Below are 72,089 nucleotides of genomic sequence, written 5' to 3'. Positions count from 1 at the left end.
ACTTAGATGGCTTCCAGTTTTTTGCAATTATAAATTATACAACTTGATGATGAACATCTTTATGTCTGAGTTGTCAGTGACATTTAGAATTAGTTTCTTAAGATAGATTTCTGGAAGCAGGATTATAAGATAAAAGGTTATAAATATTTTTAAACATTTTGATCCTTCAGGCCAATATGTTTTCCAAAACTTCTAGGTCATCTTGCATGATCTTTTCCCAGCAGCGCCGGGGAGTGGATAGGCAGCACTGTGGTGTGAGTGAAACCAAGTTCGAAGAAGGAAAGATAGAAATCACATTCACTGACAAATTGTAGCCTAAAGGGAAAGGTCAGAAAGGAAGAAAGTGAAGCACCATCTTTTGCAGAAAGAAAAACTTTCACAAAAGGGTTATAAAAATGAAAGCCTATAGAGGGTCTTCCCAGATCAGTTGGGGAAGTCATCCGCTTTTCTGCTCACCCACAGATCTGGGCAACCCCTTCCGTCCACTTCAATGACAGACGGCTAAGCAGTGGCACCGGCCAGTTCCCCCAGGGACAGATGGGTTTGCTGACCATAGTCCCCATCCAAAAGGCAGAAACATGATAGTCAGAAGAGACCATAAAGATGATTTGGTTCAATGTCTCACTTTATCAGATCAAAGCATAGAAAAATGAAGTGACTGCCAAGGAGTGACTCACAGTTACTTTATGGCAAATCTTCAACTAATACCCATATCTTCCTCTACTTTTGATGACAGATAAAAATTACCATACTTCATTGGAAGGCACAAACCTTGTATACATCATTCCTTGTTAAGTTTTGAAGTTGTGGCTGATGTTGCAGTTTACTATAGTGCTTAGAAGGTGTTTTTAAAACTCTGATAAAAAGTTTCAGAATTTCCGGAGTGGTATATGTCACTAGGGTGAATCGTTTCTCATTTCTTTGCTAATTTTCTGGATGTTCTTAAAGGAAATTAATTAACCTGAGGTCTCCAACTTGATTCATTTTTAAAATGATTTTTTTTAATTTATTATTTATTTATTTATTTATTTATTTATTTATTTTATTTTAGAAAGAGAGATAGCACGCAGGTTGGGGAGAGGGGAAGAGGGAGGGAGAGAGAGAGAAAATCTTAAGCAGTCTCCATGCTCAGCACAGAGCCTGATATGAGGCTTGAAACCACAACCCTGGGATCTTGACCTGAGCTGAAATCAAGAGTCAGATGCTCAACCGACTGAGCCACCCAGGTGCCCCTAAAATGAATTTTTAAAATTATGGTGTATAGACAATGGAATATCACTCAGCCATAAAAAAAGGAATGGAATCTTGCCATTTGCAACAACATGGATGGAGCTGGAGAGTATGCTAAGTGAAATAAGTCAGTCAGAGAAAGACAAATACCATATAATTTCACTCATATGTAGAATTTAAGAAACAAACCAGCAAAGCTAAAAAAGAGAGAGAGAGAGAGAGGCAACAAGAAACAGACTCTTAACTACAAAGAACAGACTGAAGGTTACCAGAGTGGAGGTGAGTGGGGGGAGGGGTTAAATAGGTGATGAGGATAAAGGAGTGCATTTGTGGTGATGAGCACTGGGTGTTGCATGGAAGGCACAACTGAAACTAACATTCCACTGTATGTTAACTAACTTGAATTTAAATAAAAACTTAAAAAAATTATAGTGTATAAAAGTAAAAAGGCTTAAAAATAGTTCATAGTAACCCTAATAAAATATTTGAAAGATATAATAGTATGTGATCTAAATGCAAACATTTGCCATTAATTCTTTCACAGAGACTTTCATTAGCAAAAAAATTTAATAAATATGTATTTTAATTCCAGAATTCTTGAACCAGTGTTGCAAATATAAGGCAACTACTCTTTAAAAAGATATATAATTTTTGTTACTTCATACTGTCATCTGAATTTTAAACATGCTTACATTATATTTTTACATTTTAACTGGCAATAACCATAATATTTACTGTGGAGGTGTATATGGATATATATCTATATATATGTGATTTTGCAAGTCTAGCATTTGTTTTCCTTTGTACTTTTTGCCTATAATTATGATAAAATACCATTAGGTAGGGTCTTTGTTACAGATTTGTGATTATAGTCATGAAAACGTGTGAAACAGCAGCATTTTCTACTTCAAACTAATGGAACTGTGTATTAAAACAACAAAATATTTACACCAAAGATCTGCATATAATACTGAGTATAAAACAAGAAATAAGTTAAATAATCATCTTTTACCTTAATAGAACAAAGTAGTTTCAGAAAGTAAGTACATAGTAAATATTTTTTAAAACTTATTTTTTAAAAACCTTAGTACAATTGAAAACTTACCTTATCACATTGACTATTTTAACCTAACCACAATATATTTTTTATAGTGTAATTTGTAGCTTTAAGAAAATAAGAGTCTTTTCCTCATCTATTTTTTTCAGTAAAAGTTTTGGATGATGAACACAGTTGAGTTTTTGTATTCCTACTGCTTTTATCATAGTTGAATCAAGAAAAAATAGAAAATCTGAGTAGTTTTATATATAATCTTTTTTTTAAAGTGTATTTATTTTGAGAGAGAGAGAGAGAGAGAGAGAGGGAGAGAGACTAGCAGGCGAAGGGCAGGGAGAGAGAGGGAGACAGAGGATCCAAAGCAGGCTTCATGCCATCAGCACAGAGCCCGATACAGAGCTCAAACTCACAAACTGTGAGATCATGAACTGAGCCAAAACCAAGTGCTGGACACTTAACCAACTGAGCCACCCAGACGTCCCAGTTTTATATCTAATCTTAAAAATTAATTAATAATCTGAACCTCTCCTGTAATGAAAACTCCAAAACCAGTGAGTCAATCTTATACAAATTGTTTCAGAAAATAGAGAAGGAAACATTTTCAAAAGAATTTTATAAAACCTGGATTATCCTAATACCAAAACCAGACAAACACATTACAAGACTAAAAAATTGCAAATATCCCTCAAGAACAAAATATTCTTTTTTTTTTTAAATTTTTTTTTTCAACGTTTATTTATTTTTGGGACAGAGAGAGACAGAGCATGAACGGGGGTGGGGCAGAGAGAGAGGGAGACACAGAATCGGAAACAGGCTCCAGGCTCTGAGCAGTCAGCACAGAGCCCGACGCGGGGCTCGAACTCACGGACCGCGAGATCGTGACCTGGCTGAAGTCGGACGCTTAACCGACTGCGCCACCCAGGCGCCCCAAGAACAAAATATTCTTAAGAAAATACTGGCCAATAGAAATCAAACATGTTTTTATATATACCACACCATGAATAATAAAAGTTTATTCCAGAAATGTAAGGTTTATTTAACCTTCAAAGTTAATCAACATATTTCACCACATTTTTAGAATATATATTAAAAGTCATTCAATTCTTCTCAATACATCCAGAAAAAAAAATATGTGGGAAAAAATTGAACACTTATTACGAAAACATTTCAGTGAAACTGGAGTAGAACAATACATGTACAACCAAAGGTCATCTCTGAAAAAAATTTACTGTGAACATTATAGTTAGTGGCAAAAGACTCTGTTTTTCATCTAAAATGGGGAATAAGTCATGGGTGTCCAATCTCATCACTTCTATTCAAGATTGTACTAGAAAGAACGTGATCACAATAAAAATTCCAGCAAGTTGTTTTATGAATACCAACAAAATGATTCTAAAGTTTCTGTCAGGAAGAAAAAGACCCAGAAGAGTCAACACAATATGGACAGAGAAGAACAAAACTGGAGGACTGAGATTACCCAGATTTACTATAAAACTACAGAAATCACGACTGTGCAATATTAGCAAAAGAGGAGGAAAGAAAAATAGAACAGAGAACCCAGAAACAGACCTACATAAGTATAGTCAATTGATCTTTGATGAATGATTAAAGGGGGAAAAGATAGTTTTTTTCAACAAATGATTCTGGAATAACTGGACATCACATGCCAAAAAAAAAAAAAAAAGGATCTAGACACAGATTATACACCCTTCATGAAAATTAATTCAAAATGGGTCACAGACCTAAATGTAAAATATAAAACTATAGAATTCCTAGGAGATAACATAGGAGAAAACCTGGATGATTTTGGGTATGGCAATGACTTCTAAGATTCAACACCAAGGCATGATTCTCAAATGATAAACTTTATTTCATTCAAAGGAATTCATTAAAAACTCCTGCTCTGCAAAGGAAAATGTCAAGAGAATGAGAAGATAAATCACATGCTGGGAGAAAATATTTGCAAAGGACACACCTAATGAAAGACTGTTAAACAAAATATACAAAGAACTCTTAAAAGTCAACAATAAAAGCGGTGACTGGGTGGCTCAGTAGGTTGAGCATCCAACTCTTGATTTCAGCTCAGGTCATGATCCCAGGGTTCTGGGATCCAGCCCTGCATTGGGCTCTGCACTGAACATGGAGCCTGCTTGGGATTCTCTTTCTCCCTTTGTCCATCTCCCCTACTCACTTGCTCTCTCTCTAAAATAGTAATAAACAAAATTCAACAGTTAAAAAACTAGCAACCCAATTTAAAGATGGGCTAATGTTGGGGCGCCTGCGTGACTCCGTCGATTAAATGTCTGGCTTCTGCTCAGGTCAGATCTCATGGTTCACGAGTTTGAGGCCCACATTGGGCTCTGTGCTGACAGCTCAGACCCTGGATCCTGCTTCAGATTCTGTGTCTCCCTCTCTCTCTCTCTCTGCCCCTCCCCTGCTTGTGCTCTCTCTGGCTGAAAGAACAAACACACAAATAAAACATAAAAGATGGGCTAAAGATTTGACAGAAAGAAGATATACAGATAGCAAATAAACATGTGAAAAGATGCTCCACGTCATACACCATCAGGGAATTGTAAATGAAAGTGAGACACCACTATACCTATTAGAATGGCCAAAATATGAAATATTGACATCAAATGCTGACAAGAATGTGGAGAAACAAGAATACTTATTGGTTGCTTCCAGGAGTGCAAAGCAGTTCAGCCATTTTGGAATACAATTTCAAGGTTTCTTACAAAACTAAGCATATTCTTACCACATAACCCAACAATCATGTTCCTAGATATTGATTCGAATTAGTTGAAAGCTTATAACCACATAAAAACCTGCACACAGATGTTTGTAGCAACTGTGTTCATAATTGCCCAAACTCGGAAGAAACTACAGGTTTCTTACAGTAAATAGATAAACTGTGGCACATCCAGATAATAGAATATTATTCAATGCTAAAAAGAAATGTGCCATCAAGCCATGAAAAGACCAGAGGAAACTTAAAGGCATATTAAGCTAATATACAAGGCTATCTGATTCTTTAAAAGGCAAAACTATGGAGATAATAAAAAAAATTAGTGACTGCCCTGGGGTAGGGTGGGGAGGATGAACAGGCAGGTCACAGTGGAGTTTTAGGAGAGTGAACCTGTTCTATATGTTATTATAATGATGGATGCATCTCCTTAAATGTTTTTCAAATCCATAGAATGTACCACACACCAAGAGTGAACTCTAATGTAAACTATGACTTTAGGTGATTATAATGTTTCGAGGGGAGATTCTACCAATTGTAACAAATCAGTCACAGTGGTGGGGGATGTTGATAATGGGGAACACGCACGTGTAGGGGAAAGGGCTATATGTGAAACTCTCTACCTCCCTGTCAAATTTGCTGTGAACCTAAAACTCTCCTAAAAAGTAAAATAATAAAATAATAAGTCAGATTGTTTGCCTGAGGCAAATTTTAGTTTACAGGGGTATATACATCTGTCAGTGTGGTATAATTAAAATTTGTGCGTTTTATAATATGCAAATTATAGTTCATTAAAGTTGATTTTTTTAAGTAAAAGAAAACGTAATTTCCAAATCAAGAAAAATGATAATAGCCTCTGTGAGATAAGAGACATAGATCTCTTTGAATGAATGGTATAAAATAGTCAAAAAATTAAAAGGATAAGACTGGTGAAAAAGGAGGACATTTCCTCCTGGTACAAACCATGTTTTTAATATTATAGCTCTCTTTCCAGAAATAGGCAATATTGCTCAAAAATAAATAGGAATTGAGCTTTAGAAGGGGAATGTGCAATGGAGAGCCCCAAAGCTTATGATTATTGGCTCTGGTTTAATCCACCTGCTGTTTACATTTCTTGTGAGTTGAAACAAGAAATTCCATAAAGTTATATTCTATAACGTCTAATTTAATGGAATACACCTCGCTCAGGCTTTTATCTAAAATGTGTTTACGGCTCCATTTGTTGTACAAAGAGAATGATTTCAAATAATGATTTTAAGTTTAATTTTATTTGCAAATAAAAATAGAGAGGGAGAGGGGCGCCTGGGTGGCTCAGTCGGTTGCACGTCCGACTTAAGCTCAGGTCACGATCTCAGGGTCCGTGAGTTCGAGCCCCGCGTCGGGCTCTGGGCTGATGGCTCAGAGCCTGGAGCCTGTTTCTGATTCTGTGTCTCCCTCTCTCTCTGCCCCTCCCCCGTTCATGCTCTGTCTCTGTCTCAAAAATAAATAAACGTTAATTTTTTTTTTTTTTAAATAGAGAGGGAGAAAGGAAAATTTGCTCAATCAAATTTGCAGTGTGGGAGCCTAGGAATTAAAAAGAGAAATCAATGGGAACTGTTTTGTCATTTTTTTCCCCTTTCCAAACACATTGTATCATTTATGTAACCCCATCGCTAATACTATTTAAAGTTTTGCTTGATGTGAGGCACAAAGGACTTTGGTTTCTCTTTTCTAATCAAGTGAATACAAGGTCTTTAACATGGCATAATTAAAGTAATTTCAATGAAGTTCTAAAATACGGTGACACAAATGTAAGCATTATTTTACACAACAGGATCATCCTTATATTAAGGCATTTTCCTGATAGCATAGAAATTGTATGCAGCGAAATGGTAGCTAGAGAAAAATAAGAGAACACAAACCACGGTTTTAGTTTCTACTATGAGTTCAAGTCAGCCAGAATAGAGAGCAAAAAAAAAAAGATCTCAATGGCATATCTCTTCTAAAAAAGTAAAAAAGCTATTGGAAACCAGGAATTGAGCACTGGTAAGTTTGGGATGTAAACCAATGTTTTATAACACAGACCTTGAAAATAAAATACTGCACTATATTGAATAATATACATACAACTTGCAAAAAGGAATCATTGATTATTTGCATTTAAAGGAGTTGCTACTAAACTTTAAAAATAAACTCAATTGTTCTTCTGGAAAAGTGGATGGTAATCCACATTACAATATTTGATAGTTCCCACCAACCGCTAAGTATTTCCCCCATTATCTTTCCTGGCTTCTCCAAACAACCTAGATATATGAAAAGTCCTTGTATTAGATTGCCAATATTGATGTATTTGAATGAAGGTTGACACAGAATTTCAAAATAACTTTCATTTTCATCTTTTGTTTAAAAAAAAAACACTCCAAATGAATGGACACATTTTACTGCGGTAGAGAGAAATATAGTATGTTAACCCTGGAGATAATTGTACGGCCCTCGCTTTTTAGCACATTGGCAGCAACATATTTAGCAGTTTCAGTGTTATTCTTACCGTTTGACACCCAGACCCTAAAGAAATTAATTATAAATCAAATAGTTTACAACACTAGCTTAAAAGTACATCTGGTCTAGTCTGGCCTAGAATAAGAAGATAAGATTGTAGACATCAGAGCACGCTAGGAAGTTGCTTGAGCCAAGAGGAAGGAGACTCACTAAGTCCAAATGGAACCACGTCATGTTTTATCTCTGAGTTGCTGTGCTAAGGGTTTATGGATGACATCACTTGAAATGTGTTTTTGAATTTTAGTGTGTTTACAGTGTTTGGACCATATTTAACTTGATTTTTTCTTAGGAAACAAAAGAACGCTTATTGACTACATAGAAAAGAGAGTTTCCAAATGAAAGGAAAACAATGATTTTTTTTTTTTAATTTTCTTATTAGGAAAACAAAAGTCTGGGGTGCCTGGGTGGCTCAGTTGGGTAAGCGTCAGACTCTTGATATCATCTCAGGCTCAGGTCATGATCTCATCGTTTGTGAGACTGAGCCCCACATGTGGCTCTGTGTTGACACCATGGAGCCTACTTGGGGTTCCCACCCCTTCTCTCCCTCCCCTGCTCTTTTGGTCTCTCTCTCTCTTTCTCAAAATAATAAATAAACCTAAAAAAAAGAAAGAAAGAAAAGAAAACAGAAGTCAGAGACTTTCCAAAGGAGTCAAGAAGAGGTAACATGGACTAAGCCACGAGATGTTTCAAATGTGATTGTAACCGAAAGCAAACTGGGACTTCCATACATTTTCTTAGCCAGAGCCTTCCCTGTGAAGAGCAGCATTCATTGTCTTATTTTTTAATCCACTGATTTCATTAAATGCATCTGCCAAGCTAAAGGGAACTTTAAAATTATAAATACACAGAATGCTGAAAAATCTACTTGCTCATCAAGCATATTCTGCCATTTCCCCCACATGGTGGGCTTATGAAAAGAAACTACATCTGGGTGAATCATCTTCTAAAGTCTTACTGAGAAATTATCTTTTCTTCTTCTTACACAATACAAACACACATTTCATAAGCAAATATGTAATAGCATATTCTTTTGGCATGGGCTCTGTCCAAACTGTGACAACAAAGCTTAGCACCATACGAAACAGGTCACTGAGACAGTTCTTACAAGATGTCCTTGCTGTCTTCAGTCCAGTAGAATTACTAGATTTTAATTTTTTCTGAGTCATCACAGTTTACTGACCCCAGCATTTTTATTAGCTAAATGGGATTTTTTGAAAAGATTGATAGTCCTTCATTAAAAAAAAAATCTTTACCTGTAACAATTAACTTAGGGATGTGCCCGAGAATTCTCTGCCCTGAACAGGCCAGTCCTGACCCATGGTGTGCCACCATTTCCTGTAGTAGGATGCATCCTTTATGTAGCAGTAAATACAAACTAAGTAATCAGAGATACAATTTTAAGTTTCACTGAAAAGAACAAAAAACATTGCCTCCTTGTGCATATCAAAACTATTTTTCTTCAAATCATATTAATTGTGAAAAACAAAGGACAAAATTCTATAAACCATGTCCTTGTAAGACAAATGAATACATTTCTCTTTACAATATACACAAACAGTGATAGACTGTTTAAAACAGGGACTTTAACATGATTTCTTTCAAAACTAGTTTATTCAAACATGTTTTTAAAGCACCACAAAGGACCTCATTAGTCACACTCACCCTACAAAAGTATAGTCATTGCAGGCATCTCTTTTTAAGGTATTTTGGGTTATTATTTAAAACTTCTTCCTTCTTAGCAGAGAGGAGCTGGCTCACATACAAGTGAAGGAACAGCAGACTTTTGCTTAGAACCTTTCCCCCACAGTCTTATAAGTTACAATTCCACACTAAAATATTTCACCAGAAGGACTTGCCCATCATATCTTTTCTAGAGCAGAGAATCCCAGACTTGATTTGATTGGTTTCTGTAGTTAATCTCAAGTAAAAATGGTGCCTAAACTTGTTTCAAGGAAGGCTGACCATGGAAAATAACAAGTAAACTGGGATATAAGGGGAGGGCAAGAGACAAAGAGATAATTATCTATACAGAGGAACAAATCTTTGCAAAGATCCTTTAATAGAATGAATTATGGTGTTCACCTAAATTGGTGCTCACAGCTCCTTTCTAGCCTCTATGAATGGTGCCCTGGGAGTGACTCATTGGCCGCCTTTCATGACTGCTGATGAGGGTCCTGCAAGCGGGACTAAAAAGAATGACCCTAGTGCAGCGAGAGGTTGGAATGGTAGGAGTTAACCAAAATGGAATTTATAAATCATTTGAAGTATTATTGTTGATTTCAGAGTTTTAAATTGTGAAGTCACACAGATTTAGAAAGCTCATTCTAACTGTAGTGTGGAGAACAGAGCAGAGGTCGTACCGAGTGAAATCAGGGAGAGCAGGTAAGCAGTTGGAGCAGTTGTGCAGCTGAGAGAATATGGTAACAGCAAAGGTAGAAATAGCCTCATGAAATCCCTAGGAGAGAATCAGCCTTAAACTTTGTTCAATTGCACTTCCAATCTAATGTTTAATCTCCTCTAGAAATCACCACCAGGTTGCTATGTACTTCTCCTCTTAAACACCTTCCAATGTTGATCTAAAATAAAATTATATGTAGGCTATTATAATTGAGCAATAAAGTACCCAGACTGGATTCAGACTATTTGGTTTCAGATCCACTATCACCTTGCATAATCATGGGAAGGTTTCTTAACTTATCCATGCGTCCCTCTTCTTGTTGGTAAAATAGTGAAAATTGTACGCACATCAGAGAGTTACAATGGTTAACTAAAATAATGTACTTTAAGAATGTAGTACAATTCCTAGCAGGAAAAGCTCAAGAATTAGATTTTTATATTAATAAATGATGGAGTTTGATTTGTAAAAACCTAACACATCTGAATCATTTAGCATCATATTATTTTATAATTATTTTAGGATAAAGTGAATATTTTACAATGTTCTCTCTGAGAGCCATTATTTTAAGAGACTAAAACCAAGGTACTTTCTTCCATGAAAAATAAGATTTCTTATATTTTTGTTCCAGTGACCTTGACAAAAAATTTTGACACTAGGGTATATTTGGAGGCCAAAGAAACTGTCTTAATTTCGATAATTCACACATCAATATATCCTTAAAAGTTAATTGTATTAATTATATTTAAAATTCTTACTTATATCTCCAAAATAGAATGTGAAAGGAATATAAATTTAGCTATCATGGAGAAATAAAACCTATGACTTGATAATAGTAAGATTTATAGAGTTTATTAATCTTGTAAATTTACTTAAGAGCATTTCTGGTGCATAAGGTGGGAGCCACAGATATAATGCTGCCTAATTCAGCTATTGTGGCATAAAATATATTCACTTTTTATTGAAGTATAATACTTCTTAATACTATAATATAATTTTTGTTAAGTGCATAAAAATTTACATATCATTCCAAGGATACACACTCCTTCATCTTTTTCTTTAACAGATATAAATTTTAAGAACATTGGGATAGGGGTGCCTGGGTGACTCAGTCAGTTAAGTGATCAACTTTGCATCAGGTCATGATCTTGAGGTTCGTGAGTTCAAGTCCCGCGTCAGGCTCTATACTGACAACTTGGAGCCTGGAACCTGCTTCAGATTCTGTTGTTTCTCTTCCTCTCTGCTCCTCTCCTGCTCACGCTCTGTCTCTGTCTCTCTCTCTCTCTCAAAAATAAATAACATTTAAAAAAATAAAAAAAAGAACATCAGGATAACAAAAATGATGATAATCATTATTGAAAAAGCCAACTTAATTACCTTCATCATTGAAAATGGACATAAACCTATTTAAAGCATCACATTTGGAAAGTACCGAATGTGTGTGTTGTTTTTAATTTCATGAAACAATACATGCAGGTATAATCTAGCATTCTACGTTTAGTGTTGGTTACTACTTTTACTTTGTATTACTATGGAGATAAAAAATCTGGCTATATTATTATTAATTCATGTCATAATTTTTATTCATGGCTCTTTGTAATGAACAAAGATACTGTTTAATGCCCCTTTTACACTTGAAGAGATGATTTGACAATAACTGACAATGGAATATATGATTTAAAATTTAAAAAATTGAGAGGTTTCCTTTCCTATAATTCATATTCATTTATTCCTCAATTCTTTTTCACAAGAACTTATCCTGTGCCTAATGAGTGACTTTGTAAAATACATTCCTCTTGGTTTTAAAAAGTACACATTAAAAAAAAATCTGTATCCCCAGAGAATCCAATGGCGACATAGACAAACACAATGCGACTGCTTTAATAGAATAGGTGTAACTGTGGAAACAGAAGAAGGATTAGGTAAAATGGTTCCTAGAAGAAATCAAGAAAGTTTCCATAAATGGGGTGCCTGGGTGACTCTGTCGGTTGAGTGTCCAACTTCAGCTCAGGTCATGATCTTGCAGTCACTGAGTTCGAGCCCAGCTTGGGCGCTGTGCTGACAGCTCAGAGCCTGGAGCCTGCTTTGGATTCTGTGTCTCCCTCTCTTTCCCTGCCCCTCCCCTGCTCACTCTCTGTTCTCTCTGCCTCTCAAAAATGAATAAATGTTAAAAAAAAAAAAAGAAAAGAAAGGTTCCATAAAGAAACTTAAAGCTAATGGTGAAATAGGGGAGTTTTTCTTGTGTAAGGAAGTTTGTGAGAAGGAAGTATTCTAAATAGAATGTTTCCAAAAGTATGGAAGCATAAAGGAGATCAAGCAATTTAGTATGCACAAAGTGTATACAGGGGAAAAAGTCAAGAGATAATTTGGACTGCTAGTTAGATACCATAGGATGAAGAGCTATACAAAGGAGTTTAGCTCCCACATAGCTTCAGAGCAGGCAATAGGGAAAAAAAAAAAATAACAAAGGACAATGATGACCAGGGTTTTTTTTGTATTCAAAATATCGCTTTTGCAATAGGAGAGAAGATGAATGACAGAAAGTTGAGACTAGAAGTAGGAAGACTAGAAGAGAGAGGTGAGAATCTGAACTAAATAGTAATGCTTAAAACAAGACAGGTATAAAAAATATTTAGGAAAAAATAGAATTTAATATGAAGAATAAAGAAAAGGAAGAAGTGTGAGGTGGTTCCTAGGTTTTTGACTTGAGCAACCAAGTATATAATGTAACCAAACAGTAAGAGGGAATCCAGGAGGAGGAACAGATTTGTGTGGGATGGGAAGATATGTTCATTTGAATTAAAATGAAAATATCATGTTGTGGGAATATTAAGTGAAGTTGCTTTTTATAAAAGCAGCTCTGTGGTTCTCTGTATTAGTCATAGTACATTTATTTATTCAACATTCTTGTTGGGGAATAACAATGCCAAGGTAGGGTAATGTGTGAGGGTGGACGGTAGTGACTAGTAATGGATGTGCATGGTCCCTGCCCTTCAGGAGCTTATAATAGAGTGGCAGAGTGGCAGTAAATTCCAGAAAGAGTTAGTTTGTGTCATAAAATATCACTATGAGAATTCAGATAGGAAGCCAGTTATATGTAGTGGCAAGTCTCAGTAAATATACTTCTTTAAAAAAGATGACATTTAAATTATATCTGAAAGAAAGAAAAGGATTTTCATGGAAAATATGGGGAGGGCATTTTAAGAGGAGAGAAGAGAGTGGGCAGAAAGGGCAAACCATATAGAAACACCATGTGGCTACCTAGTTTGATACGGAAATTATATTTACAATAGTAATGAGCAATAATGTTGGAAAACTATCCTTTTACCTCAGAAGAAGCCAGGGAATCATGATTTGACTTAGCAGTAATGGGAATCTACTGAGAGTTTCTGAGAAGGGAAATGAATGACCTATCAGAGCTATTCTTACTAAGATTAATTATCAAGTTGGTTTAGTGGGAAAACCATTTAAAGGGCTATCAGGGCTTACCTAGAAAAAGATCAACTGATATGGGGAAAAAAAAGACAACATAAAACCAATCCATGGAATTTGTCCAATTGTTGGAATTAACAGAAGAATTAAATGGAATTAAATGATGACTCTGAAGTTTTAGATCAATATTACTGGATGTATCATAGTGACATTAACATTGGGAAAACAAAAGAATTCTTATTTTAGGAGAAAATAATGAAAGGCTATGGAGGAATGCTATAAGACATTCAAATGATGTTGCCTAGCAGTCTTTTGCAAACAAAAGACTAAAAGTCAAGAAAGAGGTTAGACCTGGATTTATAGATTTGCAGGCTGATGAAAATCAGTAATATAGGATCTTCATTGCAAATATGAAGATTCAGTCCTTCGGATGTATTCTGAATCATATATATGTAATGTTTGTCCTACTTCTGGTGACTGAACTCTGTAGGTGCAGAGGTATGTCTGCATCCCAAGCACCTAGGACATAATAGGGACTCATTGTTGAATGTTTGTTTGGGTGTTTTTGGTTGCAAGGAGCAGTCACTTACACAAGATCCCATGATGGACGTTTAATATAAGACTCAGTAAGAGAGATGAAGCTTACATAGAAATATAGGAGAAAGATCCAGAATAGAATCTGTGGGGATTGGAACCAGATTCATGGTGGGAATAGGGACCTCAGAAGCAAGAATTGCTGGTTTTTCCCTTTAGAGACAGGCAATGAACATAACACCACTACTTTCTTTCCCATTCCTTCCTTTTGAGTCTTTTCTCCTTGTTCCAACTACAAATGGATTTAATAACTCTTTTTTCTCTACTTTATGACTATTGATAATTTCCGCATTCTGATTCTTCCGCATTAACATGATTCTTATTGGAATTCATGGTCTCTCTGCCTCCTTTCATTTATACCTCCTGCTGTATCTGCCTGATTTTCTCTGTGGATTGTAATATCTGCTCCAGAACATACAGCACTGTTGGTCCAATTCATCCCAGGTTTTGTGGAGCTTTTCAGGCTTATTCACCTTTTAGGCTTTCTGGCCAATCTATAAAGTCCCTTACTAGGGTTAGCTGCTCATTCCTGGTCCAATCAGCTGAAGTCTTATGGGTGGAGAGCAGGGGTGGTTCATGACAGAAAATACAGCCACTTACTGCTATGAGTGTCATTGAGGTGTTTAGTATAAACACAATTTTTCTCATTAGAGATAAGTTGTTAATACTGTATGTGTTTAATTCAAAATGATTTATTGTATAAATATTATTTCACTAAAAGTAATGTAGGGGTGCCTGGGTGGCTCAGTCATTAAGTGTCAGACTTCGGCTCAGGTCATGATCTCATGGTCCTTGAGTTCGAGCCCCGCGTCCAGCTCTGTGCTAACAGCTCAGAGCCTGGAGCCTGCTTCGGATTCTATGTCTCCCTCTCTCTCTGCCCCTCCCCCACTCGTGCTCTGTCTCTCTCTGTGTCTCAAAAACAAAGAAATTTAATAAGAAAAAAAAATGTTTTAAAAAGTAATGTAGGAACAGGATTCGAATTCTAAGTGCTATGAAAAATAAATGTGTTCATTAATGTAAAATAGTTCTTCATTGTGTACATTTGAAACACTTCAGAGATTTACTGTTTATTCTTAATAAGCTTCTATGATCATATTAAATTTATAAAGTTAAATTGGACATGACTGATGGTAAGGCATTTTGTTTGATTTCAACTTGCAAATCATAGAATAGGCTTTATTCTATGGGGGGGTGGCTTTATTTCATGGCATATTCTATCAATATTCTTTTATTATCTTATCAGTATATGTTTTCTTTTTCAAAAAAGTTACAGGACAAACTACTTTAAATCCAGTTGAATTCAGGTTCTATAAATTCATACTTGTCAATTTTAAAAAAGTTTGAAATGTAAAGTTTAAGAGGTTTGTTATTTGTGTGTATATGGACATGCACATGCATGCATACACACACACACACACCCACGCATGCGCACTTGCACGCACACACACACACACACCTTATTAAATGCCTGCACCTTATAACTCATGTCCTTCACTCCTCAGTCCACTTAAAAGATAAGGGAATTGCTCTAGGGAAATTTTCTAATCAAGTGCATATATGTAATCGCACTTTTCTATCTCATACTATTTGGCATTTATTCTTTTTTATACTTAAAAAATATGAAGACATATGAATAATGGAAGTGAGAGCAAGATCCTTCAGACTTTTCTGCTGAGTCACTCATGATAACATTTTAAGGATCTAACTTAATTTGTAATTATCTTTTTTCTTTTTCACTTATGTAGAGTCGATTTATGTTTCTGTTAATTAACTCTCAAAGGTTAATAGCCCACTCATAAAGAAAGCCAGCTTCACTGTCTACTTCCAGTAGATATAAACATTATATTTTTAAACCATTATACTGACCACTCTGTAATAGCTCCTTTTACTTATGAAAGAAGCAAAGATCTTGTGATACTTCTGCACACCTTGAAGAACCATCGCGGGCAAATATTGTGCAGGCACTGGTAATACTTAAAGGAATAAAAGCGAGTTCCTGTCTTTCAAATGTTTAGTATCTAGGTGTGGAAGACAGACTTGCAAACAAATAAATGAAATGAAGTGTTATTAAGTGCCATATTAGGAGTTCAGCATGTAAAAAAATCTTATTCTTCAAACACAATGTGCCTGAAATGTGATTTTGTTTTTTTCTGTAATTCAACCTATTTCTATTGTGACTCCCATTCTACTTGATAACAGAAATTCCATCTCAGAATCATTCCATTTAGAATGGCCTCAGGAAACTCTTAATTCCCTTAGTCAATTCGGAGTTTCCTTGGTCACTTTTCATAGTTCACCCTAACCCCTGATCCCGAGAATTATCTCAATGTTCCAAGGGATATCAGAGCTCCCAGGTACGGTGGAGGAAGAAGCAGTGGGGACTAGAAAGGGGGCAGTCTGATTAATGGTTGTTATCCTCCAACTTTACTGGTCTCTCCTAAAATGTTCATATTCCCATTGGTTCTCTAGTTTTTCACCCATGCAAGCCTCTGGTTTTTGTTTTTGTTTTCCTTTTTAGTTATACTTAAACCCTAATCTGGAAGACCACCTCTCTAAGATACTTATGAGCCCTTCTGAGACATATAACAAACAATTGACTTTCACTCACCTCACACTGGGTATGAGAAAACTCTGGAATCTGTCTCAGGCACCTCTGCTTAGACACTCTGTTTACCAATTCTCTGGTACTCGAACCGCAGAGTTCCACTCTGGAAATACAGCATGTGTCCTCTCTGCTCTCATGCTCCATCTTCTGAAGCTATCTAAGCTTTCCATTGTATTTTCTATGAGATGAAGCTGAGGACATGGGGCTTACGGTCCATTCTCAGGAAGCCACCACTATCTCCTTCTCTTTACCTCCATTCTGATTCTCCCATTTCTCCCCAACTCATGGGATATTTTTTCCCCTAGAATGAGAAAATTTTGCTTTTATATCATCATGCAATTCTTCTAAGTCTATGATTTATTAGCATAAAATGTGCACTCTTCATCTTACAAAGGTTAGGTTTTGGAAGCTCAAATACCTAAGATGTTATAAATCAAAAGCTTTGCTTCAGAAATGCAAGTGACATTTTTCTTCCTTTTTGTTGTGGGATCATCTCTCCCTTGAGGCAATGGATTCTCACTGTCTATATTAATAGAAAATAGGCTATATGGATAAAAGGAATTACTAGGAACAGAAGACACATCCATTGATAATCAAAATGAATCCTACCTTGATATATATACAGACTTCAGGAAATGCTAAGAGAGGGAGTTATGCCACCAGAGTTGGGTTGGTGGAGAGGAAGGATAGAGCAAAGCCGCACAAAGGCTTTAGAGAGGATATTCTGTTGAGCTGAATTATGAAAGATGAAAAGGATTTCCACACGATATAATTTTGTATATATATTATCTATTCAAATAAATTAAATACATTTTAAAACAATGAAAATGAGTTTATCAGCTTCATGAAAAAAGGAGAAGAAAGAGAGGAAGGAAGGAAGAGAGGAAGGAAGGAAGAGAGGAAGGGAGGAAGGGAGGAAGGAAGAAAAACAAACCAAATTGTGTAGGATATGAGAAGGGAAAGAGAGTGTCAAGGTGGTAGGAGAATATGTAAATAGACATAGGAATGAAAGCATTCAGGTAAGATGGCTGCCTTTGATTAGAACATATGATGAGGGACACCGGGTGGCTCAGTGGGCTAAGCGTCTTCAGCTCAGGTCATGATCTTGTGGTTCCTGGGTTTGAGCCCCACATGAAGCTCTGTGCTGAGAGCTCAGAGCCTGGAGCCTGCTTCAGATTCTGTGTCCCCCTCTCTCTCTGCCCCCTAACCCACTCATGCTCTGTCTCTCTCTCAAAAATAAATAAACATTAAAAAAGATTACAAAATTAAAAAATTAATAGAACATATGATGAAAAGGTAGGAAAAGTAGGAGTTGAGAATCATCAGCATCAGATATGTAGGAGTAGAATCATGGAGGGATCTTTATACCCCAACAAGGATGTTAAGTTTTACCTAATGGTAATATGGACTCAATAAAACATTCACACGTTTAGGGGAGCCTGGGTGGCTCAGTCGGTTAAGCATCTGACTCTTGGTTTCTGCTCAGGTCATGATCTCACTGTTTTACCCATTTAAGCCCTGCCTCAGGCTCTGCACTGTCGGCACAAAGCCTGCTCTTTCTCCATCTCTCTTTCTGCCCCTCCCCCACCCATGCTGGCTCTGTCTCTCTCATAATTCAATAATTAAAACATTAACATGTTTGAACAACTTAGTATTATGGTTAGATATGTATTGAAATGAGCATTATGATGGTAATATGGAAGATGGATTGGAGAAGCCTAGATAAATGAAAAACAGACAATTACAATGCCCAGGTAAGAACGGAGGAAATCCTGAACAGAAACAGTGTGATGATGATGAGAGGAATCAAATACAAAAAATGTTCAGGTAAATTAGGAAGGCAAATTCGAATGCTTGAATTATGGGTTTAATGAAGGAGGTGTAAAATACCTTCCAAGGCTAATTTGGGTCCCTGGATGTCTTCTTTTGGCCCTTTGAGATCTGCTCTCTGCTATTCACTAGCCTCGTGCCCGGAGGCAAATCTGTGTGGATTCCACCCTTGCCCTGGCAAGGTTCCAAACCTTGCCATGGTTTCAAGTGAAACTTAGGCAACTGAGAGGTGGGGAGAAGAGATGAGAGAAGGGAGGGATAGGAAGTCATGATGTTCTTCTAGTTCTTTCCCAGAGGGTTCACCACAGGTTGGCTCTGCCCTATAACTGAAGGCCAGCTTCAGGCAGCCCTCTTTTTGTGCTACTCCCTCCAGCTTCCAGTAATTACTCTCTGCAATTGTCCCTTCAGACCTTGGATGGTAACACTTTCTGCTGTGGCTAACCTCAGGGTATTGTACTATTCTTTCTTGGTTTCTATAAACCTTGCATACATATTTCTATTCAGCTTATTTAATATGATCTTTAGATCACCGAGTTTGAGTATGCCTCCTTTTACCTGCTGGGACTTAACTGAAAATGGTGCCATTAAACAAGACAGGGAATATGGGTAGAGGAGCCAGTTTAAAGACAAATAGAATAAATACAATCTCTGCTCCTACTCTCTACTGTAATCCAGTCTCTAGGATAATGTAAATCAGCTCTTCTCAAATGTGATCTTTAGACCACGAAGGACCCCTGAAACCAGGGGATCCATGAGGTCAAAATCACTTTCGTAAGAACACTAAAATTCTTTTGACTTCTTCACTATATTGACATTTACACCAGTAGGTACAAAAGCAATAGTAAGTAAAATTGCTGGCACCTTAACGTGATTCAAAAGCAGTGTGCTGTGCTTGTAGCCGCTGCATTTTCACAGCTGTGTATTCATATTTAAAAAAAAAAAGCTACTTTCACCGAAGAGTACATATGACTTAGCAATAAAAAATATTTTGTATTAAATTTCATGGCTGAGTACCTATTCCACTGCATACCAAACTATGACTGACTCAATGAAAAACACTTGTGTGTGGTGTGAGTTAAACTGGCCACTTTTTTTTTTTTTTTAATTTTTTTTTTCAACGTTTATTTATTCTTGGGACAGAGAGAGACAGAGCATGAACGGGCGAGGGGCAGAGAGAGAGGGAGACACAGAATCGGAAACAGGCTCCAGGCTCCGAGCCATCAGCCCAGAGCCCGACGCGGGGCTCGAACTCACGGACCGCGAGATCGTGACCTGGCTGAAGTCGGACGCTTAACCGACTGCGCCACCCAGGCGCCCCTAAACTGGCCACTTTTTTAATGAAACACCATTTTTTAAAAAATGCTTATTTATTTATTTATTTATTTATTTATTTATTTATTTATTTTTGAGAGAGAGAACACACAAGCAGGGGGAAGACAGACAGAGAGGGAGAAAAAGAATCCCAAGCAGAGATCTCACAAACCATGAGATCATGACCTGAGCCCAAGTCAAGGGTCGGGTGCTCAGCCAACTGAGCCACCCCGAGGCCCCGTGAAACACTATTTTTCTTTGAAAGAACAACTGATAGACAAACTATGGTTATTCAGAGTTGGATATCTGGCAAATATTTTCTCAAAAAAATGAATGAAGAGAGCTTGTCACTTGAAGAAGACCAGGTGACTGTATTTATTGCCGTTGACAAAATTTATGCTTTCAACCTGAAATTAAATTTTATTTATTGCCGTTGACAAAATTTATGCTTTCAACCTGAAATTAAATTTTTTTGAAATATTGGCTCCCACATCTGTGAACTTGACCAACTTTTTTGAGGCGATTTGTAGTGACATGAACAAAGGTAGAGTTTTTTTGATATTGCCTAATGAAATTTATTTGCATAACTTTGTGAACTAATATTTTTCACATGACCAATGCATGATGTTACAAAATCATGCATGGATAAAAGTCAATTGAAAGTTCAAGATAAACCAGTTGTTATTGACTGAATGTTTGTGCCCCCCCACCTCTAAATTCATATGTTGGAACCTCAATGTGTTGGCATTTGGAGTGGGACCTTCTAAAAATGATTAGGTTATCTCTATGGATTAGTCCCCTTGGAAAGAGACCACAGAGAGCTTCTATGCCTGTTATGCCATGTGAAGACACCAAAAAGATTGTTGTCTATGAACCGAGAAGCAGGTTCTCACCGGACACTAAATCTGCTTGTGTCTTGATCTTGGACTTCCCAGACTCCAGAAATATGAGATAAATTTCTGTTGATAAGTTATCCATCTATGGCATTATAGATGGATGCCATCTATATGGTTATAGCACCGAAGCACATGAAGAGACCAATTAAATTTATTGTAACAGAGTATGAAAAGTTCATTGATATGGATTCAGATTCCGTATTGAAACTAAAGCTTTAAGGCTTTAAGACATCACCATTTGCCATGTTTTGGTGTAGTATAAGAGAGAATTATATATTGTCTGGAAGGTTATTAAAATACTGTTCTTTTTCCAATTACTTATTTGTGAGAGGCTAGATTTTTTTTTTACATATTTCAACCAAAATAGCATATAAAAGAGAGTGCATGCACAGGCAGATAGGAGAATCCAGTTGTCTTTTATTAAGCCAGACATTAAAGACATTTGCAAAATGCAAAACATTGACCTTTTCTCACATAATATTTTTTGGGGGGAAAATATAATTATTTTTTTATGAAATTATGTTATGTATATTAACATGAAATAGGCTTATGGTCATTTACACATAATATATTTACAATTTTGTTTTAATTTTGAGTATAGTACATATCAATAGATAAATCTACATAAACCCAGTTCTTCTTCATAAACTGTTAACAATGTAAAGGTATCTTGAGACAAAAGAATTAAGAACTGATATAAAATATTTAGAAAGAAAAATATATGACTGACATAGTGACTGACATTAACAACTTCCATTATAGTTCACTTCAAAACACCTAAGGATATTTCTCTAACCTCCCTCTATAATGCAGAGCTTCGTAATTTGAGTTCTGCCTTTGAAAACAAGAGCATAACAAAATCTAGAAGCCACTTTAACTGATAGTCATCCAATCCTTTTGCTTCTTTATCAGAAATACAGACTTGAGGGCTTGCTGTATTTTGCTTTAGTTTTCTTATCTCTAGCAAGTTTGCACTGGAAAAATATTTACATCAACTCTAAGATTTACATTATCTCCCTTCTATTTTCTCAGTGCACAATTTCCTCTATTTTAAAGTTATCATTGGCATTCAATTTTGAACATAATGAGTTTGAAATCCTGTGCAAAAATCCAAATGGAAATATGCAGTAGTGAGCATAGTACAGAGAAGCTGGACCAGGCATACCTATTTGGGGGATCCCTTCAAATAGAGACAATAGCAGAAGTTGAAGGGTTGAATGAGAATTTGGAAAGAAAGAAGAGGACAATGAATAGAATGCCGGAGAATATCCTCATTTGAGGGGAACATGGATGAAAATGAATGAACAAAAGAAGACTGGAAGTGATAGTCAAAGGTTGATGAGAAAAACAACAGAAATATGACTTGGAAATAAGGGCAAGTTAACAGTGTTGTTTCAACACGGTGAGATTGATTAATGGGGAGTGAGGAATGGCTCATTAGAAGGTCATTAATGACATAACTGAAAACCAATTTTGGCAGAGTTGTGAAGGTAAAAGCTAAATGACAAGAAGTTTCAGAGAAAATGGAAGGTAAGACATTGGACACATTAAACTTGGCCTAATATTTCCGGAAGTTTGAAGTTAAGGACACAGCCCACAATTCAGCCTTCATATTTCTAGTTGTGTTTATAAGTAGGTATCATGGTTATTGTTCACTTTTGGTTTTACTACTGGGAAAAACAACAACAACAACTGATGAGGTCTGCACAGGGAGCTACAAAGGCACTGTACCACCCTGTTAGGGCTACTTTAACAGAACACCACAGCTTGGATGACTTAAACAACAAAAACTTATTCTTTCACAGTTCTAGAGGCTGGACGTCCAAGATAAAGGTGCTGGCAGTGTTGGTTTCAGGTGAGATGGCTCTCCTTGGCTTGAGGATGACTACCTTCTCATTGTGTCTTTACCTGGCCTTTCTTCTGTTTGTATACGTCCCTTTCTTGTCTTATAAAGACACCAATACTATGGGATTAAGGTTTCACCCTTGTGACCTCATTTAATTTTAATTACTTCCTTAAAGGACCCACCTCCAACACTGAGGATGAAGGCTTCAACATATGAATGTTGGAGGGGACACAATTCAGTCTATAAAAGACACATGGAAGGGCACCTAAATATATTAAGTAAAGCATTAGAGGTTTAGAGATCTCATTTCTAAAGGATGAAAAGTGCAGAGGAAAAAAACATGACAAGTAACATTGCAAGTTAGTTGAGAGTAAAAAGGTCAGGAGGCACAAGAGAACAAAGAACATGTCTAGGGAATTTCAGGCAGTGTCTATTCAATATGCGTGGCCGGGACAGAGAATACAAGTAGAGTAATCGTGAAAGAGAGAGATGCAGGAGCCAGATGTCTCTTTAAAAATGTGGAAGAGACGATCATATCAGAGACAACTACAGAAGTAGCAGCAGTGCCACAGAAATAATAACTAATATGAATACATTGCTTCGCATTTGTTTAGTATTTTTAAAGCTTTTATTATGAAAAAAAAAAACCTATGACGAAAAGTGAATGCAACAACTTAATTGATTTGCTCAAGATTAGAATCAGAAACCTGATGTCTGGATTTTTAGGTTACTCTTCTGATAGGCCTTGTTCTCTCAGAATCCATTAAAGCTTTATCCCAATGGCCAATGAAATAGAGTACTGTTTACTATTTGTCATTTTATTTCATCAATATTCTTCAGATAACATTCATTCTTGGTGGTGTAGAGAGGGTGTGTCTATAGAAACGGACACTTAGAAAATCAAAGGGAGGGTCCATCAGAAACACTGGCTTGTGATTCTGACTTTAACTGAGAGGACACAGTTTATGTGTACGGCTAAAGTACTGAGGGCTTCTCATTGTTTACAATTAAAATGGGTTCATACATTCAAATACCAGAGCAAAGTTTGAAATGAAGAAGAGAAAATCAGACATATTCAAAGCACAAGGAGGATTCGATGGGCTTTTGCTGTCCCCGAACTGGGGGCCTTTCTTCATGTGCAAAGAAACGTAGGCAATCTGTAGGAGATAAGACTGGACCCCAGCTGATAGCCAGCAAGGAAATGTGGAACTACATGGAACTGAATTCGGCCATTAACCTGAATGAGCTTAAAGGCAGACTCTTCCTCAGAACCTGAATAGAAGAGTCCCGCCTGGCTGAGATCTTGACTTTGTCTTTGTGAGATTCTGAGAAGCCAGATAAGCCATTATAAATTCTGACTTAGAGAACTGAAAGAATAAATTTATGTTGTTTTAAGTTACTACCTTTGTGATAATTTGTTACACAGCAATAGAAAACGAATGTGGTTACAAACATTCTGGCCCAAAAATTAGGAAAATGGAGTCTTTTTTAAATCCAGCTGAGAAGGCCCCATTAGATTTCAAGGCTTAAGAATATACTCTGGGGCTTTCACCTCTGCTTTCTGGGATCTTAGCTCTGAGTCATCCTTCCTTTCTTAATGAAAGGTAGATCCTGTTTGTAGCTGACTTGTATCATCAGAACCAGCTTCCTGCCAAGGGAATTTGGGAATGCTGAGAGTCTCCGTTTATTTCATATTCTTTCTGTCTCTTTCAATCCCAGCTGGTGGTGCTCCCGCTGATAAAATATTCCCAAGTACCTTGTGGGTTTATGTGGATTTCTGGAGGGGTTGCTCCACCAGAGAAAAGGCTGTCTCGCTGATCTTTTTTTTTTTTTTTTTTTTCTGAGATAATTCCTTTTCTATTTTTTGGTTTGAGCTAGGATGGCTAAGGGACACTGCTAATAAGCTTCTTAGGCCTTCAAGTCTGATTGAGATCTATGAGGCACACCTTTAATCTCTGGTGATTGAGCACTCTGACCTTTTGATCTTTCTAGGGTGGTAGCAAAATGTTGTAAACACACACCCACACCTTTTACGCTGTGCTACGCTTTCAGGGGTAATCTCTTAATTTTAGGATCTTTTTGCCATCTCTGTAGGCTGAGAATTTCCCAAATCAGCATGCCCTGATTCCTTTTTAGTTAACAGTTCTTGCTTCAATTTCTTTCTCCTTTCTTTTATTATAAGGAGAAAGAAGGAATCAGGTCTCACCTTCCACACTTTACTTAGAGATCTCCTCAACTCAATACCCAAGTTTATTATTTACAAATTTCTGCTTTCTATATAACAGCAGGAAACAACTTTTTTTTAAATTTTTTTTTTGGTAACGTTTATTTATTTTTGAGACGGAGAGAGACAGAGCATGAATGGAGGAGGGACAGAGAGAGAGGGAGACACAGAATCGGAAGCAGGCTCCAGGCTCCGAGCCATCAGCCCAGAGCCTAACGCGGGGCTCAAACTCATGGACCACGAGATTGTGACCTGAGCTGAAGTCGGACACTTAACCGACTGAGCCACCCAGGCGCCCCAACTTTTTTTTTTTAATGTTTATTCATTTTTCAAAGAGAGAGAGAGTGCGAGCAGGGGAGGGACAGAAGATCCAAAGTGGGCTCTGAGCTGACAGCAGAGAGCCTGATTTGGGGCTCAAACTCATGAACCGTGAGATCATGACCTGAACTGAAGTCAGGGCTCAGCAGACTGAGCCACCCAGGTGCCCCAGAGAACAACTTTTCTAAACTCCCCACTACTATGTAGCAAGGATCTCTTTCCACTGTTCAGTAGCAAGTTCCTCAGTTCTTGCTAAGCCCTCACCAGCAGCATTTTTAGTGTCCATATTTCTACTAACGGTCTTCTCAAAGCAGTCTAGGCTTTTTTTATCATGTTCCTCAACCTCAGTTCATTACCTGATTCCAAAAATCCCTTCTACATTTGTGAGTATTTGCCCTAGGGGCACCATAGGTACCAAAACCTGCACTGGTTTTCTCTTGCTACAAAATAAATTATCACAAATTTAGCAGCTTGAAACAACATACACTTAATATGTCACAGAAGAATATGACACAGAATATGTCACTTCATATGGCACTTCAGAAGTCCAGGCAGTGTTAAGTGAGTTTCAAGTATTTAAAGCTTAAATAAAGGTGTCAACTGGCTGCATTTTCATCTGGAATTCAAGTTCTTCTTCCAGGTTCATTCTTTCTATCAGCAGAATTTTTTTTCCTTGCAGCCGTAGGACTAAGAGCCACCATCCAGTCCTTGCGTGTTGCTCCCTCCCTCCGTCTTCAAAGTCCACAATCCTTCTCGCACTTCAGATCTCTTTGTATCCAAAAGAAAAAAGATTTTACCTGAAAATCATCACTTATAGTTGGGTTTAGTCCAACTGTGAGGCTTGAACTATAGATTTTTCATTTCTATTTAGCATGTAATTTGTGGACTTTGGTTTTAATATGAACTCCCCACCATGAACTTTTCATTAATTTTTGCTGCCGTGGTCTGAGAGCATATCTTGATTAAGGTATTTTCCTCTTTCCAGCTTCTACCTCTTGTTATCAAACGGCAGCACCCTGTTCCTCTCAAATTGCAGGAACCATATGAGAGTTTCCTTTATGTAACCTGTGTACCTAATCTGAAAGTCTTGCTTTTATCTTATCAATTACAGATTATAGGCTGAAATGCCAGGCACTTACTTATGTGACATTTTAAAATTCTTCTGCAAGCAAATAGTAGATGTATATTAATACAAGTAATAAAATATTCTTTATTTTAATTGGGATTTAGCCAAATTAAACTACCATGTGTTATAATACTTGTTCATATCACACAGATTGTATTAAATACAAACTATGTCTTCAGAATATATTACTAATGTCAGTTATTACATGGGAAGTTTTTTTGAGACGTGTTCGTGTTGATATAAACCCCAACATGCACTAGTTAATTTTTTAATTATTAACTAAAATTATGCAAAAACTCTACTTCACTTCCCTGTTTAGAGAAGATCCTTCAACCACCAGTAACCAAAGAAGATAAAAATAGATTGCTTTTAACCTCCTTAAATTAAAAGAATTTAATTGCAGATAGAGTGACAAGTTGATTAAAATCAGAAGATTTTTAAAGAACTAGAAAACAGAATATTGTCTTTTGTTATGTATTAATTTATATAAGTAATAATTTCATTCAAAGTGAAATAAATTATCAGTCTCTACTCAACTGTGATGTAAGTTTTTTGTGCCTTAACTCTTCGAAGTCCTGTTAAGACAATTTTTGACACAGGATATACAAAACTGAGAAAAATGTCAGTGCAGATGGCTGTATTTCTTCTTTAACCTTTCACAAATCCTTTTGACTGTATTCTTGTTTATTCGTGTTAAGTTGCACATTGAATTTAGGGAGAGCTATTTATTTTTTAAATGTTTATTTATTTTTGAAACACTGCGAGAGACAGAGCGCAAGCTGTGGAGGGGCAGAGAGAGGGAGACACAGAATCTGAAGTGGGCTCCAGGCTCTGAGCTGTCAGCATAGAGCCCAACGCGGGGCTCAAACTCCTGAACCATGAGATCATGACCTGAGCGGAAGTTGGATGCTTCACCGACTGAGCCACTCAGGTGCTCCAAGGGAGAGCTATTTAAATCAGGGACTCTTAACCTGAACTCCCATCGCATAGAAGGGCATTATTGCTTTAAAATTAACACAGACTTTGCATACATTTGCCTTTTTTTTTTCCTGGTGGAGAGTTAAATTATTTGTCAAATTCTCAACGTTTTCTATTTGTAGTACTTAAAAATCATAGCGATAATATTCACCTATCAAAAGGTGAAGTCTGTCTGTTTTTCCACCCCTTGAAACTGGTCTGTCCTCGGAATTGCTTTGACCTATAAAACATGGCAGAAGTGACATAGTGTGAGTTCCAGACAAAGGCCTCAAGGGACTCTCCAGATACTGCCTTAGCTCTCATGGAACTCTGAGACCACCTTGCTGTGAAAAAGCCATCAGAAGAAGGCCCAGCCACCTCATTCTTTGCAGCCGACCCAGCTGGTGACCCAAACATGGGAGTGAAGCCAGCTGAATACAACTATATGAGGGTTCCTAGGTAAGACCAGCAAAACCACCTAGTCAAGCCACAAAATGTGAAAAATAATAATTCAGTGTTGTTTTAAACCACCAAACTTTAGGTTATGGTATGTGATGTAACAACAGATAACTGATTCACCAAAAATCTAATATGCCTCAAAAAGCTGGATTAGAAGCAAAAAGTAAGTTTACTTTCAAATACTTTTTCCTTTGCTACTTTTGACAAATGTGTCAAAAAAGGAGACTCTTTATCAATGTTTTAATGGTATCTTTCTTCCAATCTCAAAAGGAGGCAATATTGATTTTCAGAAAAAAATGTATTATTTTACAAGGTTTTTGTAATTTTAAAAATACTTTTGTAATAATTTTATTAAATAAAAATGATATATAAATGTTTTTTTTTGTTGTTTGGTTTTTTTTTTGGTTTTTTGTTTGTTTGAGGTGTCAACATTTCCAGGATCATTTTGTCAATACAAGAGCTCATGGGCCTAAATCCGTATTCAATTTCTCTGGGTGAGGCAGCCGTTTTGCAGGTAATATTGGCTCTGCCCTATTATTCTTCTGAATTTTCCTTTCCCTTGATTTTTCCTCATTGGCTTGGAGAATTAAGGAATCCTTTGGGGTAAAATTGATCTATACCATTGTAGGAAATAGAGCCCAAATCTGGGAAATCGTGTGCTGTATGTAGCACAAGAATTCTCTATCTTAGCAGACTACAAACTAGGATGCAACTATTGCTCTTCGACTGGCAGTTACTTTCTTTAGCTGCCTTGTAAGCTTATCTCCTTATTTCTCTTCATCCCCCTTGAAATACTGTCAGTGGAATTTCCTGACCCTCTCTATGCAAAAATGTATAATTTACAATTTGAACTTTTCAAAGCTATCATGGGGAAGGAGTCTCCCTCCAAGAAATCGATCATTTTATGTTCACTAAGTCTTGCCTCAAAAGTGGTTATGTATCTATATCACCTATTCTATATCTTCTTTGCCCTGTTTACTTCCAGTCTGAATGCGTATGATATGAATTTAAATGTGGTCTAATCTAAGCAGAAGGTGATCGCAATTCAGTTGTCACTTACGATTTAAAGATACATGGTGTTGATGTTCAGCCCATGATTTATTCAACTGTTATGTGACATTAAAATACATAGCTTAGTTTTGCACACACATTTTCATTAAAATGTTTTTTAATCCTTCAGTTAACTTACCACCTGGTCTTCTATTAGATTTTCATTGTCAATGACTTTATTGATTTATTATTGTGTGACAGAAGTTTGATAATTTTAAGACAAATTTAAATAAAAACGTCCCCCTAAAGTTTAGAATGTTAAACAAAACAGAACTACTTGGTGAATATCAAGTTGAGGGAAAATAATCTGACACCAATAAAATAAAATAAATCATTGACTTTCTCATAAGGCTTTCTCCCCAGGATTTAGAAGGAATTTTAACATTTTATTCTAAACTTCTAGTCCTTCTATCAATTTTCTTTTTAGGTGACACTTTTTCCTCAGTATGCATTGCATGATGAGCCATTTTAATAATGATATGCATATCCTGAAATAACGTATTTCCATACCCTTCTGAAATTCTTTCTTTGACAATCTCCAGCCCTGGTTTGCCTTCCTCTTTTACCTTCTCTATTTTTGTCGCTGGGACGCTGAGCATTCCTAAAGAAAGTCACAAAATTATGCACATCCTGCTTTGTCTTCCTAATGAACTTTCTGTATTTCTTCCTACAGTGGAACCCTGATTTTTTCAGGTAGCAATGTGTCTAGCTAATATAATCTATTTCCTAGCTTACCTTGTGCAGTTCTGGTAAATTAGATGTGTGCTGAGAATTACTGGAAAACTTTTACTTTTCTATGTACCCCCTATTCTCTACTTCCTCCTTATCTTCTTCCTGTCTCCAAGATAGAAGAAAGACATGAGGTGAACATGAAAAGCTAGAGGTAGAATGCCATGTTGAGACCATGTAGGGGGACCAACTGGTTTACTTGAGACTAAGGAGTTTTCTTAGATGTGTAACTCTTCAGTTTTAAAGCCAGAACATTTTGGTCATCCTGCTATGATGTGACAATGAAAATGAAAGACACGCACTTAGGATAGCAAAAGAGAAAGAAGAGAAAGATAGAAGGGTGATTCCTGATGGCACTCTAAATCTACTGTATAAGCCATGCCATCCATCCAGACTTCTATTACACAAGAGAAATAAGCCCTTATGTGTCCAACCATTGGATGTGGGTTTTGTTACAGAAGCTCGAATACGATCTCTAACTGCACTAGCTCCTTGATGCACTCTGGTTTACATGAAGCACATGACAGTCTATCTGAATGGTGTCATCTGCAGTGGGGCAGCACACAGCCTGTGCAGCACCAAAATTACACTTTTTTAAAGTTGCAAACCTCCTAATGTTCCACGATGATTCTCCCTTGCAGATAATGCTGTTTCTCAAATACCTTCCCTCTCAAAATTTCCCAAACTATATTCCCTTTTTTTCTTCCATGTGATCTCTTAGAAAAAAGAATTATTTCTCCTTTTCAGAGTGTACCTCTCCAAATGTGACATTGGTAGCTTTCCTTCCCATCTCTTCTGGGGTCTTAATTTATCTGATTTGATTGAAAATATTTAGTTTTATATTTCTGTGATTGCAACAATAAATTTGATGGAACACTCACATAAAGACATGATCCTTGGGTAAACTAGTTTACCTCCATGTTAAATACTCCAGTTAAAAAAATGAAATTTGAAGGGATGTTTGAGTGGCTCAGTTGGTTAAGCATCCCACTTCAGCTCAGGTCATGATCTCATGGTTTGTGGGTTCAAGCCCTGTGATGTCAGCACAGAGCCTAGAGACTGCTTCAGATTCTGTGTCTCCCTCTCTCTGCCCCTCACTCACTTGTGTGCTGTCTCTCTCTCTCAAAAAGTAAATAAATATTTAAAAAATTATTTCAAAAAATGAAATTTGGAATAAGTTATCAATGAGCTAGTTCACCTGAATCATCCAAAATTTAGATCTATATTTTTTGTATATGTTTCTTAATAATACGTTCTTAGCAAATATAGAATCCTCTATGAAAAAAGAAACAAATTAAACAAAAGCCCTTATTTAAAGTTAAAGCTAAACAAAAAAACTTTTTTCCTTTTAAATTTTGAATTAGCTACAAACACTCAGAATTTAAATCGACATTATTGCAATAACGTACTTCATATTTAAATTTTCCCTGCCTTTCCCAACATACCATCCTAGTGGAAAGTAAAACTTTAGAGGTAAATTGAGAAGGCATCTTCCAAATCTCATTTATTATGAAGTATTATGCTAGAACCTGATGTTTTTATATATTTGGAAATGTCATATGGCTATCTGATAGGCTAGAGTCAGAGACATTCTTATTGAATGGAAGTTTCTAATGTGATAAGAAATATGCAATGGAGAGAAAAGACACTTGTAAATAAATACAAATTATCATTCGGTCCAATGATCTTAAAAGTTTACTTAACTTCTGTCTCATTTTTCTAATTAGTTCTCAAATGGATGGTGAATACACCACAGAAAAGTAGGATGGTATAAATGAAAGTGTGTTGTCAGTTCCCCAGAGTTATTTAAATTGCCCGAGAGACTAGATGAAGAGAGGGACAGGAGAAATCATATGCAGTATTTGTGGAATACTAGATTCATTTCTATCACATAGTGTTTTACTTATTGATCATTATATAACAAACCACTCCAGAATTTAGATGTGTAAAATAGCAATCAGGTTGATACCTCTTATAGTCTGCAGTTCCACTGGGCTCAGCTGGATAAATCTTGCAATGGGCCTACACAGGGTCCTTCATGAAGTCATAGTAAACGACGGCTGTGGCTAGAGTCATCAGAAGGCCCAAGCAGGATGATGGGCTGGCTGGGCCTCTCTGATTCTCCAGAGGATCTTAAGGCCTCTCCGTGTTGCCTCCTGGTGTGGTATGGTATCTCCACATGGTCTCTTCAGCAGGGGAGCCAGACTTCTTGAATGGTGGTTCCCAAAGGTGACCATTCCAAGGCATGACACAGAAGCTGCCAGTCCGCTTCACATCTAGGTCAGCAGAAGGTATAGTGTCACTATTGCCTCATTACATTGGTTAATGCAAGTCACAGGCCAAACCAGATACAATGTGAGGCGACTACTTAAGGGTGGAGAGTCCAGTAAGCATGGTTCCTTGAGGGCATTTTTGGAGGCTACCTAGCATATGTATCATGAATAGCTAAAAGGAAAGCATAAAAATATTGCTTCCTTTTTCCAGTGTGGAAATCTATAGATGTGCCTTTTAGAAAATACTCTTTGGGTGGTGGTTTCTAGTTTACCAATCATCTCTGACAGGATGTTGTGTTTCAAAGTTAAAAGACTTGTTATTTGGGTGCCCTTCAACCAATTCAGTTCTAGACTTGGGATGTTAGTCACGTTTTTCCATCAGATGAATTTTCAAAAATAGAGGAGGCTTATTCAAAATTAAGTGAAAATAAAAGGAATGATCTAAAGGAATGATCATATATTAGGCTAAACTGAAGTGTGCTAATAAGAAATATGGGCATGTAGATAAAACTGACTAGTAAGGAAATTAGGTCATTTACCATCTAGCCTAATGGAGAAAAAAAAAACAAAACAAACTTTCTGGGTAATTAACCACCCTGCCACAGGCCTCTTGACATTACTATTTTACACGACTCTCCCTGCCTCCACCACTACAGCAAAACATAAATGAGTTCCCCGGCAACTTGTGTGGGATGAGAAGTGTGGGATTCACAGGAGCCTTTGTGACCTTAGGAAAATGTTTTCTAGGATGAGTTACTCCCACAGACTCTTCCTTCAGTTTATTTTTATGCTTTCTAGTATTAGTCCTCCAAATTGATACAACCTACCTCTCAGAGGTTGCTGATGCCAAAGTAAACTGGTGTAGCAAATAACAGAGTCTTGGAAAAAGGCAAAATAAGGTATGGTTTCTAGAAAAGCAGAGAGTTTAAGGACAATAAATAAAATAATATCTCTCATTTACCTGGGGGCCTATCAAGTTGACAAATTGTGTGCACCAAATGAAGACATTAATTCTTTCTCATATTTCACTGAAATTTTATCAAAGAATTCATAGTACATAGACATAATAAAATTAGGGAGGTCCATCTTGACCAATGGCATTTTGCATTATTTCAAAATTATTATATGTAATTATTGCTATTTTCACATATGACACAAAAGTCGGGAATATAACTTATTACTAAGTCAGTTTCAGCTGTTTCAGATATTTAAAATGTGGTTCAGAGAATACACAAATGACCTTTATCAGGATAAGAGATTTGATAAAAGGGTGGTAGTGACTTTGTGGTTGGACCTAGGCATTTAAACTATGTATAAACCTTTAAAATTAAAGGTAGGAAAAAGCAGTTATGAGAATCCAAGGGAGGGACATATTTTAGAAGATTATAGTTTGTTTCTTTAAGCTCCTTGCTGTCTTTGGGAGGTGGACAAGGGTATGAACTTCAGATTCATACTATCACGTGTACTATCGGTATAATTTTAGGGTCTACCGAGAGTTTTCTGTTCTATCTAGGAGCCTGTAGGATAAGGTAGAGCATTGTAGCCAGCTACTCAGTAACCACAGCTAATGAGTTTTTACTCCAGTTAGCTTGTAAATCTGCAAAATATGTCTTATTTTGGAGTTTGTTTAATCGCTTGAAGGAAAGGACTATACCTTACAAATCTTACAAGCAAAAACTATTTTTAGGCTTGGTTTCCACAACAGAAACAAATACAGCTGGCAACAGTAATTTTAAAATGTAAAGCTTAAATAAGCATTCTTTTAAAGAGTATTTAAGCAGACAGCCCCAGCTGGATATTCCTATCATTATGCTTACTATGTCAAAGACTTCTATAGTCCAGGGCCACATCAGGTCCATTTTAAGTAACGTAACTTGTGCATATTTGTGTAAACAAAGCACTGTTATTAGCAGTACTATTAAAATAGTCTGGGTGAGGTTTGGTAGACCTTCATATTTATTTGCAACTTCTGCTACGGTCTTGTTTCATAGTGCGTGAGATGCATTATTAGCAGTGGACAGAGTTCTTTAAATTTGTGGTAAAATTTGAAAGACTGCCAGCAATAACTCTTTTCCGGACTCTTTCCTGATGCAACGGAACTAACCCCTTCCTTTCAAGGATAGTGTGCAGGATACCAGATGGGGGAAAAAATACAGTTTGATATGGGAGGCTAGGTACAGCCAACTCTCAGTCTTTGTAATAGAGAAACTTTCAAGCTTGCTGATCCTACCAGGCATTTTGGTACACCAGTCAGATGTGCTCTGGCCTGCTGCGGCTGCTGCTTTGACATGCATGAACTCACCAGGCTGCCACTTGTGAGAATCAGTGGTAAATGTGGAAAACTAAAGGTAAGGTATAGCTGAAATATGTGAAATAGAGACTGAGTTACTCTGTAGTACGTCATATAGCAAATAAGCTCAATGTTTGGGGCAGTAAACAGAGTTCTTTAAATTTGTGGCATTGTCTGAAGATCGCCAGCGATGTTTATTTAAAGAATTACTTTGTCAACAAACCTGAATGACCTACATTAGTTAAACTAGAGGACTAAAACTAATGCTTTGAATATTCATAGCATTTCATTTAAAATCATTGTAACTCTAAAATTAAAATATTAGACTTTTGCAATTTCTAGATATTGTTAATTATTGAAAACAAAAGTTGCAAATAGGAGGATATTGAAATATACTTCTACCAATCAAAGAAGGAACCGAAGAGCACAGAGGTGTCTGGGTGGCTCAGTCAGTTAAGCATCCGACTTCCGGCTCAGGTCATGATCTCACAGTTCTTGGAGATCTCCAAGTCCCACATCGGGCTCTGTACTGACAGCTCAGAGCCTGGAGTCTGCTTCAGATTCTGTGTCTCCCTCTCTCTGCCCCTCCCCTGCTCTGGCTCTGTCTCTCAAAAATGAGTAAATGTTGAAAAAAAAAAAAAAAGAGAGAGAGAGAGGGAGAGAGACAGATTACAGATATTATCAAAGACCCAGTTTCCAAATTTATAATTGTGCTTTGGAACACCTCAATCAACTTGTGAGGAGAATATTTTCATAGACCTTCTGTTTTTGACTGAATAAAATTCTATTTTGTATCCAGTGGATCAAAACTGAGAAGACCTTGGGGCACCCCGGGGGCTCAGTCAGGTAAGTATCCCACTCTTGATTTGGGCCCAGGTCGTGATCTCTCAGTTCATGAGATTGAGCCAGAATTGGGCTCCACGCTGATAGCACAGAGACTGCTTGGGATTCTCTCTCTCCCTCTCTCTCTGCCCCTCCCCCGGGCACGTGTGCACACACTCTCTCTCTCAAAACAAGTAAATCAAAATAAATAAATCAAAAAATGAGAAGACCTATAATTTTGCAATATCTAAATTTAGTTGAAACTATCAAAATAAACATAAAGAGAATGTACATGATGAGCTTTGTCTTGTAAAAATGTTTGTTGAATGATGTTACTTTGAGTGAGGTTAAAAAGAGAACACACCTGTGAAAAGATTTGGGTTGAAAACTTTGCACATTTCAACATAAAGATTTTTAAATTGAGAATATATTTTATTTATTAGAGTTTGCTTTGAACTTACTAGGTACCTCAGCACCTACAGAGAAAATTAAAAAAAAAAGTCATTGGGGTGCCTGGGTAGCTCAGTTGGTTAAGTGTCCAACACTTGCTTTTGGTTCAGGTCATGATCTCTCAGTTTGTGAGATCAAGCTCCAGGTCAGCCTCTGCACTGACAAATCCCAAATCCTGCTTGGGATTCTCTGACACATATTAGATATATACATGTACACATGTCTAATATATGTCTAAATACATGTCTAATATACATGCATATGTGTTTTTTTTCCTGAAAAATGGAGATTTCAGGATTTTCGTGAGAGAGATTTGAAGGCAGAAATATGGTCTAGAGGAGGTGAAAGAAACAGAAAACATCATTGCTTCATATCAAAAATTGGGGAGATAAATGGATATTCTGAAAAGAAAGGAAGGCTAAAGTAAACCCAAGTTTCCTTTGCCCTTCAACAACACCCCCAGACTTTAAGAAACTGTGTTCATCCTGCCACAATTGTGTATAACCTACCACTAAGCACAGCATAATGCCAGGTACATTGGAATGCTATAAATAAGTAATTGTCAGAATGAAAGAACAGACAGGCTTCACATGTAGGGAACCTTGCTAAGTGCTGGGAATGCAAGGCTGTGTAGGGCAAAGACCCTGCTCTTCAGGAATTTTTCTATTATGAAAAGCCAAAAGCCATAAAAGTGGAATGTGAAATAAACTTTAAAGCAAAAAAATTCTAAATGAGTCTGAAGGTTAATTAAAGCTCAGTTATCGCTGATGCTATTTCAACCAGCATTCTGAGATGGTTAGTTATCATTAAAAAAATAGGCCCACTAAACTAAGTTTCTGTAACTTCTTTATTGGGCAGAAATTATTTTAATTATTGTATTAGCAAATAGCTTAATGGAAATGATAGTTTAATGTACATACTTATTTAAATTTTTTCTCTAAACATATAATATTACAGCCATGAAATGTCATTGAAGGAGTCAATGACTATAAAGCTGCATGGCAAACAAGCTAAGTGGTAATTAAAATTGCTTAAGCAAATGTAAATCAAACGTAGTTTTTTAAAAAAACAATTTTCATCTCTCTGATTCTGGAGAATTTATATCTTCTACCTTTTTTGCTTGTGTTTTGGAAAAGAATCTCAGAAGTCACAAAAGAATGAATTAAATGTTAAGATAAACAAGCTTCAAATGCCATGGATAGGCTAGTAATAAACAGAACGGAAGGGTAAGCACAAGTACAATCTATTTGGTTATACGCTTTTCTAGTTAAGTGGGATAGCTGTACTTGGCAATTCCAGAAAAACCAGATGGGAGGCTGGTTTAATATTTGGGAAATAAACATTGAAATTAATGGAGAACAGGAGATGGAGAACTCATGGCTTTAGCATAAATAATAAAATAATAAAGATAGCACATTTTCTACTCTGTCAGATGACAGTACATTTACCTTCCCAGCAGAAACCTGGAATCTAAATAACCCAGGTCCAAGTGAGTGCAAACAACTGGCCTGTCTTGTTCAACAGTAACTGCCTGTAGTCAGGCCCTCTAGGACAGTTTATCTGATTCTACAGTCTGACCTCGACCATGGACTCTTTCCCTTAGAGTGGTCTCTGCGGGTCATCCAAGTGTCCAGAAGGACAGGAGCCTGAGACCGATTCATGACTGCTTTCAACCTCCACCTGGTGGAGGCCACGTCCTTTTCATGAGGCCGATGGGAATGTCGCGCTACAGCCCCACTATTTTTTATTCTTACAATATTCTTCCCAGTCCTTTCCTTGCTTCTCTCAGTCTCAGGCTGAGAAAGTAAAAGCATCACCGGAATTTAATGGATTGAAAGGGAACCCAGACGACTGAAGAATAGGACGGGTCTGGAGTGGTCTTTGGAACAAGGGGGTTAAGAAGGCGGCAAGGGGCAACTCTCCCAGCTCAACTGCCCTTCGTAGGAGCGGATATGGCCCCCAAAGCCAGCGAGTCCTCGGCCTGAAAGACAAAGAAAGGCTCGGGGCCGAGTGGTGACGGGGTGGGTGGGGGCAGCGACTCGCGTGAGCTCGGGGACGTGAGAACGCAGCCCCCGCCCCTTTCTCCTCCCCTCACAAAGGCGGGGCCCGAAAGCCACCCCCAGAAAGGTTCCCCCGCGAGGCGGGCAGCGGATCCAGGCACCCGCACACGCCCAGGCACCGGCGGCGACGGGCCGGCGCGCAGGGGGAGGGGAGGAGTAAGGGGAGGAGCCGGCGGGCGAAGAAAGGCCGAGCGGTCGGGTGGGGGCGGGGCCTGGGCTGGAGGGCGGGGCCACGGAGTGGGGCGGGGCGGAGCCGGCCGAGTCCCGGGCTGCCTGAGACAGTCACTGCCCTGACGGCGGCGGCGGCGGCGGTTGGCTGGTGGGGGTTGGGAGGAGCACGACCGAGGCTGCTGGGGCAGCTGGAACTGGCAGTTGCCGGGGGCCAACAGGAGGATCCGGAGCTGAGAGCGTGCCCCAGGCCGGGAGGAGGAGGAGGCTGCAGTTGGAGTCCCGAGAGCGCTGGCGGCCGCGGATTCTCAGAGGAGCAAGTGTCTGAGGCTTAGAGTCCGCAGCGGCGGCGGCCACGGCGGCGGCTGGGGCCGAGGTAACCGAGGGGCGGCATCGGCGGTAGAAGCGAGGCCCCTTCTCAGGTCGGAAGCTCGGGGGCTGTGGCTGGGCTCGAGGCTGACTCACCCACCCACCCTTTGCAGTCTCCGTCCCCTTCGTTCCGCCGTGGGTCCGGTGGGGGCGGGAACGGCGCGAGGGGTGGGGGCGCAGAACTGGGCGCCGACTGGAAGGCGACCCCTCATCTGGGATTGGCAAGGGCGTCGGGCACCCCCTCCCCCTCCAAAAGACACACCCCAAAATCTCGGGGCGGGGCGGGGTGTTGGGGCGTTCCCAGCCTTCTGGAAGGGAAGACCTCGGTGTAGAGGCTGCACCTCCGTCCGTGGCCTCTCCGAGGTGGCCCCCCTGTGGCTCCTTGAGGCTGCTCAAACCGAAGGTGGTTCCCGTCTCTGGGAATCCCGGAGTTCCTTTTGTCTATCAGCTGAAACTAGAGGCCGGAACTGTAGGCAAACACCCACCAGCCCTGAAGCATTCTACTCCTTATCCCTTTTCTGTCTCGGAAGGAATTCTCCCCGGCAGCCTTTTCTCCGGCCACAGTAGTAGATTCCATTCCTCACCCCCATCCGAAACATTTATCTTTGGCGCAGAGGAAGGAAGGATTCACGTTGTACTTGTATTTGGCTTTATCGTCCGTGTTAAGATTATTCCCATCCTCCCCCTCTATTTTTTTTTAACCCATTCCCATCCAGCCGCAACCATAGTAATCATCCCCTAGATTTTGCAAACTATCAACAAAGAAGTGTGACTAGTCGAGTAAACAGAGTCCTTGACTGGCTGGACTGTGCAATTTAATAGAGCTTCCTTTAACTGGCGCTGTTCTACCAAGCTTGTCGGAAAGACCTTTTTGGCTAGAGTTAAGGATGTTACTGTGTGTGCATAAAGCCTTTTTTAAAAATCCAGGGTAACTGGATTAAAATGTAGCTGCTTGGGAAGCATAACCGTAGAGAAAGTAAAATACAGAAAGGAAAGTGGAATTATGATTCTGGGGGTAATTGTCCAACTTTTTTAAAGTGCCAAAGATGAAGTATATGGATTTTCTTAAAGTATATGGGTTTTTGAGATTATTTTAACTGGCAAATTATATCCTTTTGTAAGCTTTTAAGTAAGTAAGCTCTTAACATATAATATTATGCACTAAGATATTTTTGTTTTATTTTAGTTACTTGTAGAAATTGTTGATTTCCCAGATATCTTAAAGCTAGGAACCTGTGAACAGGTTCATTAAGAATCAACGCTCCAACAAAATGGCATTTTATCAATACTTTGGATTAAGGATGTGTTAACAGTGGCCTGTCCTTTCTGCCACATAAAAGACCCTAATCTAAAACATTTCCCTCCCTGGCAGTTGCCCAGATGCCTGAAAATGGCAAGGTCTAGTACTTTGAGTGACTGTCCTTCAACAAGAAATACAGAGCTACCTATCAACTGTATACGTGGGATCGCTTTGATGGCATTTACTGTAATGGACATCTTTTCTGCATCTAATTTTCAGATACAGAATTAACACTTGGAATCTGGAGAAGCATTTTGTACACATTGAAAGATTGGGCATTATCTTTAGTTTTCCAGATGTATTGTCTCATCTGCACACTTGAAACATCCACAATCACATAAACTCCAGATATAACCATGGAGTTATGTGACCCATCAAGATTTAGGAAAAGTATTGCCACGCTTTGGAACCAGGCAATTTTCCACCAGTTCAACAATTAAACTAATATATTTTCTGCTGATAATCAAGAGTAAAGAGCTAAATAAAGTCATGCACATTCGATTGGCAAATGGCATCTCTGGCTGTTGAGTTTTACTGTAACTGGTTACTGTATCATTCAGAGTCAACTTAATATGCAAGTTATGTCCTAATGGATGTAAAGACCTGTGTTGACGTATCCAGGATCTAGCAAATGTTGAAGATAAGAAACCTATTATGACTAATCCTTGGGAAGAGAAAGTCTGCAAAATGGCTCAAACGAGTTTACTGCAGGGGAAGCAGTTTTACTGTAGGGAGTGGGTTTTCCACAAGCTTCAGCATTGCCTCCAGGAGAAAACTAACTGCTGCAATAGTGCTGTCAACACACCATCCCTTGTAATGAATTCTGGGAATAATGCTAGTGTTGTCTCTGGAAAAGGAGCTGCCTGGGGTGTGTTGTTGGTAGGAGGGCCTGGCAGTGGCAAGACAGCCCTATGTACTGAGCTGTTGTGGCCAAGTTCACCTACGAGCTTGCAGAGAGGTTTACATCGCCAGGCTTTGGCCTTTCATTTCTGCAAAGCCCAGGACTCTGATACTTTGTGTGTTGGAGGGTTTATTAGAGGTCTAGTTGCCCAGATCTGCCGCAGTGGACTACTCCAAGGATATGAGGATAAGCTAAGGGATCCAGCAGTCCAAAGCCTGTTACAGCCTGGAGAATGTGAAAGGAACCCAGCTGAAGCATTTAAAAGGTAACAATAAGAATGCCATGATTCTGGTTTCTAAGCAAAAATTAATGTGTTTTCTAGGTTTTTTGTTTGTTTGTTTTAGTTTTTTGTCTGTTTAAATTTTGTGGGGTACCTGTACTACTGTGCATTTGGGGATAATCTGTAGTTGTAAATACACGTGTTACTTTGAGTATAGAAAACAAAATTTAAGCTTTGAATGTTGCACAGGATATGAATTAAAAGTATGTCTTTTCTTTTACTTCTTCAATAACAGAATATGAAACAGAAACTTAATTTTTATTTCAAACTTAGGACAATTGCTTATTTACTTACTTATTTTTCTAGTATTATCTATAATTGGTAAGGGATATTTCTTATGGTAGAAAAAACCATTTAGCTGCTTGGAAAATAGGCTGCATTTTCAGGGAAGGCATATTATAAATGGTGCTGAATTTAGAGGAACTCTCAGCGTAGAATCTAATCTTTTTTGCTTATAGTAGTCTTTCTTCAAGTTATTTTTGAAAGAGATCATTGGCCATTGAGAATCTGAAGAAAATCTATGTTTGGGATTTATTCCCCTATTGAGTAAACAAAAAGTTAAGTAGTACTTTTAAATATGTGATATTTATAAAATAATGAAAATCTGGCATAATTTTACTACTTTTAGTGAGTGATATGGAAAACAACTTTTTTTCTAACCTCAATTAAGCATTTTTCCTTTGGTAAATGGAGTGGTCTAGGAGGGGAGTAAGTTGCTTTTCAGAGTTGTTGCAGATTCAAAGTGTATTCAAGAAGACATGATGCCTTGAAAATAATTTTTTGCCTATCAACCCTCTGCTTGTTAAAAGAAGCAGGCAGATTGTTATTTTTGTGCTTGCTATTGACTCACTGCTGCTTGAATTACTCATTTTGTGTATACTTTTATTTCTACACAGTAAGTAGCTCTTAGCAGGTGGAAGATTGTTCCCCAAAGATGTAGGTATACTGTGTGATGGAAGTTAGCATACGTGTGTGTATATGTGGCTGTATGTGTCTGTCTCTCTGTGTGTCTCTAGGAGTCTTTTGAGTAGGATTTGAATTGCTGTGAAATGAGTGATATTTGTTTTTATGATGTCTTCAGATTTAATGGTATGAAAAACGTAAGTTTTAAGTGGTGCTGAAAATATTAACAATAATAGCAAACGCTATGTGTCAGTGTTCTAAAAGATTTACGAATATTAACTTATTTCATTTTCATCGCAATCCTATGAGGTAGGTACTGTTATTATTCCCATTTCATGGATGAGGAAACTGAGACACAGAAAGCTTGGTAACTTGTCCAAGGTTACAGTCTTGTATATGGCAGGCAGAGCTGGGATTTGAAGAATGTGTACATGTATACAGGTTTGTAATCATAGAAATTCTTTGAAGGACTAGAGGGGGAGAGTAGATTAGAATTTGTGGAGGACAGGGGGGTGTGTCACAGTTGTGATTTGAGTGGAGTTTTCAGATTGCCCATATAAGTGACAGAGTAGTATTCTGGAGTGATCTTTATGGATAGTGGTACGGAATTCAAACGTGGGAGGGGTATATTAAAGTCAGCCAAAGTGATGTGTCTTTGAGAGGTGTGCTATTCTTGCAGATTTTTTAATGTTTAAGTGCAGTCCAGTAAAATTCAGGGCAAATCTCTTATCTTTTGCTCTTAGCCACCAACATCAGGGTTAAAACTATTCAATCATTTTTAAATAAGAAGGAAATCCGTTAGGTGATAACTGGTGCACAAATAGGAGATACTGGCTTCAGTGGACAGTTTTAAATATGGAATGTGTTTATTCAATAACGTAGTCTTCAATATGTAAAACTTTACCTTTCAAGAGACTTAAAAGTCTCTGGGCATAAGCGGCTCTTTTCCTATTGACTTCCTACTTTTTCTGAAGATACTGTCACTAGTTGAAGAGCTGAATTTTCATTTCTTATAATTTCATTTCTTAGAAGTTACTTGGATTTAACACCTTAGAAAATCAGTTTCAAAGAGCTTAGCTAACTATGTTAAACTTAGTCTGACTAAATTCGGTAATTATACATTTTATTTTATTGAAATTTATATGTAAATTTCTAATGCCTTTAAATATTTAAAATCATGTCTAATTGTACATTTTTGCTATATTCTGATCTTGAGCAGACCTTTCTGTATGGTATCATAGGTCTTCCTGAAAAAGTTCCGTCTACTGAGATGGTCCTGTTTTTTTTTTTTTTTTCCTGTATAAATTTTAGTTATCAAATAATTGAAGAGAAATGAGAAGCAATTAGAGCTATATGTGAAAACCACACCGGTGCTGATTTTCTGATTGACAGAAAGAGCTAACCACTTTGTATTCCCAGGCTGTACTTTGGTAGAGGAAGCACAGCCTTTCTTTTTGGACCATTTTGGTGATCTTAATCTCCTTCTGGATCTTTCAAAAGCCTGGGTTACTTTCTTTCTTCATCATTAAAGTAGTTAATCATTAAATAAATTAGGTAACTCTGATACTGTAACAACTGTTTCTGATAATTCATAGAGTACATTTCCTCTAAGACTCTGAAGCTTTCATATAACCATAGTCAAATGCAAGTTAAAGAGAAATATTTTTGCATCGTCTATGGCATTAGATAATCTAAGCCTTTACTTTTGGATAGCCAAGATTTTATTGTAGGTTCTATTACAGTAGGTTCTATTTGTGATTGATTTTTGTTAAATAAGGCCTTAGAGAATTTTAATAGGAATCTATTTTGTGTAGGCAGGGAGAAATGTAATTCAACAGGTAGATAATCATTGCTTTCAAGAAGTTATAATATTTTGAGAGAGACAGAGATCAAAGTGATATGATGGGAGATGAAATATAAACAAAGAGAAGTAAAATCTTTTTTTGCTTTTGAAAAAAATTCAAAACCCACTTTATTACTTTTTTAACATCTATCTAACACTTGATAATATCAATGGTTTCATATATTCATTTGTAAAAAATTTAATAGTAATAGAAAATTGATAAAGAGAAATCTTAGTTCTTGACAGATGAACAAAGTTGGGGAAATTGCAGAGAAGTGATTCTGTAATGAATGCATTTTATAAACTTTTCTTCAGTTTTACTTCCTAATTATTTACCTAGTTTTTATGTTTAATGATACTAGATAGAATACGTAGTGCCACAAAAAAACTTCTTACATGAAATCATATACCTACGTGGTAACTTGTTAATTGCTGGTGTATTGAAATCACTTTTTCTCTATGATAAGAAAAATGAGAGGAATGTCATTTTAATCTAGTTAAATGCTGCTACTTTCTTTCCCCTCTGACATGATATCACAATTCTTAGACATAGTAGTCACAAAATTTATTCTGACTTTCATTAATTCTTACAGCAAATATTTGAGAGCCTTTTGTGTTTTAAACACAGTTGAGCTGGAGATATTTATTGAGAACCTTCTGTGTGTTCAGTTCAGTGGTAGATAAATCAGTGAGTTGAACAGACAAAATACCCTGCCTTCATGGAGCTTAAATTCTTATTATAATATTTATCTTATTTCTATAAAGAGAAATAATATTTGGGATAAATGCCTGTTACAGTGTTCATGCAACACATAAATGTTTTAAGACTAGTGTAAGGAATTATATGATCTGCTAAAGGGAATGATGAATGAAGACCTATTAATTTCTTTTTTTCCCTTTTCCATTTTTCTATCTTGATTAGTGAAGGTGCAAAGCTATTGTTACTGTGTTTAGATTTTTTTTTTTTTCTCATTTCTGTTGGTGGAACTAAGATGGTCTAATTGATGACAATTAACATTTTTACCTGAAAACCAAAGTCTGATTTCTTTCCTTCTGCCTTTCCCTTCACACTCTTATTGCAAAACTTTGTATATTTTGTGTATTTTCTAGCATTTGTGTTAGAGTTTCCTGGTAGTCATATACATGTAAGCCAAATCCCAGTTATTTTTGACAGAAGTATGAAGGCATCTAAGTTTAGGGAAAGTGAGAAGGAGTGGAGTAGTTTCAGATCTTGTGACTGGTTTAGAAGCACAACTGAACATGATTATTTCATTCAACTAGAAACTCCTTTCTGGATCTTACTCTCATAGTTATTGTACCCATGGATCTTCTTGGAGATTTAAATGGATGTGGAACTGGGAAATACAAATTTTTGCTTCTGGTAGACACTATTCTCTAATTTTTATTTCTAGTTAAAAATCTGCCAGACCAGGTTATTAGTTTTCTATGTGTGATGTCAATTTTCCAGATTTGAGTAAAAAGATTTTGTTCTTTGTAATGTGTAAGTGGAATAAAATTTTGATGAAGAATTAGGTAACTGACTCTAAACTTTGAGAGTTTAGCCAAAAAAAAGTTGTGTTGGTAGTGAAAGGCTTGTTAAGTGAGAGTAGCTTGTTAAGAAAAGAATCGGAAACTGGAAGACCAAACTGACATTGGTGTTTTATGTCAAATAGGAACCCTCAAGTGGTTGAATCTTCTTTCTGATTTTTTTATTTCCTTCTCTTTGAACATTTATAGTTTTTCAGTTGTATCTCTTTAGATTTTTAGCTTCTTTAGTTATTTATGCATATATCTTCTGTTATCTCTTCTATTAGGCATATGCTTCTTCATGACGTTATTCATGACTGATTAATTTTTTATATTTACCATAGTGCTTTGAACAGCACTTTGCATGTAGTAAGTGCTAAATGATTATCATTTGAATGAGGGAATAAAGCTACTTACCTATCTAGAATATGTTTGAACCTAATTGAAGGATAGCTGAAGCTCTTGCATAAGGAAGGGAATTGAAATGTTATATCGTTTAGGTCAGTTTTCAGTGTAGACCAGACTGGTGTAGTGATTATTAATTTATTAACCTGCCATGTGTACTCTTTAGCATGTATGAATATGGCATTGGTCCAGATAGTTTTAAGTGGCCAGATGTCTATCTTCTGTCTCAACTGGCTGCAAGTATTTTTGGCTTACTCAACAAAGGGACTAAGAACAGAATGAGATTGGAACGTGTGCTTCCTTTTTACCCTCCTTTGTGGGGTATTTTCAAGGCAAAATATTCCCTTTCCATCGTCTGTCTGGTATAACTAGTACTATTTAAGATAGCCATCATTATCCATTCTTCAATATTACCAGATTAAAAGATCTTGTAAAGTGTCTTTGCAGTTCACATTTTAAATGAAATAAATGAATTAACGTAATTTTCAAAATCAAAATTCTACATTTCTTTTAGTCTAACATAGTCATTTTTCACCGAATTGTTGTTTCCAACTTTTGACCATGTTATTTTTACTTTAAGATGGACTGCCATTCATTCAGGACCTCCCACTTTCCCTTCCTAAAACCTTTTGTTTCTACCCTTGATGGGTTCTTTTTTATGCTTCATATCTAAGTGCTGCTTCCTTTGGTTCCTGTTGCTCCTCCATAAAATTTGCTGAACCGTTCCTCAACCTTTAATCACTTATGCTGTAATGGCATAACATATTCCTCCATATTTATGTTATTTAATTTCAGTCACATTTTTAGTTCTGCTTGGCCATTCTTCCATTTACTTCTTAGTAACTCTGTGTTTTGTTTTGTTTTGTTTTGTTTTGTTTTGTTTTGTTTTGTTTTGTTTTAGACCAGAGAGAGTAAAGTTATTCCCTACAGGTTGAATACTTTTACCCAATTCAGGAAATTTCATACACACATCCAGATTTCTGGTTTTTCTCGGAAAAAAAGTGGAAATTTTGACAAAATTAGGTTCTCATTCTCTTGAATCAGTAATCTCGTGGAGCCATGTTAGCTGCTGTCTTCAGCTGGGGCCTACATGCCCTAATTTGATTCATCCCCCCAACTCTGTTATTCTATTCCACGACCACTTTACCTGTTCGTATGTGCCAGCCTAGCTGCTGCTGGCATTTTCAAACACAAACGTGTTTCCTAGTACTCTGACAAAAAGTGTATTTTTTTTTATTTCCTACCAGATCTTCATATTATCTTTAATTTGTGTATACAAGTCCTACTACTTATGTGTCACCTCATTTCTTAACTTACTGAAGTCTGACTTCTAGATGTGTATATTCACAGAAAGATGTTTGTGCAGAGTAGCTTCTGAACTCATTGCTCACTCTATCTTAGCCTTAGATGATACATTCTAGAACTTTTTTCATTATCTGTAATTTCTTCCTTTCAAAATCCTCTATGTTCTTTGGTCTCTCTCCCTCTAGGTACTCTCTCGGTGTTTGTCCATGGAAGCTTACTTAGATCTTCTCTCTTTATACATATTCCTTCAATAATTTTATTTATTTACATGGCTACCAGCGTTCATATCTAGTATGATAGCAATCGAATCTGCACCAACATATCTAATATGATAGCAATCAAATCTGCGTCAACAGCTTTTATCCTCGCCCTGATCAACATGTATCTTTTCACTGGAGTGTTCTTCACTAACCTTGCTGTGTTTTTCAAATCAGCATCTCTTTCAGCATTTCTATTCATTGGCTCACTCATTTACTTCTGAAACATATTCTGCACCTGCTCTGTGCCAGATAAGTGGTCAGTGTCAGGGCTAAAGTTGTAAGCCAAACAGTTAAGTGGTAGGGGCGAGAGGGAAGTACATTGAACAAATAATCACAAAAATAAATGTAGAAATGCAGGCTTAACAAGTGCCAAGATGGAAGGATACAGGATAAAAGCATATAATCTGAAGCCTGATCATTATTTGGAAATCTGGGAAAAGTGACTCTTTATCTAAGTTATTTCTTAATTCTTGTTTCCTAGACTCTGCTTAAAAGTGTGATCTTAAGATCAACATTATCAACATTACTTTTGGAGGTTATTAGAAATGCAGAATATGAGGTCTGTTGAATCTCAGTCTGCCTTTTAACCCATTTCCTAAGTGAGTGAATCCTGTGCATATTGAAGTTTAAGAAGCACTGCCCTAGGCTTGTTTCTAGAGTTTGCTTTGATTATTTTCTCTTATATTACTTTATTCTAAAGCATTTAATCCTTTTCTTGGAATGTTTTTTGAATCTTTTACCCTAATCTAGAATATTATTTATCTACTCCTAGAAGTAATTTTAGCCTCTCTATCTTCTAATTCCTTTTGTTCATAGTTTTACCATAGTAAAACAGTGCTTTCTTTAGGTCCTTCTTCTGAGGACTGTGATAACTTATACAACAAATTCAGATTTCTCTGCCTACCTCTATTGAAAGGTCTGGATAATTTCATTTTGTTCTTTTAAAGTATGTTTCGTGTTTCCAAAACTTGATTAGAACACATAAGTTCATTTATTGTTTCAAGAAACATTTTAAGCATATGAGAGAATGTTAAAGTCTTTAGGAGATATGAGAAGTAAGAATATTCTTATTTTTCTTAGGGTTTAGTAAGAACTTCATATATATAATAAGGATATAGATTTTTTTTTGTTATTTATATTACAGGTTTTTTTTTCAGTTTTTTTTTAGCATTTTTGCTGTTTTTTTAAAAAAAATATGAAATAAGATGGTTTCTATATGGTAAAGTGGTTTGATTTTATGAAGTAAAATAAGTAAATACTTTTCTGCCATTAAAAATATCTTAAAGGGTGCCTGGCTGGCTTAGTTGGTAGAGCATGCAACTCTTGATCTCGAGGTTGTGAGTTCGAGCCTCATGTTGGGCATAGAGCTTACATTAAAAAAATAAAAATATCTTTGGGTGCCTGGGTGGCTCAGTCTGTTAAGCTTCTGACTTCAGCTCAGGTCATGATCTCACGGTCCATGAGTTTGAGCCTCGCGTTGGGCTCTGTGCTGACAGCACAGAGCCTGGAACCTGGAGCCTGCTTTGGATTCTCTGTCTCCCTTTCTCTCTCTCCACCGCTTCCCTACTTGCACTCTGTCTGTCTGTCTCTCTCTCAAAAATAAATAAACATTAAAAAAATTTAAAAAAATATATCTTTGAAATATATTCTGATTGGTTGCCTGTTTACCCTACAGTTCTAGTTATCTTTGACCATACTATATATAATTGTCTTAAATTTTAAATCAATTTGTCTTTCATGTTATTCTAATCTCAGAAATATTCTAATGTTATTTTTTTCTACTGTATATGTGTATAGTTAAGTATAATCATTGGTAAAAAGATAGGATTTTAAATCCTCATGTAATTGCTTAATAAAAATAAGTATTAATTAAGAGAACTAATTATACGTTACTTGTGGCTATCTAGAAGAACAATTTGGAGCTTTCCAGAAACTACTGACCTTTTACAGTTATGACTCATGATTTGAATACATGGAAACTGTGGTAGTTTGAATTATTTGTTTTTGTTCTTCATCTCTCCGTGTATTCTTGGTCTTTGCCATATGATATTGGAAGTCCTTCTACTAGAGGAGAAGTATACTTCTCTGCCTTTTTCTGTTTGGGTCAACCATCTCATTTGCTTTGGCCGGTGGGATGTCAGTAGACAGGATCCAAACAGAGGCTTAAAATGTGCACGAGTAGTTGGGCTTATCCTCTTTGCTTCTAGCATCACCATGAGAATGACATGCCTTGGTTAGCTTCTTGGCTCAAGAAGATGAGAGAGATGTGGAACCAATGATATGCCACTGTTGTAAAAATTGCTAACAATAAAAAAACTAAGGAAATAATATTTCATATCGAAACCCATAATTTTCTTCAAAAATTTAGGAATCATCATTGATTCCTCAGTTTCACTCATTCACTACACTCAATCCATTAGCTACTTTTGTTTTATTTCAATGATAAAAGTACCTTCACTTCTCTGCATCCCCATTGCTGCTACTCCTATTCTTTCTTGCCTAGCTTGCTGCAGTCGCCTCCCAAAATGGTCTTCCTGTTGCTATTATTGTCCCTCTTATCTTTACAAAGTGTTAAAGTATCAGGTCATATTAGTTACCTGCTTAAAACCTGCCAATGGCTTCTGACTACCTTAAGAATAAAATCTAAGCTTTACATGGTCCAGTCTTTGCCTACCCTTTGACCTCAGCTTGTATCACTTTCATCCTTGCTCATTGTTCTGCATCCACATCATTACCCTTATCATGTTTTGAAATAGGTGACATTCCAGCCAGCAGATTTTTATATGGCTATTTTTGTCTGGTATCACTTAGGTGCCAGCCTTAATATTACCTCCTCAGAGAGCCTTTCCTTTCCATTAAGTCTTTGAGACATCTCCCCACCCAGTCAGTTTCTTAAATCAGATCCTCCCACTTTGTTTTCTTTATTTCTTAATTTTCAGTGTCTAGCATGATCTGAAGTTATTTTGCTTCATGTGTTTACTTTGACTTTCTGCCTACCTACTGGAATGAGCAGACTACCTACCTGACTTGTTCCCTTTATATCTCCAGAACATAGACTATAGAAGACAGTAACTATTTCTTGAATTGAGGGAATAACTATGTTTTAATTAAAAAACATCATAAATTTGGTCACATTTATAATTTGTGTTGCTCTAACCACATTCCGTTTGAAATAGTACATGTTTTTCTGCAGAGTGATTTATACATATAGATTATATAGTTATTAATGACAGAGATCCATTTGAACCAGTATTTTTTTATTTTGTTTGTTGTTTCTTACAATGCATGCTAAAATTAATTTTTATAAAATGGAAAACTTTTTAGCGGCATCCGATTTATATTCTATGATGTAAATCATGAGGTCACATTTTGCCTATCTTCTATAAATCCCTAGTTTCTTCAGTGTTTCATAGTTTCATTCCTATAAATCTTTCTGAGATTATCATTTAAAATTTATATTCATTAGAAAAGAGAAAAAATGTAGCTTAAATCTCAGTTATGATGTTTATTAATTGCTACTTTAGCGAGAGAAACAACTCGCACACCATAGACTTCACAGGAATTGAAACATAAAAATTAATGACACCAAGTACAAGAAATGGTTGCAGAAAAAGAATTTGTGGAGAAAATGATTGTTCCTATCCCTGAAGTTTATCATTTATACAGGAAAATAAATAAAATAAGAAAACAAATATGCATCTACCTACCTATTTTGCTATATTTACTTTAAATCTAGATTTACTATTTTGTTTTAAAGAAAAAATAAGGGTGCCTGGGTGGCTCAGTTGAGCCTGCCACTCTTGATCTCAGGGTTGTAGGTTCAATTTCTACGTTGGGTGTAGCGATTACTTAAAAATAAAATCTTAGGGGACATTGGGTGGTTCAGTTAAGCATACAACTCTTGATATCGGCTCAGGTAATGATCTCACAATTTGTGAGATCGAGCCCCGTGTTGGGCTCAGCGCTGACAGAACTGGATCCTGCTTGAGATTCTCTCTCCCTATCTGCCCCTCCCCCTGCACAGACTCCCTCTCTGTCTCAAAATAAATAATTAAACATTAAAAAAAAAAATCTACATTTGAATCTTCCCTGGTATCCCTTGCTAATTTTGACCTACTCACACCCATAAGATGACCCCTCTTATGGAGGCTGAGTGGCTCATTTCAGTTAAACGTCTACTTCGGCTCAGGTCATGATCTCACAACTCTTGAGTTCAAACCCCATTTTGGGGCTCTGTGCTGACAGCTCAGCCTGGAGCCTACTTCAGATTTTGTCTCCGGCTCTCTCTGTCCCTCCTCTGCTCACGCACTGTCTTTCTCTCCCTCTCTCTCTCTCTCTCTCTCTCTCTCTCAAATATAAATAAACATTTAAAAAAATTGAAATTTGAACTAATAAAATTTTAAAATAATGTATTAATAAATATTTAATAATAAATTCATTACATATGAACATAAGTAACATTTTAATGACAGAATGAATATTGTCAAAAAAAGAATACACAAAGTTAAAAGAACATTGTTTTACCTTTTTTTCAAATCTTTTTAATATTAGGCTTATTATATTGGATTATCATCTCTGCTTTTGAATGCAGCCTCTGGAAAACTCCACTCTATCCTTGAGAGAGAACTGCAATGAAAAAGCAAATCACATCTTAGTTTTATTCTGACTCTGAAATGCTCTAGGGTATAGGATACCCTTAGGGACCCTCACACCACACTTTGAAAACCACTGTTCTATATAAATGGTGTTGTGTTGCTTAGCAGTATTCTGTAATGTTTTCTGTGTAACATTTTTTTTTTACATTGTTCATGTTGTTACACGTTCTATATGATTCATCTTCACTACTATATAATATATAACTCCAGTCTGTATAATTCACTTGTTGTTGTCATGTTGATACTCATTTAAGATGTATTTAGCATTTTAACTTTTGTGAAACAGTACTGCTGGGCTCCTGGGTAGCTCAGTCAGTTGAGCGTCTGACTCTTGATTTCCGCTCAGATCACGATCCCAGAGTCATGGGGTTGAGTTCCAAGATAGTCTCTGTGCTGAGCTCGAAGCTTGCTTAAGATTCTCTCTTTTTCCCCTGTGCCCCTCCCCTCCCCCCCACTCTCTAAAACAAGCAAACAAACAAAAAACCACAGTGCTGCTAAGAACATTCTTGGATACTCTCTTGGACATATACTAGGAGGAAAGTAGCAAAGGGTAACCCCAAATTGCATAGTTAGAAGTGAAATTTGGAATCATAGGGTATGTATATTCATCTTCAGCTCTGTGAGATAGCACTAAAGCTTTGACATTATATCAGTTTGTCCTCATAGATGTGTGTGCTGTATTGTCATTGTTCTTTGTGTTTTAGAAAGCGAATGTGAAATGATAACTTACTATTTTAAACATCTTTGATCCTTTGGCACTTGTCATTTTGTCTGTGAAAATTTTGTTTTGAAATGTAAAGAGCGAGTATTTTTTAGTTATTTCCTTTATGTTTTACCTTTTTTGGGTCTTAATATTTAAAAACACGTTCTCTACTTGGTGGTTCTACTGGCATTTGTTGAGTGGCATGTCTTTCAATATTAATCTATAATACCACTGTGAGATACACATACATACATATGTATTTCTGAGTTCTTTTACATTGGTCTATTCATTCATTCATTCATTCATTCATTCATCAATTATATATTGATGCTAGGAATGTACCAGATGCCATACTGGTATATGTTAGTAAGTAAAAATGGAAATGTCAAACGTGTTTATTGAGCTTACATTTTAAGGGTTGGAGTACGTGGCTGGTAGAAAATAAAATGTTAACAATATATAGCATATCTATTGGCAATAAATACTGTATGGAAGATCAAGCTAGAGTAAGGAGGAGAGTAGTGATGTACTGGGTAGGTTGTGGGAGAAGAATTATTATTTTATATGGGGGAGATTAAGATATTGTGAAGGAAGTTTCTGACAAGAATTTCCAGACTGAGGAAGTACTAAGTGAAAAGTCCTGAGGTGGGAGTTGGCTTAATATAATCCAAGAAAAAAACAGGATTTTTTTTGGAGAACCTGTGTGGCTAGAACAGACTGAACAAAGGAGTATGTGTAGGAGACAGGTAGAGAAATAGGATTCATACAATGTATGCACTTTGAGGCTATTGTAAGCACATTTATTTTTACTTTCAGTAGATTGGAAGACATCAGGTCTTTCCAACAGAGTAGTAACATCATCTGGTTTAACTGTTTACTTTTTGAGAATTGGGTTGAAGGTGGAAATAAGGGAATCAGTACCTGGCCAGTGCAGTAATGGAGGTAAGAGGCAATGGTGCTTGGATTTGGGTCAAGTGGTTGATTATTTTTAAGATTTAGCTGGTAGCACATTGGATGTGAAGTGTGAAAAGGAAAAAAAGGATTAAAGGATGATTCTAAAATTTTTGGCCTGAGAAACTGAAAGGATAGGATTGCTCTTTACTGGAAAGAAGAAGACTAAGGTAGCAGCAAGATGAGGATTAGAGGTCTGAAGTTTAGGTTTTAATATGTTCAAGATTAGACAACTAAGCAGAGAAGTGGAGTAAGAAGTTAGACTCACAAGTCTGGATGAAGAAAAGAGGTGCTGACTGTGTATATAAATTTGGTTTCAGGGTATTAATAAACTTACATAAAAAGTGAATGGAAGAAGATCCCAGATACAAATACTGACATATATTTCAAAATTGAAAGGTTGGGAAGCTGTGAAGAAGTGTAGCTAGTGTGGCAGGAGGAGAGAGCCACGTCCTAGGGGAGGAGGTATGGAGTTGGAAGAGCTTCACTTTAGCCTTACAACATCACACAAATAATACAATAAGTTAATTTGAGAATGGGATAGACGCTACAAAGAAAACAGTCAGATGGAGTCTTTAGAGTAACAGCAGTAAGTGATGATAAAGGCTTCTTAAGACATGGTGATTCGGAAGGTGCCTTTCAGGATTAAACTTTGTGTTGAAACATAAAGGATAAGAAATTTTGCCTGGGGGAATTCTAGTAGGAGGGAGTACCAAATACACTGGCTTCAAAACAAAACAAAACAAAACTGAAAGGAGAGTCACGTGGCTGGAACAAATGGGAGGATTCAGGAATGGATCCTAAGATTTTGGCCTAAGAAACCAGGGGATGATGAGATACATTAAATGACATGGGGAAGTCAGGTGGGGAAGAACTTATTTTGGGGGTAAATTGAAAGAGGATGCGTCTTTAAACATACTAAATTTGAGACGCCTATGGGGCATACACACAGAGATAGATAGCAGACAGTTTGGGAGATTTTTACTTTTGAGTTTAGGGTGAGGTCAGGGCTAGAAAAAATATCTCAACATTTTTAAAGCCATAGATTGGCTTCTGACTTATAGTATGACTGAGTAAGGCATGGAAAATAGCACAAAAACAAGAAAGTAAAACAATGAGAGAACTATAAATCAAACCTCAATAAAATGTGGAAGTTAATATCAAATTGAGATGCAGACAAAACTGGCAGAACATTTATTCTTTAAAATAAGTGTGTACTCTGAATATCATCAAGAGTATAAAGGCTCTTTTTTTGAACCATGGAGACAGGTTACAGACTTATGCTGGAAGTTCCCCTGGACCCAATTAGGCAGAAAGGAAGAACAAAGAAGGCAGGGAAGAAGGAGTCAAACATTTGGGGGGTAGTCCGGGAGGGGTTTGTGGTGAGAAATCCTGCCTTATATATATGCCCACAGCTTCTGATCTTAATTGGCTGGGGAGAAGTAGAAGCTCAAAGAAATTTTTCATGCTTATAGCTCTGAGTCATAAGGAGAATTCTTACAAGCCCGGACCTTGGATACACTAACCTGCAATTGCTGGTCCAGAGGGAACTTAATCTTATTGAAGAGCTGTCGTAGATATATAAAAATGTATCTCAAGAACAAAAGGAGGAAGGAACACAGGAAACACCTACCAGAATAATGTTGCCCTGAAACAAAAAGAAATCTGTGGCCAAATATATTGCCTTAAATGAAAATGTAATTAATAAGCAATTGCCTGAGTTAAACAATTGCATGAAGCAGAAATAAAAGTGCTTGGAGAAGAGATGGTGAGACAACAGGAGGAGATGAAACATGCCCAAAATATATATGAAAGCTTACTCTGTGAAAAGAGATATTTCCAATCACTAGGAGAAAGATAATTTCATAAATAGTTTTGGGATAACTGTGGAGCCATGTGGGGAAAAAAAATGTTTAGGAACCATAGTTCACATCTTTATGCCAAAATTAATTTGATTTAAAAAATAAAATTAGGGGCGCCTGGGAGGCTCAGTTGGTTGAGCGACCAACTTCGGCTCAGGTCACGATCTCGTGGTTTGCAGATTCGAGCCCCACATCGGGCTCTGTGCTGGCAGCTGGAGCCTGAAACCTGCTTCTGATTCTGTGTCTCCCTCTGTCTCTGCCCCTCCCCTGCGCATGCTTGTCTCTCTCTGTCTCAGAAATAAACAAACATTAAAATAAATAAGTAAATAAATAATAAAATTAAACGTTCAAAGCTTTTGAAGAAAACATGAGGAAATGTTTTTTAAGCCGAGAGTTGGGAAGGCCCCTCAAAAATGTGACATAAAACTCAAAAGTTATAAGAGAAAAAAAATTAATTTTGATGTACATAAAAATTAAAAAAAAACTGCATGCCAAAAAAACCTTAAAAAGTCAAAAATAAAAATAACAAATGGTGGAAAAATTAACAACAATGTATTTTCTCTATACTAAAGAGTACCAAGAAGAGAAAAATTGATAATCTTTTGTAAAATGGGTAAAAGGATATAAAGACACATTTTAAAGAAAAAAAGAAATATGACTCCTAGGCATATGTAAATGTGATAGGCTCATGAGAAACAAATGTAAATTAAAACTGTAATGGTGCCATTTTTATGTATCTGTGGAAGAAGTAAATAGGCATTCTTACACAGCTGTTGGGAATGTATATTTATATAATTTTTAAGGAGAGTATTTTGTCAGTTACTACCAAAGTATACACAGATATGCCCTTAACCTAGCAACTGTAATCCTAGTAATATATCTTACGGATATTCACATTGCAAAACATTGCAGCTTAACACATTGCAAAATGATATGTATAAGAACAAGGTAGGTTTAAACTGAACTATATCAATAATCACATTAAATGTAAATGGTAAATATCCTAATTAAATGAGTTTGTCTGATAAAAATATGAGATCTAACTATATGTTGGCCACAACAAATATACCTTGTATATAAAGAGACACATAGTTAAATGAAAAAGAATGAGAAAATACATACCATGCTAACCCTGATCAAAAGAAAAGACTTGTATAGCTACATTAATGTCAGGTGATGTGAATTCTGAAGAAAAGAATATTACCAGGATAAAAGAGGATCTTTCGTAATGACATAGGGGTCAATTTCTGAAGGATATAACAATCATAATAATTGTTTATTCCTATAATAACAAAGCTTCAACATATCAAAAACTGATAGAATTGCAAGAGCACATAGACAAGCCACATTTATGTTCTGATATTTTAACACTCCCCTTTCAATAATGATAGAGCAAATAAACAGCAGATCAGCGAGTACATAGAACAGTTGAAAAACACTATCACCAAATTGACCTAACTGACATTGGTAGAACAGTCTACCCAACAATAGCAGACACTACACATTCTTTTCCAGTGCCCATAAACCATTTAGTAAGATAGATATATTCTGGGCCACAAAACAAATCTTAATAAATTGAAGGGTACATAAGTTACACAGAGTATGTTATCTCATCACAGTTGAATTGAATAATGATAACTCAATAACATAAAAAAACCTAAGAAATCCCCAGATATTTGAAAGCTGTACAGCCCACTTCTAAATAACCTATAATTTAAAGAAGGAATCAAAGGGAAATTATTTTGAAGTAAATGGTATTGGAAATAGTAGGGAATTCATAACATTAAGGGATTATTATTAGAAGGAAAGTGTGAGGGGCACCTGGGTGGCTCAGTCAGTTAAGCATTGGACTTTGGCTCAGGTCATGATTTCTTGGTTTGTGAGTTTGATTGAGTCCTGCATTGGGCTCTGTGCTGATAGCTCAGAGCCTGGAGCCTGCTTCGGATTCTGTGTCTTCCCCTCTCTTTCTGCCCCTCCCCCATTTGTGCGCGCGCGCGCGCGCGCGCGCTCTCTCTCTGTCAAAAATAAACAAACATTAAACAAAAACTAAAAAAAGAAGAAAAGTGTGAAACAATTATTTTAGTTTCTAAGAAACTAAGCAAAGAAAAACAAACAACCCAGAGTAAGCAAAAGCAATAAAATCATCAATTTCACCCCACCAGATTTCCCTCAACTCTTATAATATTTGCTGTAAGTATAATCAGTAGACCCTAGTAGATAAGAGTGTAGACTAATGTGACTGACTGCCTTGGTTTGCCCAGGACTGGGGGTGGGGAGTGGGGATGAAGGGCAGCTAGTTTCTAGGACTCCGTGCTTAAAACTTGGAAAGTCCTAGGCAAACCAGGATGAAGGGTCCATCCTTACATAAGTTCTGGAGTCACAGCTTGGACTTGAATTCCTTTCTTTAACTTTGGATAAATGACTTATCTTCATGTGCCTTGATTTCCTTATCTGGAAATTGGTATTATAATAGTACTCATCTTAAGTTTATGTGAGAATAAAATGAGTTAATTGGTATGTAAAGTACTTAAAGCATATAAAACACTGAATTAAAGTTAGAAGTGGTCCCCCTGCTTCTCCCCTTGCCCCACCGTTTTTTATAAGCAGTGGTCTCCAATCTCACTCTTTTCTTCTACTTACCTGCTTCAGGCTTTCCTTCAAATGTAGCCAGTTATCTTTCTAAACAGAGATATAAATGTATCAATTTCCTGTCTAAAATATTTCAGTTGACTCCTTAGTACCCTTAGGTCATAGCCCAAATTTCATAATAACGTTTATAAAACACAGTTATTTACTCATTTTCCTAACTCTTCTCTTCCAGACTTTGTTCACAAGTCTTTCTTTTCTTCAAGATAAATGTGCTGTTGCCTAAACTAGATTTTTTTTTTTTTTTGTCCTATGTGTTGTCTTTACCCTAGCTCTTTCTGTTGGCTAAGCTTGTTTATTTGGCTTCCCTCCCCCCAACTCCCATCCCTATCAAAAGTAGGTTCTGTGTACTCCCACAGCATTGTGTTATTTATCAAGTGGTAGTGATTATATAGTACATTAGTATATTATATACTATAGTATATATATTACTGTAGTACTTGTTTTTCATCAAATTTCTTTGTTCTCATGATAGAGGAAATATGTATAATAAGGTACAATAAATTGTTTTCCCAAATTTAGTATATTCCTTCTGCCAAGATTGCTTTGCCTTCCTTTTATTACAGTTTATTGTAAAATTTTCCCAGTTCTTGGAGAATAACTGTTTCTTCAAAACTTAACTCCTCTTGAGCACCTAATATTTAAATATTTCTCTGACATTCTCTGCCTTTCCTGTCTACCTGTCTTGAGTTGGTCATTTCTTATCTACCACATTAGTAATTTTACTGCTTTTTATCATAGCACTGAGTACACTGCATTGAAGTTATTTGTGTTCCATTCTAGAGTACAACAATGTCAAGTCTTCATTTAGGATCTACTATGGGCACAGCACTATGCTAAGTCCTGGGGTACACTCATGAGCAAAACTGACATAGTCCTTGTGTCTTGATGCTCACAGTATAAAGGAAGAAATAAAAATTAATGGCATTAAATTAGTAAGTATAACATTGCAAATTTGACACTGCTACGAAAGAGAAATATTTAATACAATGAAAGCATACTATAGGGATTCAACCTTTGGAAAGTGACTCTCAAGCTTACAATTAAAGATTAAGGAGGAGTTAATTACATGAAGAGAGAAAAGAAGCACATTTCTGGCAGAGAAAACTGCTTATGAAAAGGTCCTTGTGTAATTGTATCTAATAAAAGTTATTGAAAGAAGGCTAGTGTGGCTGGAGTAATATTCTAAAAAGGTTGCTTTGGCTGCAGCAGGAACTTGAGGAAGTGGTTGGAAACATGTAACATACAGAACATACAGGTGATTGTGGCAGTCCAGGTGAGAGAAATGATGTTACAGACTGAGGTGGGTTTGAGAGACATTTATAAAGAAATGTTGGTAGGACGAGGTGATAAAAATGATCGTGGTTGCTATGGGATTGAAAGTTTAAGAAGAGAGTTGTAGAAAGGATTATCTGTAAATTTTTGGTATTCATAACTATATGGATCATGTCCTTTTCACTATTGTATTTTTCAGTGCCTATTCACCACATGACATGCTCAAGTAAACATTTGAAGAAAATGAATGAGCATTGTTTCAGTTATGAAAAAGTTATATTCAATTGCTCTGTAAATTTTGAGTAGGAAATGCATTGTTCTGTGGAATTAAACCTAGAAATTTGCTCTTTACATTGAAATTTGAACATATATCAAATGGGACCTAGGTTATAGTAATTTATCTTTATATGATCTTTTAAAATAAAATTTATATGTGACAAGCTAGTATAGCCTGCAGTCATTTTGTAAGAGAAATGATGATAAAACATTTCTAAATTCTGTAGGACCCTTGGTATTTTCTTTTTATTAAAGTGATCCCCAAAGTTGTTTTCTTTTTCCTTTGCAACACATTTTAACTTGGTTATAAGCAACTCAAGCTTTTTATTTAAAAAATTTTATTTAAAAAATCAGGAAAGGAGTATTGAAATCTAGTTTCCTAAAGTTCCTACTATCCTTCCCCTTAATTATGCTGACTTACTAATACACACATATACACACACACACTCATGCACACCCTTTATTGTGGAAAATTTTGTTACTGAAAAAGTGAACTATTTGGGACTAGTATTCTTAAAGTAAGGAACTGAAACTTACACAATATTTTTATTCTAAAACCTAAATTTATTTCTTCTTAAAACATTTATAATCTATATTACTAATATTTGAATGATAAATCTTAATAACATTGTAGCCAGTAATATTGAGAATGCTCATACAGATGTATTTTACAGGTGTGTTCTACTCCCTCTTTTGGGAATGAAGCCTCCCCAACAAAGCCTGTATCTACTTGTTGACTCTGTGGATGAAGGGTGTAACATTACTGAAGGTGAACAAACATCTACCAGCTTATCTGGAACTGTCGCGGAGCTCTTAGCTGGTCACCATGAGTTCTTTCCACCATGGCTATTGCTTCTGTGTTCTGCCCGAAAACAGAGTAAGGCTGTTACTAAAATGTTTACTGGTAAGTGTAATTAATGCCTTGTGTGTACTTTCTGTGTGTTAATAATCTGTTTCTAAACCGTGTGTCATGTCTTCTAAACTGTCTGTTGGCATTTGGTGCAAATGCCACATCGATTTAGTATTTCTATTTTTTTTGTTGTTGTTGTTCAGTTATTTCCCAGCCCTCTTTGTCACCAATATTATTATTCTAAATCATATTTTTACCTTTATTCCTCTAGATTGACTTTAATAGCATACTTTTAAAAATTGGAACTATTAATGATATAAACCAAAGAATTATTAAGTTTGGTTAAAACTCTTAATTTAGGAGAAGTTTGAAATATACACTTTCTTTCCATCCATGAACATAGCATATTTTTTCTTTATTCAACTTTTTTTCTTAGATCTTTTTTCAGTTTTCCTTGTATATGTCCTATACATTTCTTTCTGCTTTTTGCTAATGTTTTAAGTTGAAATATATGGGTTTTGAATTGAAATGTATGTATTCAGAATTGAATTTGCGAGTGTATCACTACAGGGAAGGAACATTAAGAGTTTTACTGGCCCTAAGTAAGTTTCATCTACTCATATCTGAGGATTTAACAGAACTAGTCCCTGTTCTCACAGATTCTTCAGGATAATAAATAATTGCAGTGAACATCAGTTTATAATATTGGCACACATCCTATCACTGTCATTCTGTCACCAGCACTGAGAAGTTCCATCCCTAAGAAATATTTTCAGTAAGAATACAAAAGTGGTTCAACAGACACATGGTCCAACATTTCAGTAAATCATGTTTTTATTCCCCTAAAAATTTTGAGCATTTTTCAGCCTTTTCTTATAAAAAAAATGGCTAAAAGTGTTGTGATACCAATGTATTAAATTGTGCGTATTCATACTAAGGGAATTACATGTAGAGGGATTAGAAGTTGCAATTTTAAAAAAGCAATTATTTTCAGTAACTTTAACTCAGGATATTCAGATTACTGATTAACAGATATTCTTAGTTCTGTTTCAATGAACAGATAACTATCATGAATGATGAACTTTATAATTTATTCTATCCAGGAGCACCTGGATGGCTCAGTCACTTAAGTGTCAGACTCTTGATTTCTGCTCAGGGCATGGTCTCATGATTCATGGGTTCAAGCCCTGCATTGGGCTCTGCATTGACAGCACAAAGCATGCTTGGGACTCTCTCTGTCCCTCTCTCTGTCCCGCCTCCATGTGTGCATGTCTCTCTCAAAAATCAATAAGCATTTAAAAAAAATTTATTCTATCTAAATTCATATTATGAAGCATTTAGAGGGGAAAGAGCTTTATTTTCCAAATCATAAGCATTTTATATGTATTATTTATGAAAGTACATTTACAGTGGTAATTTAAAGGCAGTGACAGGTGATACTCTAATTGGATGTAAATATTCAGTCCCATAAGTAAAGCTAGCATATATTCAGGTATGTGGATGGAAATATATACATTTTTCATGTGAAAAAATCAGCTTATAAAAACAAACAAGTATTGTTGGTTTTGTCTGGCAACTTTTTTTCCTGGTCATTTGGGACTTCAGAAAATCTCACCAAGGTGCTTTTATGGATACGCATGTAAGACTGTCCTAATGCTGAGTTTAGTACCCCTTATCACTAAAGTTGAGCGGAGCTCTGAGCCACTAAAAGAATAAGAAACAGTTGCATTCATAGACAGAAAAATGAAATAATTTATCTACCTTTAATGTGTTTACAGAGGGAAAAGAGAACTAATTTGTGTACTCATAGGTGTTAATTTATTGGTATTAATTGATTCGTTATCTATTTATTTGCTTATTAGTTTATTATGTATTGAAGACATCCTCTTTGAATATATGGCAACTTCTGTGATCATTTTCAACTGATGACACCGACTTTTTTCTCTCTGTAGGTTTTCGAAAAATAAGTTTAGATGACCTTCGGAAGGCATACATCGTTAAGGATGTTCAGCAGTACATCCTTCATCGTTTAGATCAAGAAGAAGCTTTGCGACAACATCTCACTAAAGAAACTGCAGAGATGTTAAATCAACTTCACATTAAAAGCAGTGGATGCTTTCTTTATCTAGAACGAGTTCTAGACGGAGTTGTAGAAAATTTTATTATGTTAAGAGAGATTCGTGACATCCCAGGAACTCTTAATGGTCTGTATCTCTGGCTGTGTCAGAGACTTTTTGTAAGAAAACAGTTTGCAAAAGTCCAGCCCATTTTGAATGTGATTCTTGCAGCCTGCCGGCCTTTGACCATAACAGAATTGTATCATGCAGTCTGGACTAAAAATATGTCATTAACCTTGGAAGACTTTCAACGTAAGTTAGATGTCCTCTCCAAACTTCTTGTTGATGGACTAGGAAATACTAAAATACTGTTTCACTATAGTTTTGCAGAGTGGCTTCTGGATGTGAAACACTGCACTCAGAAGTATTTATGTAATGCAGCAGAAGGACACAGAATGTTGGCTATGAGTTATACCTGTCAAGCCAAGAATTTAACACCATTGGAAGCACAAGAATTTGCATTGCATTTAATTAATTCAAACTTGCAGTTAGAGACAGCTGAGTTAGCTCTCTGGATGATATGGAATGGTACACCTGTCAGAGATTCTCTGTCTACTTTAATACCCAAGGAACAAGAAGTGCTACAGCTGTTGGTTAAAGCTGGTGCGCACGTCAACAGTGAAGATGACCGCACATCATGCATAGTCCGACAAGCCTTAGAAAGAGAGGATTCCATTCGGACATTATTAGATAATGGAGCTTCAGTAAATCAATGTGATTCAAATGGGAGAACATTATTGGCTAATGCTGCATACAGTGGCAATCTTGATGTCGTGAATTTACTTGTCTCCAGGGGAGCAGATTTAGAGATAGAAGATGCTCATGGACATACACCACTTACCCTAGCTGCTAGACAAGGACATACCAAGGTGGTTAATTGTTTGATCGGGTGTGGAGCAAACATTAATCATACTGATCAAGATGGTTGGACAGCATTAAGATCTGCTGCTTGGGGTGGCCATACGGAAGTAGTTTCTGCACTACTTTATGCTGGCGTAAAAGTGGATTGTGCAGATGCTGATAGCCGAACAGCCTTGAGAGCAGCAGCGTGGGGAGGTCACGAGGATATTGTACTGAATTTGCTACAACATGGTGCTGAAGTCAACAAAGCTGATAATGAAGGTCGAACTGCATTGATAGCAGCAGCCTACATGGGACATAGAGAAATTGTGGAACACCTGCTGGACCACGGAGCAGAAGTGAATCATGAGGATGTCGACGGCAGGACCGCTCTCTCTGTAGCTGCACTTTGTGTGCCTGCAAGTAAAGGACATGCATCGGTTGTCAGTCTTTTAATTGACCGTGGTGCTGAAGTAGATCATTGTGATAAAGATGGCATGACTCCGTTGCTGGTAGCTGCTTATGAAGGACATGTCGATGTGGTTGACTTGCTTCTAGAAGGGGGAGCAGATGTAGACCATACAGATAACAACGGTCGCACACCCCTCCTAGCAGCAGCTTCTATGGGCCATGCGTCAGTTGTAAACACACTTTTGTTTTGGGGTGCAGCAGTGGATAGCATTGACAGCGAGGGCAGGACAGTCCTCAGCATAGCTTCAGCCCAAGGAAATGTGGAGGTAGTACGTACCCTACTGGATAGAGGGTTAGATGAAAATCACAGAGATGATGCTGGATGGACACCTTTGCATATGGCAGCTTTTGAAGGTCACAGATTAATATGTGAAGCACTTATTGAACAAGGTGCTAGAACAAATGAGATCGATAACGATGGACGAATACCTTTCATACTAGCTTCGCAAGAGGGTCATTATGATTGTGTTCAAATCTTATTGGAAAATAAATCCAACGTTGATCAGAGAGGTTATGATGGAAGAAATGCGCTGCGTGTTGCTGCGTTAGAAGGGCATAGGGACATTGTTGAATTACTTTTTAGCCACGGAGCTGATGTTAACTACAAAGATGCTGATGGTAGGCCTACACTTTATATTTTGGCCTTAGAAAACCAACTTACGATGGCTGAGTATTTTTTAGAAAACGGTGCAAATGTAGAAGCAAGCGATGCCGAAGGAAGGACAGCACTTCATGTTTCCTGCTGGCAAGGCCATTTGGAAATGGTGCAGGTTCTGATAACCTACCATGCTGACATCAACGCTGCAGACAATGAAAAGCGGTCTGCCTTGCAGTCTGCAGCTTGGCAGGGCCACGTAAAAGTGGTTCAGCTTCTGATTGAGCATGGTGCCATAGTTGACCATACGTGCAATCAAGGTGCGACTGCCCTCTGTATTGCAGCCCAGGAAGGGCACATTGATGTTGTGCAGGTTTTGTTAGAGCACGGTGCTGATCCAAACCATGCCGATCAATTTGGACGCACTGCTATGCGGGTTGCAGCCAAAAACGGACATTCTCAAATAATTAAATTATTAGAAAAATATGGTGCATCTACTTTGAATGGCTGTTCCCCGTCTCCTGTTCATACAATGGAGCAAAAACCTCTACAATCGGCGTCTTCAAAAATGCAGTCATTAACAATTAAATCAAATAGTTCTGGCAGTACTGGTGGAGGGGATGTGCAGCCTTCACTGCGTGGTTTACCTAATGGGCCAGCTCATGCATTCAGTTCTCCTTCGGAATCTCCAGATTCTACAGTCGATCGTCAGAAGTCGTCATTGTCAAATAATTCCCTGAAAAGCTCAAAAAACTCATCTTTGAGAACTACTTCATCTACAGCAACAGCCCAAACAGTGCCAATTGATAGCTTTCATAACCTGTCATTTACAGAACAAATTCAGCAGCATTCATTGCCGCGCAGTAGAAGTCGACAGTCCATCGTTTCCCCGTCTTCCACAACACAGTCCCTGGGACAGAGCCATAATTCACCGAGTAGTGAATTTGAGTGGAGTCAAGTAAAACCCAGTTTGAAGTCAACTAAAACAAATAAAGGGGGGAAGTCAGAAAATTCCAGCAAATCGGGGGCAGCTGGAAAAAAGGCTAAACAAAATAATTCTTCACAGCCAAAGGTTTTAGAGTATGAAATGACTCAGTTTGATAAAAGAGGACCTACAGCCAAATCTGGTACTAGTGCACCCCCTAAACAGACGCCAGCAGAATCTCAGTGCAAAATTGTGGTACCTTCAACTCAGCAAGAAATTGGTCGATCTCAACAGCAATTTCTTATTCATCAACAAAGTGGGGAGCAGAAGAAGAGAAATGGAATAATGACAAATCCCAATTATCATCTTCAGAGCAACCAGGTTTTTCTTGGTAGGGTTTCAGTCCCACGGACAATACAAGACAGAGGGCATCAGGAAGTGTTAGAGGGATATCCTTCCTCAGAGACGGAATTAAGCCTTAAACAAGCCCTGAAGCTTCAGATCGAGGGTTCTGACCCTAGCTTCAACTATAAAAAGGAAACACCATTATAAAAGGTAACATTTCATCAACATAAAGAATAAAATATCAAAAGTATGGTTCCCTCTACTGAGGATACTCTTTTCCCTAATAGTCATGTGGCCAGTTCCCTCGCCTAATCAGTTCAGATGACATCCTCTCAGCAGCACCTTCCCTTAGTGCCCTTGTGAATTTGAATTGCCCCACACCACCAGCATTCTCTTTTTGCCTTTCCTGGTTTTTTTTGTTATCCAAAGAACTTATTATTTCACATACGTTATATATTTATTATTATGTTTATTATTTGTCTCTTCCCAACTAAAATATAAGTTCTGTGAAGGTAGGGGTTTTTATCTGTTTGTTCTCTGCTATATTCCATGTACTTGGAATACTGTTTGGACCTATATTAGTTTTTCAGTAAAAATGTATTGAGTAAGTGAATGGATGAATGAATATACTACTTATGAATCTCAGTAAGAATTTCTTCTTACATAGTCATTTCCCTTCTTAGAAATTCTTTGGTGGCAATAGAGGGAGGGGAGAGGACTATTTCTGTAATACTCACTTTTTGGTTTGAATAAGATAGAATATGTAGTGCTTAGTAGATAGGTAGTCAGTGTTAATTTCCTTCCTTTTTCACCCTGGAAGAAGTAAAAGATTTAATCAGCTAAAGGTAATTTTTACTATGGCAGATCTCTTAAGAATCTTCCAAATAAAATTTGCACACACCAAGAAGAGGTGAGGAAAGATGTTAAGTTGGATGTATGCACAAGAGGGTATTTAGAGCCCACTATATTTACACATAAGAATTACATGTTTAAACCTCAAAATAAAATCAGATTTAAATACAAACTTTTTTTTCTTTCCACCACAATGGACACTTCACTAATTACATAGGGGAATTTAGTGAGAAAATATATACATAATTTTATATAATAGATACTTTTTCAGAAGCACATCTCTCTCATTAGAGATAAATCCAATGGTTTCATTAGGAATCTTTGCTATTTTATACTACAAGTATATTTATCCCACTTTGCTTAATCATTTTTCATTCTTTAAAAAAAATGGACTCTTTAGCAAACTGAAATATCCCTTGTCTTTCTGGTTTGTTTTTCCTTCTTTCTTTCTTTCTTTCTTGCTTTCTTGCTTTCTTGCTTTCTTTCTTGCTTTCTTGCTTTTTTTGTCTTTGGAGATATATTTTAGGGGTATTTTAGGTGAAACATTATTATAAATTGTAAATTTCCTGTGCTTTCTAATAGTAAACACCATTCAATCTGAATCGATGGATGACTGGTCAAATCTCATTCCGAAATAATTTGTATAAAGTAGTTAGTTCATTCTCCAATGTGACTTATTTTAAAAATACTTAGTTCTGATGGTACAACCCTCTAACTCTTGTGCTATCTTTTGTAAAGGCAAAGTATACCATATATATTACACAGTAAAACACATTAATGAAGGTAAACATTTTGTGGATTCTTTAAAAGTGATTGTAAATTAAATAATGAATCTCTAATAGATGTGTCCACTTTATGTTTTATATAGTAAATACATAAATATATATAATTATATAGGGTCTTAAAACTATATGTAGTTATATAATAAGTATAATGTAGACATTAATTTTTTTTTTAACTTTTGCATTAGTTTCCTATTCTGTGAAACAGAAGACATTGTGATTGGAGTGGTTCTTCAGCTACTGGATGAAAACATAAAATGCCTGTTGATTTGCTGAAAAAAAAAAAGTGAAGAATGTGATATCCGCAGTACAGTTACCTTAATTACTGTCATGTGCCTAAATAGTAAGGCTGCCTTCTCAATGTAACCCTCTGTGCTTAAAAAATTTCATTTTGTGTGCTTTGTATTCACTACATAAGAATAAGCACTTTTTTGAAAAAAATGCAGATGTATACTGCAGTTCCCTGATAAAAGCTGAAAAAAAAATTTGCGTAAAGTATTTTAAGTTAAGATTTGATAAATGTGCATGTGCCATGATCAAATATATACGAAAAGGCAGTGTCCTTTGTATTTATTTTATTTTTTTCTTTTTGTGGCAAATGAAACTTAAGCATATTGTTTCACATTTGCATCGTTGTAGTGTATGGCTTGTTTCTTGTATCTTTAAAAATGTTGCTCAATAAAATAAATCATGCAACTATTTTATGTTCAGTACACCTTCGGCATTGGTTGAAAATGTGTTTCTATTTAATGCCACACTGAAGTGAAAAATGGTTTCTTGACAGATTTTTTGAAAATAATCCTAGTATTTTAGGGAGCTGCTCTAAGTAGTTTAAATATGGATTTCCCAGTAGAATCCTCCTGGTCTCTGGCTAAAGATGAAAAAAAGAAAAAGAGAGGAAAGGATGAAAGGGAGAGAGATAGAGGAAAAAACACACTATAGGCAGAACAAAGTTCTGTTTCATTCACTGGGATGCAATTTCACCTTCCACTCGCTTATCATTCCACCTCCAAGAAGACAGACTATCATTTCTGAGGCATAAAAATTCTCAGGGACAAAGCCATGCCTCAGGGCGTGTGTACGTAGAGGGAGATGCACCTGTCTGAGGGTTGATTTTTGATCCCTGAACAATTCATCGACTACACTTACCTCAACTGTCCAGTTAAGTACAATATAATTTACCAGTGTCGATTTTAATGCTGGCTTTTCTCTCAGTCCTTTCTATCTTATAAATCACTGCATGACCCAAGTAGCCCCAACTCAAAAATCAGCGGAATCCATTTTAGTGGTTAATTGGATAAATATTTTTGATGAATGTGTAATATGTGCCGTCCTTCACAGATGACGCCATTAACCTGTCAGTCATAGCACGTGTGTATTTTTTTTACTGGTACTTGGTAAACGATAGTGATGGATTTGCACTTTTCTGTCCACATACTCTTTCCTGTTTTCTTCTTTGGACAATTGCTCACAGGATAACTGGATGGCAGGGTTAAAGGTGAAGTCTGTGACAAGGAACACAAAGTTGACTGGCTCAGATGACCATCGGACCCACGGCCTGGACTTCTTGATGGACTCTAAACCAGTGGAGCTGGCTTAGATGGGCCGTGTGTATGTCCGGAAAGGCTGGGATTTATTGTTAAGAAGCCATGGTTCTGAGTCTGATCTTTGAATAAGCCTTGTGAATTTTAGAAAGCCCAGAAATTCTGTTTCCCATGTGCTATTGATAAGAAAGAGAAATGAGGAAAGAGAATTTGGAGATTCAGCACAACGACATTGCCACTACCGGAAAAACAACCTTTAGAAAATGTCTTAGTTAATAACAGAGGTCAGTACTGTCCTCTTCATACATGAAGGGTACATGGGATACATTCTTCACAGGAATAGAAACGTGTGATTAGTTGTGATAAGTGTCTCACTTGAATCTTCGTGTGAGGCTTTTGTTTTTGTTTTTTAAAGTCATCAAAACACATTCTGTTTGTGTCATCAGTCATAATCAGGAATAGGAGATAAGGTCAATCGATATTAAGGTGACATGGCAATATTGATAACTCGAATGTGAATGTTTCAAGTATTGAATTTTTGTCCCTATGGGACATTTATTAAATACACTTAATAGGACTCTTGCAAAGTAGCCTTAAAAGTGTTAATGATTCTATTGATAAATATGAATACATACTATTATTAGAACCAATGTTACTCATATCTCAAATACAGTACATTTACATTACTGTAGAAGATGAAGCTCTAATTTCTTATTAGGTGTATTTTTCTTTAGAAAGAGAACCCTGAAAGCTGCCAGTTTTTCTATTAACCTTGAATTATTGGAATTGTATTTATTTAATTTTATTGTTTTTTACAAAAATGCACCTTGTGGCCAAAGGGCAAAGATATGACTCATTACATAAGGGATTTATGTTTTTCAAAGAGCTAAATGTTTTCGTATCCATATTATGTACACTTGAAACAGTTGGTAGGAAGAGAACCTGTTGGAAAAATATGATTTTCAAAAGTAAGTAGTCCTCTGGGTGTTTTTATATTCATTGTGTTTTGGAATAGGACAGAAGAGGTTTTTAGTTAGGATAAGGATGATAAGAGTGCTGGAGATACCCTGCTTTGCCTACTTGTTTCTTTGGGGATTTAACAGCATGACTGAAAACAGCTTTTGCTCCATTAAGAAGAGTAAAAACTAGTCCCCCCAACTTAAAATGCCTAAAGAGCTATTTTAAACATCAAAATGCTTCAGTTTTGTAAATCACCTGACGTCACTACACACATATGATGCCGTGTGCTTATAACTTTTTAACATTCCGCCTGTGCCCATTCCCTAAAAGTCATGAGTTGATAATAAGGGAAGCGATTAAAAAAAACAAAAACAAAAACAACAACAGTAATGAAAAATTAAAATCTGAATGTGTGTAGGAAAGGTTTTGGAAGGAAAACTGGCACTCCGCATACTGCAAGGTGATGCCAGTATCTTTTGTCCTCCTTCCTCACTCCCCACCCCTACTGGAGTCCTTACCAAAAACAAGTCACTACTTAGAAACAGGAGTAGTTTTCTCATTATTGTTTGGCTATGCGAATGTTCGTTTTGCTTAATGTTGCTCCATTTACACTTCTCAGCAAATGTAGTTGCAGACAATTGGTTTCTTTTTATTGTTTCCTTGGTTTGGGGTATGTAAATAGCCTAAAATGTACATTGAATTTCACATTGTAAAAGTTTTATTTTATTCCTTGTATTATATTAAGCAAAAATCCCTATGTATATGAAAGTGCATAATAAATATATTTGCTCTCTAGAGGATATCTTGTTTTAATTTTACCCTTGAACCACCAGAACGTGCATGACGTGTTTACAGTAGAAACAACTATTAGTTTTAAGTTGTTAGCTTATTTTAAATAAATACGGAGTACGGAGAAAATGAATTTGGGAACATTCTACCAAAAAAGAAAAAAAGAAAAGAAAAAAACTAAGATGTAAGAACTTCACAGAGGAAGGTAGAAAACCAAAAAGATCTAGACTTTATGTCTCTGAAAAGTTTCTGTAAGGACCTGGTGTTCTTCCCCTCCCCCCCCCCCCACCGACTGATCACTGTAACTGCTGAACCTCCCCATGTCTGGCTTCATGACTCTGAGGTTGCGTAACCTGATCAGTTGTGTGCATGCGTGCTCCGTGATCATCAGAACAGTATGGCCATCTCACATTTGATATTTTGGAGTTTATTGCAAGTGTGGTCATTCGTTTTCTAAATAAATTTCTATGTATTCTTCACTCGGTAAAGTTGAATCGCTTCATGTTCTGCTTTTCCCACCAGAACACAACATCCTGTACATGTATGAGCGGGTGTGTAAATACATACAGTATATTATTCGAAAGAGAGGTTTCTGAAAAGGCCAGCTAGGTATTATCTGTCAATTTTATGATAATTACAGAGTTCTGTAGTAATTACCATACATTCTTTCTAAATGTGTTGTATTAATAAGAATCTAACTCAAACTTTTTAATAACAATGCTTAAACACAAATGGGTGATGAACGTAGAAGCATTTTAAAACAGACTGGTTGACTAAAACTTTTATGGAGTTTTCTAGTTGGTGGTCCAAAGACATACACTGTGAGAACTTGGCAATGACTAAGGTTTCCATTCCTTTGCCCTAGTAGTTGGAAGGATTCCAACTAATAGTGATATACACTCTGAAGGCTTAGATTCTTGGATTTGGGGGAAATTTTCAATTATCAAGCAAATACATGCACTAAATCTTATTTCAGGATGGGGCGCCTGGGTGGCTCAGTCAGTTAGGCATCCAACTTCGGCTCAGGTCATGGTCTCAATCTGTGAGTTCAAGCCCCGTGTTGGGCTCTGTGCTGACAGCTCAGAGTCTGGAGCCTGCTTCAGATTCTGTGTCTCCCTCTCTCTCTGCCTCTCTCTCCCCTGCTCATGCTCTGTCTCTCTCTGTCTCAAAAGTAAATAAAAACATTAAAAGAAAAATTTTTTTTTAAATCCTGTTTCAGAATAGGGCCTCTTGCTTACCCGTCTTGCTAGTATAGTAAAATTAAAATTATCCAGTATTACAATGGAGTCATTTGAAACTTACTGCATATTTAGATATACTCCTTCTTTTTAAGTGTTTCCTTTTTAATGTTAATTTATATTTGAGAGAGAGCACAAAAGGAGGGGCAGAGAGAGAGAGGGAGAGAGAACCCCAAGCAGGCTCCTCACTGTCAGTGCAGAGTCCTACACAGGGTTTGAACCCAGGAACTGTTGGGATCATGACCTAAGCTGAAACCAAGAGTCAGACACTTAACCGACGGAGACACTCAGGTGCCCCTAGATTACTAGTCTTAAACGTACACGATCATTGGGGCGCCTGGGTGGCGCAGTCGGTTAAGCGTCCGACTTCAGCCAGGTCATGATCTCGCGGTCCGTGAGTTCGAGCCCCGCGTCCGGCTCTGGGCTGATGGCTCGGAGCCTGGAGCCTGTTTCCGATTCTGTGTCTCCCTCTCTCTCTGCCCCTCCCCCGTTCATGCTCTGTCTCTCTCTGTCCCAAAAATAAATAAACGTTGAAAAAAAAAAATTAAAAAAAAAAAGTACACGATCATTACCCATACTGACAAAATTTAGATAACAAGAAACACATTCATAGATGAATATATTTGCAATGTTTAGGAGAAGTTTTACTTACAGCTTTTACTTATTTTTGGTCTACTTGTTGAAATGTGATCTAATGATAGGTCCCAAAAGAATTGATGTACATTCCTCCCATTTTGTTTGTAAACTTACACTGAATGATAACCTATACAGGAAAATATGCAAATCTTAAGGCACGGTCCTATAATTTTTTACAAACCGAACATATCTATTTGACCATCACCCTGACCAAGATGTAGGCCATAACCACGTATCTAAATATAAACCTCCTGTGTCTGAAAATAATATTTATTGTGAAG

At 36.9% G+C, this 72,089-nt stretch overlaps 1 protein-coding gene across 1 annotated transcript; it reads left to right on the top strand.

Annotated features, from left to right (window-relative positions):
* The first annotated feature begins 37,567 nt into the window (after positions 1-37,567).
* On the top strand, positions 37,568-69,936 carry ANKRD50 (ankyrin repeat domain containing 50). Its single transcript, XM_047091752.1, has 5 exons — positions 37,568-37,779; positions 39,292-40,238; positions 59,539-59,768; positions 61,667-65,217; positions 66,830-69,936. The coding sequence occupies exons 2-4, from the start codon at positions 39,727-39,729 to the stop codon at positions 65,212-65,214; spliced, it is 4,290 nt and encodes a 1,429-aa protein (XP_046947708.1). The 5' UTR covers positions 37,568-37,779; positions 39,292-39,726; the 3' UTR covers positions 65,215-65,217; positions 66,830-69,936.
* Positions 69,937-72,089: the final 2,153 nt, after the last annotated feature.

Source organism: Lynx rufus, unplaced genomic scaffold (genome assembly GCF_022079265.1).
Source record: "Lynx rufus isolate CCGP_SWC_20201006 ecotype Redwood Valley unplaced genomic scaffold, mLynRuf1.p SCAF_3, whole genome shotgun sequence".
Taxonomy (NCBI): Eukaryota; Metazoa; Chordata; class Mammalia; order Carnivora; family Felidae; genus Lynx; species Lynx rufus.
Note: the sequence above shows the minus strand (reverse complement) of the source record. Positions and strands in the feature narration are given on the sequence as shown.

Bases quoted from the DNA above. Each gene is read 5' to 3' on its own strand.
- ANKRD50 (XM_047091752.1), top strand. From the start codon at position 39,727: ATGACTAATCCTTGGGAAGAGAAAGTCTGCAAAATGGCTCAAACGAGT. The intron at 40,239-59,538 runs GTAACAATAAGA...TGTATTTTACAG, and splicing joins CCAGCTGAAGCATTTAAAAG to GTGTGTTCTACTCCCTCTTT. The intron at 59,769-61,666 runs GTAAGTGTAATT...TTCTCTCTGTAG, and splicing joins TGTTACTAAAATGTTTACTG to GTTTTCGAAAAATAAGTTTA.